At 33.6% G+C, this 72,089-nt stretch overlaps 4 protein-coding genes across 5 annotated transcripts; 1 reads left to right on the forward strand and 3 right to left on the reverse strand.

Annotated features, from left to right (window-relative positions):
* Window positions 1–8,098: 8,098 nt before the first annotated feature.
* On the reverse strand, window positions 8,099–9,028 carry LOC141559758 (olfactory receptor 8G1-like). Its single transcript, XM_074297466.1, has one exon. The coding sequence runs from the start codon at window positions 9,026–9,028 to the stop codon at window positions 8,099–8,101; it is 930 nt and encodes a 309-aa protein (XP_074153567.1).
* A 9,078-nt stretch (window positions 9,029–18,106) lies between these two features.
* LOC141559759 (olfactory receptor 8G1-like) lies at window positions 18,107–21,803 on the reverse strand. 2 transcript variants are annotated; one of them, XM_074297469.1, is made up of 2 exons: window positions 21,789–21,803; window positions 18,107–19,045 (listed from the first exon to the last, which is right to left on the reverse strand). In XM_074297469.1, exons 1-2 carry the CDS (start codon window positions 21,801–21,803, stop codon window positions 18,107–18,109), a joined length of 954 nt encoding a protein of 317 aa, XP_074153570.1. The 2 variants fall into 2 exon arrangements, with proteins under 2 accessions (XP_074153570.1, XP_074153569.1); XM_074297468.1 differs by lacking the exon at window positions 21,789–21,803 and adding an exon at window positions 19,446–19,460.
* Window positions 21,804–57,596: 35,793 nt separating this feature from the next.
* On the forward strand, window positions 57,597–58,547 carry LOC141562263 (olfactory receptor 8D1-like). Its single transcript, XM_074302233.1, has one exon. It carries the CDS (start codon window positions 57,603–57,605, stop codon window positions 58,545–58,547), a length of 945 nt encoding a protein of 314 aa, XP_074158334.1. The 5' UTR covers window positions 57,597–57,602.
* Window positions 58,548–66,128: 7,581 nt separating this feature from the next.
* Window positions 66,129–67,053, reverse strand: LOC141559760 (olfactory receptor 8A1-like). The gene is given in 3 exon segments (XM_074297470.1): window positions 66,129–66,808; window positions 66,811–66,996; window positions 66,999–67,053. Coding segments are annotated over 3 exon segments (921 nt in total).
* Window positions 67,054–72,089: the final 5,036 nt, after the last annotated feature.

Consider the following 72,089-nt stretch of genomic DNA (forward strand, 5'->3'; position numbering starts at 1 on the left):
CCAATGAGCTGTACTTACCTTGTCCATTGGAGAGAGATGGGTCAGACCCTTGAAGTGAAGAAGACCCAAGAAACATTGGGTGGTTCCATTGCTGATTGTGCTCACCTCTGAAATAATATGGCAGTTATAGCATTTGACTCATGGACTTCAAAATTGTTAATGAGACTAATACAGCACTACAAAACCCTCAGGAATCATTGGATTCCCTGAGACATGATAAGATTGTTTTAGAACTTCAAAATCTGCAGTAATCATTGGACTCCCTAACACATAATAAGAGCATTTGTTGCAGGACTTCAAAAACTTTCAGGGATCATTGGATTCCCTGATATGTGAAGTAATGGGCAATAGATTGATTTTGGACTATCTCTTGGCTGATGAAGGAGGTGTATATATGATTATTATTTACATACTCTCCTTCTAGGACTTCTGGAAATCTTTTATCACACCATGTTGATTCATATTGTTTGTTATATCACTACTTGCATGTACAATTCATGTTTGTTACATCACATTGAGCCTGCACTGGCTATGGGGAAAGTCAAGACTGCTAGCCTGTGCTTTATTGCTAAGTGCTTGTATAATACCTCTCATGTTGTTGGGTTTGTGTGCACCTATTTATAGTAAGACCCTTCAGCCCAGAAACCCGCTAACAGTATCTGGCTTGACTGCCCACTTCTCTTTGGTATTTTCATCTCTCTTCCTGAGAAGTTGGGGGGGCATGATCACCTCCTTTTTATTGTTGTCTGTAAGAGGGCCTGCCAACCCCCTGCCAGCCTTGGACACTGCACAGGGCATAGCTCAGGTAATCTGAGAGTAGCCTTGTAAGGGTAAAAAAGATGGAGCTGGGAATAAAAAGGTCCCACCCATGGCTCTCACCCCTTATTGTGCACAGTCTTTGCCATTTCAGGTGGACAGGCAGTCCTGGTCACTTAAGGCCTGTTCCACTTGGGAGCTGGGAGCCATGACCCTTAACAGTTTTCACCTCCCTTCTGGAGAAGTCAGGGGGCCATGATCACCTCCTTTTTTGGGGTGCTCATCTCTCTGAGAGTCAAGGAGTGTGAGACCACTTGTGTTCTAGAACAAAAGAAAGCAGGAGATGTAGAGGACTGAAACTCTTAATAGGTGTACTTGAATCTGAGAATGCAGAGCACTTCAGGCTAATTACCTCTTTAATGTAAGGCGATGGCTTTATTATCATATAGTTGAATCATGGCTCTCCTCATCTTTGGTGCTTGCTGAATGTTTGGTAGTAAGATAATTGTAGGCAAGGATTGGGGGGCAAAGTGAGAGAAAAGAGAGTGACTTAGCGGCAGGAAGAGGAGAAGAAAGGCTGGTGACTCTAGACTCCAGAATCCAGGATACATCTTTGGCAAGCCTCATGGCAGTTTGCCTGCTTCTTTCACTTCTCCCCCTAAATACCAACGACTTTAATTTATCCTAACTCCTGACCCTAAAACCCTCCAGGAGCTAGCCCATACTCTACAAGTACCCTTTTCTGTTTCTTCCTCCTCCACTTCTTTCATTGTGATTATGATGAAATGTTATTGTGCTATGAGATTTGATGAGCATGATGCTCTCAGAAAAAAACAAAAAACAAAAACAAAACAAAACAAACAAACAAACAAAACTTCTGGAAATCCCTATGTGAACTGGAACAAAGTAACAAGTACTATATACAAAGTAATAGCAATATTCTGAGATGGTCAGTTAGAAATGACTTTGCTATTTTCAGCACCACAGTGATCCACTACTACTCTGAAATAGTTATGAAGAATTCTGTCCATATCCAGAGAAAGAACTGGTTGTGTCTGAATGCATTTTGAAGTACTCGCTCTTTTTCTTTCTTTCTGATATTCTCCCTCTCTGTCTTTCTCTGCTGCTGTCTCTCTGTCTTTCTCAGTTTGTCTCTCTCTCTCTCTCTGTCACTCTGTTTCTTTTTGTCTGTCTCTCTTCCCCCTCCTCCTTCCTTCTTCCCTCTTTATTTTTCTTCAGGTCTTTTAAATGTAAAAGATATATGTTTTCTTTCACAAAATGAATTTTATTGAAATGTTTTACATAACTTCACATGTTTTGTGATGAAGACAGCCATCTGCATCCAGATTAAGGACTGTGTGATCTGAGTGTGGATCAAACACAGTATTTTCACTATTGGTGTTGTTTGTTTGCATTTTGTTTTCTTTCTCATTTTTTAACTTCTTGATCTATTCTTCTTATGCAGCATGATAATTGTGGAAATATGTATATAAGAATTACACATGTTTAACATATATTGGATGACTTGCTATCTAGGGAAGGAAGGGAAGTGCAAGGGAAAATTTTAGAACACAAGGTTTTTGCAAGGGTGAATGTTGAAAATTATCTATGTATATGTTTTTATATAAAAATGTTTATAAAAAAGGGAAAAAATAACTTCACATGTGAAACTTAATGGGAACTGGGGTGGGAATAAGGGAAAGAATCTGGAGTTCAAAAAATTTTGGTTGAAGGAAGAAGAGTAGTCATCCTCCCAAAGCCCTTAACACTTTCCAAAATAGCTCAGTTGATACTTGGGTATTCAGAATCAACCACCAGAATTCATCCTCCCTTTGTGGCAACCAGGAGAAAAAACAAAAACAACTCTGATCTTCTTAGATTTTAGATATTAATCCATAATGGTCTCTAGATAAATTGCACATATCTCTAAGGAGATCCCTAAAGTCATTCTACCTTGTTGTTATTCCCATTAGAACAATTAGTGTACACAAAATCCTAGATTAATTTCATTTTCTTGGTAAGTTTCTTATCTAAGGATTGTAAAGTACTCAAATTCTATGGAAGTCTTTGTGCCCTGCAGTAAGCAGTGTATGAATCAAGAATGCTGCTAACTTCCACTAGCCTTGCCAATCCTCAAAGGTTATAGAAATTTAGAACTGATCTATTAAATTTTTGATTTCTAAAGACCTTTCAGGGTGAAAAAACAAATAATTAAATATTGCTTAAGAGTTCATGAACTAGCAATCATTATTGATCACAAAATAGATCATTTTGATTATATTAAGTTAAAAAGTTTTTGCACAAACAAAACTAATGCAGATAAGATTAGAAGGGAAGCAATAAACTGAGAAAACATTTTTATAGTTAAAAGTTCTGATAAAGGCCTGATTTAGAGAATTGACTCTAATTTATAAGAAATCAAGCCATTCTTCAATTGATAGTTAAAGGATATGAACAATTTTTTTTATTTGTTTTCTGAATCCTTCATTAAATCATGAACTCCTTGAATGCAAGGGATTTCCTTTTGACTCTTTTGGTTTTCACAACACTTAACTGAGGTGCCTCATTTCAACCAAGAGAGACTATCTCAGATCTTATCTAGCAAAAAATTCTCCAGTCTTTAGTTTTAAGTCTCAAGCTGGGGATAAGTACATAATAGAGGCTTCCAGCTCCTCCAAATGTTAATTTCCTCCCAGTTTTTCTTTCCCTTTGGGGACCTAAAGACTCTGGAATGTCATGACCTCTCTTGAAGCTGGGAGCAAAAAAGCAAAAATCTCTTTTTTTCTGCAGTTACTATTAACTTGGTGTCTCTACTAACGTGGAGCATTAAATAGTCTCCATCAATGAAGATAGCGCCATGCAATTGACTTTTTCAGCCAAAGGATACAGACACACATAAATATACGTGCACACATTCATACATACAAATATGCATGCACCACACATACAACACATTTAAAGCAATACAAATTACAATGACTGACATTAGGAAAAAGAAAGTTACCAACCAAAACTCAATTAAAAAAAAAAAAAAAAAAACTTTGACTAGTGAATACAATTTAAGGTGAGTTTTATGATTCATGAACTTCTTCCATTTGAAAATTTGTCTTCTTGAGGTTGTTGGGGGTTTTTCCACAAGTATGAACAACCAATGAAACATAATTTTAAATTGATTGAATTTGGAACCTTGCTTTTAAATCACTTTATCACAAGTTGTTTGGTGTTTAGGAATCCCAAAGATAATAATACATGTTTAATCTTGTTATTCTTATCAAAATGTTAGTTTAGTATACTTTTAATATTTCATTTAAGTGAGTAAGATAGATGAAAGAATTCAGAAGCCCCTATTTGTCCTTCTGGTCAAACCTCAGAGTTCTCCAGTCCTAAAAGAAAACACTCATACCAAATAAGCCAGCAGCTTGGGTTATATTGATTAGTGCTTGCTCCTTTACATCTGAAGTGGAACTCTCCCCCAAAACTCACAAACAGAAATTTGGGTCTCTATTTCAGAATTTTTAGAGAAGTTTCATATGTGAGATACATATTATTAATTAGACTGAGAATAAAAATAGTGAAAGAGGGATAGTTTTCCAAACTGTCATCATTACCCTAAGAGATGCCATTTACCTTCTAGAAGAATGAGAAAGTTAACCCTAAATTCCAAGACTGCCAGGTGAGTATTATTTTCTTTTTAAGCTAAGAGTCACTGGAGCTAATGTTTTGTGAAACACAATCTGAAAAACCTGCTTAGTCAGGAAGAGATCTCAATTTGAGGTTAGTAAAGAAATAGTCTACTATGAAGGAAAGTTTAAAGTTAGTGGTTGTCTAGCCCCTGTCTTTCAGTAGTCCTTCTTTAAAGAGAGGACTACAGTTTTAATGGATTTTTCATGTTTTGATGTCAAGGTAAAAATGAACATCTCAAAATATTTTCTTATCTCTGTTTATCCTTGTTTCTGGTGATCTGGGTTTTTATTAGAAGTCCAGATACAGATGTTAAGGATGGCTGATTCTTCATTATCTCTCTCTGGCTGATTCTTCATTATCTCTCTCTCTCTTTCTCTTTTTTTTTTTTTTTTGAGACAATTATAGTTAAGTGACTTGCTGAGGGTCCTACATACAGCTAGGAAATGTCAAGTGTCTGAGGCTAGATTTGCACTCAGGTGCTACTGATTCAGGGCTGGTGCTTTTTTATTTTCAAAACATATGCATAATTTTCAACATTCACCTTTGCTATGCTTTGCATTCCAAATTTTTTTCCCTTCCCTTACCCCCATTCTCTTTTCTGAACAGAATGTAATTCAATATATGTAAAACATGTGCAGATCTTCCATATGTATTTGTACAATTTTCATGCTGTCTGAGAAAGTCAGATAAAAAATGAAAAAATAAGAAAGAAAACAAACTGCAAGGAAACAACAACAACAAAATGAAAATACTATGTTGTGATCCACATCAATCCTTGCAGTTCCATCTTTGAGCACAGATGGCTCTCTCAGTCACAAGACCATTGGAACTGGCCTGAATCATCTCATTGTTGAAAAGAGCCATGTGCATCAGAATTAGTCATCACATAATCTTGCTGTTGTTGTGTACAATATATTCCTGGTTCTACTAAGTTAATTCAACAATATCAGTTGATGTAAGGCTCTCCAGGCCTCTCTAAAATCACCCTGCTTACCTTTTCTTATTGAACAATAATATTCCATAACATTCAAATAGCATAACATTTATCCATTCTCCAACTGATGGGCATCCACTCAGTTTTCAGATCCTTATTGAGGCAAAAAGGGCTGCTCCAATAATTTATGTACATGTGGGTCCTTTTCCCTTTTGTATGACCTCGTTAGAATACAGGTCCAGTAGAAAAACTGCTGCATCAGAGAATATGTACAGTTTTTTAGCCTTTTGAGCATAGTTCCATTTTGCTCTCCAGAATGGTTGGATCAGTTCACAACTCCATCAATAATGGATTAGTTTTCTCATATCCCCTCCAGTATTCATTGTTATCTTTTCCTGTCATTTTAGACAATCACAGATGTAAGGAATGGTACTTAACAGTTGTCTAAATGTGCATTCCTCTGATCAATAATGATTTAAAGCATTTTTCATATGACTAGAATGGCTTTAATTTCTTCATCTAAAAATTCATTCCTATTCGTATCCTTTGGACATTTATCAATTGAATGGATTGTAAAGTACAATATTCTTAAATGTTTATTTCATCTTTAGCTTATTCTTTTGTTGTTGTTGTTGTTGTTGTTGTTGTGTGTGTGTGTGTGTGTGTGTGTGTGTGTGTTTTATTTGTTTTTTGCATAGACAATCGGGTTTAAATGACTTCCTCAAGGTAATACAGTAAGTATTAAACGTCTAAGGTCAGATTGATTCCTCTGATTCAAGGGCTGGTGCTCTATCAACTATGACATCTAGATATCTCCTTATCTCATTCTTTTTTAACTTCAATTTTATGTGTTTTGAAGTACTTAGACTTTCTTTTATTCTCTCTTTTTTATTTTTTTTAATTTGGTGAATGCATCATTTTTCAGGGATTCAATTTCATCTCTGTGATGATGAATCTCAACTCTATTCAGTCCAAAACCTCTCTCCTAGCCCATTCTTACATTTCCAGCTTTCTATTGGGACATTTCCCAAATGGATTTCCTATAGATATCTTAAATGCATCGTGCTCCAAAACTGAACTCCATTGTTTTCCCCTACACCATTCCTTTGTCCTAACCTTCCCAATTACCATTGAGGTAGCTCACCATCGTTCCAATCACCTATGCTTGCAATCTAGATGTCATCCTCAATTTATCATAATCAGTCCAATTCCTTATAGACAATCTCTTGCCATGTCCTTTCAATGTTACCTTCATAATATCTTTCATAAATACTTCCTTCTTTATTCAAACACTGTAATCATTCTGGTGTTGGGCCTCATTATCTCATGACTAAATTATCAAAATAACCTTTACATTGGTCTCCTTACCTCAGGTTTCTCCCACTTCAGAACATATTCCACTCAGATTTCATAATGATCTTTTTAAAATTCAGGTCTATGTCACTTTCTTCCATTCAATGAATCTGAATGACTTTCTATTACCTCTATGATCAAATAAAAATCATATATTTATAATGAAAGCCCTTCCCTGTCCTTTCCATGATTCTTATACCTTCTCATATTTTGTTTCCATGGGTTTTCTGAATTAGTGATACTTACCTCCTTATTGCTTCTTGTACATCATATGACTCCATGAGTATTTACTAAATTTTTGCACATCTGTAATTCTCTCCCTCATCTCCAGCTCCTCCTTCCCTGATTTTGCTTCAAGACTGAGATATAGTCCATCTTGTAGAAGAAGCTTTTCCTGACTTGTGTTAGTGCAATTGCCTTCCCTGTAGGGATTGCTTCCAATTTATATTTTGTACATATCTTGTTTGTACAGTGTCCTTTTATACTTTTTGGTATCTTACATCTATACATGTAAACTCATTCCCTCCAATGACCCTATTGCCTGCTAGTAAGTTTACAGTTTGATCATTACAACTCTTAAGCAAATAATTGGTTATTTTGTTCTTCATTCTGAATGGTCTTTAGAATACAACATTTTATTGATCAGTTCTAAGTTTCTATAAACCTTGAAAATTTGGCAAGGCTAATCAAAGTTAGTGGTATTGGTAACTAATGGACACACAGTTTACTAAAGGGCACAAAGACATCTACAGAATTTGAGTACTCTACAAATTTTAATGACAAGAAACTTACCAAGAAAATGAAATTATCATATTAACAGTATACAGATACTGAATTTAGTCAATTAATTGGTTGGGTTGGCCAAGTGCAGAGTAGAAGGAAATGGGTCAAGATTGAATGGAATGATATAAAAAATGGAATGCATAGCAAGAAAAAAAGCAGAGCAGTTAAGATACATGAGTTGCTTGTTACAAGAGTGAACAAAAATTACAAAGAGATGAGTGCCTTCAGAAGTGAAATCTTTAGAATATAATGGTAGTTACACCACTATGCAGTTCTTAAATCAGCAATAAATAATATAAAAATATCATGTATTTGTTTTGATGAGGTCATCAAAACAAATATATGATATGTTGATAAGGTCATCAAAACAAATACATGATATTTTGATAGTATTATTGGTATATTTGATTATTATGAATGATCTGAAAGAAGCACTGTAATATATTTGAAAAGATAGAAAATCATGGAGAAATTCCAGAAAAGAAGTTGTGAGTAGAAGATATACATTTGAAAAAAATGATTTTTTCAAAAGGAATACATTTTCAATAACAATCTATAAACTAGTTACCCTGGCATTTCTTTTCTTCATCAGAACATTCTTCTCTCCATGAATTTCCTCATAGCAGTTTTCACATCCTTGTTCCTCAGGCTGTAGATCAGGGGATTCAACATGGGGACAAGGATTGAGTAAAACACAGAGGACACTTTCCCTTGTTCCATGGAGCTGACTGAAGAGGGCTGCAGATACATGAAGGTAGCTGAGCCAGAGAAGATAGAAACAGCTACCATGTGGGAGCTGCAGGTACTGAAAGCTTTGGACCTCCCTTCAGTAGAGCGGATGCGAAGAATGCTAGAAATAATGAAGATGTAAGAGCTAAGAATGATCAGAGTTGGAATGAGGATATTAAATGCACTGAAGCCAAGAACCACCACTTCATTAATGTAGGTGCTAGAGCAAGAGAGTTCCAGTAGGGGATTAATATCACAGAAGTAATGGTTGATGACGTCCTTACAGAAGAACAGTCTATGCATACATCCTGTGTGAGCTGTGGCACCAACCAAACCCATAAAGAATACACCACCTACCAGCCAAATGCACACCTGATGGGACATAATGACATTATATAACAGGGGCCTGCAAATGGCAACATAACGGTCATATGCCATAGCTGCTAACATGTGACCCTCAGCAATTATAAAAGTGAGGAAGAAAAAGAGCTGAGTCATACACTCATTGTAGGAGATGGTGTTTTTCTCTGACACAAAATTTACCAACATTTTGGGAGTTATTATGGTAGAATGACAAAGATCAATGAAAGATAAACTACTGAGTAAATAATACATGGGAGTGTGGAGGTGAGAAGTGACTCCAATCAATGTTATCATGCCCAGATTCCCCACAACAGTAACCACATAGATGCTTAAAAATAGTAGTAAAAGGGGAATCTGGAGCTCTGGCTTGTCTGTTAGTCCTTCAAGGATGAAATTTGTCACTGCAGAATTATTGCCTCTGTCCATTTGAAAAGGGGTGCTCTGTGAGAATGGGAAAAAAGCAGCACATCAGAGGAGATCCTCATGATTTTTCAGAGGTTCATAAACAATGAGAGGCTAGGGGGCAGTTAGGTGCTGCAGTGGACAGAGCACTGACCCTAGTGTCAGAAGAAGTTAAGTTTAAATCCAATCTTAGATATTTATTAGCTATGGATAGGTCATTTCACTTTAATTGCCTCCAAAAACAAAGAAAATATTAGGAAAGTGAAGCCAGGGCTCTTTGACGACTATTCTATATTTTCCATTTGCCTGTGGACACCCAGTGTCTCTGGTGGCCTGATGGGATTATGCGATATGTATACCCAACTATTAAAATTATCTTTATATCATTTTCCTCCAGTGAGTATTATGACAGGGCAAGGTTAGCAATAAGAGATATAATGGAAAATCAGACACAAGAAGAAATGACTACCAGTGTTTCTTTTTAGCTAATAACCTATCTTTGATATCCATGACTTGATTATGTATCTGAATTTCTAATAAAAACTCAGATGGCCTGTACCTATTTCAGAGATAAGAAAACATTTTTGAGATGTTCATTTTTTACCTGAGGTCAAAAAGTGAAAAATTCAATGAAATTGTGGTTCTCTATTTAATGAAGAACTACTGAAATCCAGGCACTGGAACCACTTTGACAACCAATATCTTTGCACTTTCCCTCATAGCAGTTTATTTCTTCACAAACTCATGTTGAGATCCTTGATGACCAAACAGGCTTTGCAGGTTGTGTTCCACAAAACCTTAGCTCCTAAGACTCTAAGCTTAGAAGGAGAATATTACTCACCTGGCAATCTTGTAACTTAGTGTTATCTTTCTCAGTGTTTTAGAAAATAAATGACATTTCTTAGGGTAATGGTGACATTTTGGGAAAACTATCCATGTACCATTTTTATTCTCAGTCTAATTAATATTATGGATCTCACATGCCAAACTCTCAAAATTCTAAAAGAGATCCAAATTTTTGTTTGTGGGTTTTGCGGTAGGGGTTCACTTTAGATGTAAGGGAACAAACAGCACTCATCAATATAACCAGAGTTGCTGGCTAATTTGGTATGAGCGTTTTCTCTTAAGACTGGAGAACCCTGGGATTTGATTAGAAGGACAAGAAGAGCTTCCTGAAGTCTCTTATCTATCTCACTAGGGATACAATACTTCTGATGCCAGCTTTTTTTTCTTTTTTTTTTCTTCTTGCTAATGGGTTTATTTTGCCTTATGTTCCAGAGGAAAAACATGATATATGGTTTCAGTGCTACAGAATAAGTGTTTCACATGAATTTTCTTAGATATATACCATTTGGTGAAATTATAAAGCTACCATGATGTTGGAGAGAACACAAATCTTTTTCTTTCTTTTTCTTATAGAAATAAGAAACTCTGGAGACAATTGGAATGTAGTTTTTAGATTCAGTTACTTTTTTTAAAATGTCATACTATTGTGGAAGGACTATGAGCCTTGAAGTAATGAATGATCTGAAAATGATTCCTTCTTATAAGATAGACTTATGCAAAGGGAAGCTAAACTGTACAATAGATAAGAGTACTGGGTCAAGAGTCATGAAAAAGTCCTCTTTGTGACTTCCACTTAGGCCTTAGATATTAGTTATGTGACTGGGCAAATCACTCAACCCTGTTTGCCTATTTCCTCATCTGTAAAATGGCTTGGAAAAGGAAATGAAAAATTACTCTAATATATTTCAAATGGGATCAAAAAGAGACAAATATGACAGAAATAACTGAGCAACTTAATATGTAAGACTGTCAAAAAAATAATAATCTTTCTGATATCAATTCTTGTATCAGTAAAATAGGTATAATAATACCACACAAGCTTTAATAATATAAATATAAGTTATTATTGTCAAATTCACCATCATATATGTATGTCTAAATATTTTGTAAACATATATGTATTTGCTTATATGATTATATTACTATATTATTTATATCATATATAAATAACAATTATAAATATCATTTATAAGTTATATATCTGTAACTTGATTTGTTTATGAAATGATCATTTAGAATATTACATTTATAAGAATATTTTGCCCAGGTAATACTGCAATACTTCAGGCATCTATGGATGCTCCTATCTACACAAACTACTATCCCTCTGTGGCTCAGTATATTTTCTGTGAGAAATGCTATTGGCAAAAAAATTAAAAAATAAAAAATTGTCATTTTGTAACCAAGCTCCTACATAAGATATAGAACTAGAAAATACCTTATAAGTCAACAAGCCTAAATAAATTTAAAAAATTTTTGAAAAACAAATAAATAAATGTCAAAAAGCCTGATCTCACATTACAGAAGATGAATATGAGAATCTAAGAAATTAGATGATTTGCTCAAGTTAACAAAAGCAAATGAGCTTTTAAATATAGTCTTCTCTTCAGATAAAAAACATGTAGCTAATGTCTGTGCATATACTTCAGACTTTTCAGGGTTGGCAAGAGGAAGAAAGAGCTTGTGCTCCTTGGCACTATCTTCTAGAATCCAGGGTTCGCTTCCCTCCAGACCATAATTTGGGCATTGTGATGCAGTGAGAAGAATGGTGAATTTGGGAGAAGGGGGAAGGAAGCATTGAACTTAGCATCACAAGAACTGAGTTCAAATTTGAGTTCTGTTATTTACTACCTATATGTGCTAGGACAGGTGAGTTTTCTGGGGCTCAGAATTTTCAATATAAAATGAAATGATTTTTATGTTACCACATCTATTATTTCATCCCAGATAAATGGCACACCAGCAAGTATTTGGTCTACTGGATAGCATGTTGTGCTTAGAGTCAGGGAAATGTGAGGTCAGATCAAGCCTCAGACCTTTACTTGCCATGTGTCCCTGAGCAAATCATGTAATCTCTATCAACAAAAATTTTCTCATTTTTCTCAGTAAAATATAATAACTTTCACCTTCTACTGTCATTTATATCAAAAGAAGATAATATTTATAAAGTACTTAATATAGTATCTGGCACATAGTAAGTACTTTAAAAGTGCTTGTTTCCTTCTTCTGTCTTTCCATACTTAATCTATCATGATAACAAATTCACCAACAAAAAATTAATTTAAAGTGCACTCCTCTAAATGTCAGGTTGGTTATCTCTCATATTTTCTAGCCAGAGAGATTTGTTGCCCATGAACTGAGTAAAAAGATTATCAGTCATACAACCCACTCTATAGAATTGTCCCCTCATGATTACCATGGAAGAATCTTGCAGAGTTGTACATTCCAATTTTAAGTTAAAATGTGGGAGTTCTAATATCCTAAGCATTCAGAACCAATCCTTGCTAATCATTTCTGCTTCCTGTCCTTCTGTAAACCCTTCTTCAAGGATATCAAGAGAAAAAAATGGCCATACTCTTGGGACTTCTTTCTATGGTGATGATGAACCTTTTTTCTTTGGTATAGTATGATAAACTAGCAAGCCCTGACTGGGTTCCATCATTGGAGCCTTTGGGGAATCTATCTTGATAAGCCCAAATCAGACTTAGGACTCTTTTCTATTCTTAATAGTCTCCTTCTATAGTCTTTGACATAGTGGCACACTATGGTCAAGAACACTACATAAAAACAAATTCTATGGAAAGAACAGTACTTCTATCCTAACAGGGCTATAGCTGACTGACTGTTAGAAACGGGTCTGAGATTTTTTTGGCCACCTCCCAAATTTACATATTCTTGGTTTTTAAGTAGCAATGTAATATAATAATACAAGCACTGGACTTGCAATTGAGTGTCATAGGTTGAATAAACTCTTTCCCAGAAATTTACTATCTTTTTGACCATTAATAAGCCATTTAACTTCCCTTTTCACCATATGTAAAAAAAACAACAAATCTCATATTTTTATGATGATTGTTTTGCAAATCTTAAATTTATCTATGTGAAAAATATGTGTTTTTTTTACTCTGAGGTTGACCTTTATTCCTATCCTTTAGACAATTAGAAAGATATATGGTTTCATAATTGGAGGTCATTAGGTCTCTATGGATAGCATGCCTTGTAATGTCATCTTTCAGGTATGCTCTCATAAACCAAAAATGTTTCTCTCAATTCCAGATAGATCTCTGTTGGCAACTCTCATTTATATATGCTAACAACTTATACAGCTACATATTATTTGCATTAGAGATACTTCCAAATCTGCATTTATATTAAACTTTTGACTACTCCTGATTAGTCACTTTCTTTCTTTGATTAGTAATTATTTAATATTGAGTAGCCTCTTTTAATTGCCTATGATTGTGTAGTAGAAGTATGATACTGCATGTTATTACATGACACTAAAATACGAGTTCACACTAGTCAAAAAAGGCTAATATTTATTTCTGCTAACTTAATGGATATGTGATATAATTGGTTAAGATAAAAGATGTTTGTCTGTAGCTACTTACACTGAAGGCACAGCTACTATACTATGAATAGACTATTCTTACTGAGAGAATAACCTTTTTGTCATAAGATGTTTCTTCTGTGCTTGTTCTCTATGCCTCTACCAGGTGCTCAAGGAATATAATGGAAAAAATTATGATTTGCTTAATATTTCTCTCTCTCCTCTCTCTCCCACTACCTCTCTGTTTCTATCTCTATCTCTGTCTCTCTGTCTCTCTATTTCACACACATATACACACACAAACACACTCATCCATATCCCACAGAAACATACATATATATGTCCCTTTGCTGTTTTCTGCTTACCTAGAAAAAAGATTTCTATCAGACTTATTTCTCTTTAGTATTATCAAATAATGGAATTCCTTCAGAACCCTTACCTTGCCTTAATATTCAATATATTTACAATCTAAGTCATCCATAGACAGTGAGTTGGGAAGCATAATTGCCTATTAAAAGTTGTAAAGGCCCATTCTCTTCTTTAGTTATGTATCTTCTCTAAAGTTATCCTTATACACTGATGTAAGGATACATAAAAACATCTAACCTCCAAGCAACAACCAAGATGCTAATCATTTTTAGCAATATATACTTTTAATAAATTCATTCTTTAAACAGGTTTCCCATTTCTGAAGCAAGTTAAATCTTGGGAGATGAGATTCATGTTTGGGTTACCACTTCATATATCTATAAATCATTTTTTGTATTTTTCTATCTATGCTCTATCAAAAAAAATGAAAATTTTCTATTGGGTAAATACTCCATAATTCCTATCTTATCAGTGAATCATTAGCTTCTGGTCATGACCATATAAGTTCTCATAAAAGTCAAAAGTCCCAGCATGAAATAGAAATTCAGAGGTAATATAATTCTACTGATAGCTAAATGAGAAAATTCCTCTCAAGAATTTTGAAATTTGTTGCCACATCTCTTCTTGAAGACATCTTATAATAGGAAATTTACTACTGCCTTTGAAGCTATCCAATTACATTTAGGATACATTAGGATAATTACAATTATTAGGGATTTTCCCCCTCACATCCTACTTTGTTCTTTAAAGTGAAGGAAAACAATCTCTATTTCCTTCAATTAATTTTCATTTTGCCTCATCTTCAGTATTCTCTCCATCCTGTTTTTATTCCCTAAAATTGGTAAGGCTTGTCAACATCCTTTTTAAAAAAATTTCTGATCAGAACATTGCTGATGTCTCACTTTCATATCCTTTTGTTAGTCTTCTTGGTTCTCACCTCATTTATCCTCATTTACTCTTCGGAAAACCTGGAGGAAAACTCAGTTTTCCTTATTTTTATAATGCTGTTTGTATGAAATTGGATCTTTCAGTGCTTACCATTGTTCTTTTATTCTAGTAGAATTTGTGCCCTGATCATGAATCCACCTCCAACATTAGATGGACCACCTTGGTTTCCCATATCAAAAATGAAGACATCCATTCTCTCTGTTTTCTTGTTCTTCTTCCTTGTTTAAAACATATTCATTCAGTCTGTTGAGCCTCTTCTTTGTTTTTCGAAGGGGACACCTCTCTAACCTTTGGTTGCAAAGTGAATAAAATTCATCCTTTGAAAGTTTTTTGTATTTCCTAAGTATTCTGAGGTGACACCTTTTTAGTTCAAAGATTTTAGCAGTTTTTTTTTTCTTCTGCTGGTAACCCAGTTGAAGATATATTTGGCTTTTGGTGGGAAAGGGGCTAAATCCTTTGCAGGGGAAAAGATATGGCTCTATGGACAAAGCTGGGAGACAGAAGTCCAGCACCAGAAAAATCAAAACTTCTTTGTCTCAGCCCATCATGGACTAAGTTAATAAAATTTGAGCTTTTCAATATAGGAAGGACTGAAGGTAGCATTGCTGCTGCTCTGATATAGATTCTTCAGAGAGCTGTCCAGTTTTGATGTGCATGACTGAAAGGCAGAAGTTGCATTTAGATCAGAACTTTTGGCCTATCCTTTTGCAGAGAACAGATTGAAGCTGTAATGAAATTCACTTTGTTCACCTAGAGTAGTTAATGATAGAAGCCATGACTGAAAATCCTACCAAGAGCAACTTAGTTTCTCTTTATGGTTAAGATTTTCATTCACATTTAAAGAAAAACTATTAATTGGATGTTTTATCCTTGTAAGCTTAAAATGGATAGAATCAAGAAATTGGGTGGTACTAGATCTCAGATTTCTCTCATCCACAGCTGAGTCAAATTCTTGATGTTGATGCTATTTTGGATAACAGAAGTTTTCTGTCCATAAAATGATGGTCACATTTAGATCAGAACTTTTGGCCTATCCTTTTGCAGAAAACAGATTGAAGCTGTAGTGAAATTCACTTTGTTCACCTAGAGTAGTTAATGATAGAAGCCATGATTGAAAATCCTACCAAGAGCAACTTAGTTTCTCTTTATGGTTAAGATTTTCATTCACATTTAAAGAAAAACTATTAATTGGATGTTTTATCCTTGTAAGCTTAAAATGGATAGAATCAAGAAATTGGGTGGTACTAGATCTCAGACTTCTCTCATCTACAGCTGAGTCAAATTCTTGATGTTGATGCTATTTTGGATAACAGAAGTTTTCTGTCCATAAAATGATGGTCACAAAAATCTTGTTGGCAATCATTAGTAAAGGACTTAAGATTAATGAAGCTTGGTAGTTTATAAACAAACTAGAATTTTTAGTTTTGAAATGAACTATCATTTAGAAGTTTAGAGTTTACATGTATGTAAAATTTCACCATTAACTTAGTTGGATTGTTGCATGCTGAAAATGGTTAACGGCACTAAAAAGTATACACTATTAAAATGGAAAAACCTGATACCCTATGTTGTAGCTAAAATTATATTGATACTTGTAGGAAGAATACAGCTATATGTGATCTCAATGAACTAATTTGTAATCAAATATAATAAAATCTTTAGATTACTACCTAAAGGCATACTCTCCATATATATATATGACTTTTATTATATTCTTCAGTATAATCTGCATTATTTCAGTTTGTCTTTGGAATTTTGGTTATGATGATAAATGCATGATAATGGAATATGTGAAATCATATAAGCAATCAAATTACATTTGACCTTTGAGGGCATAATTCAGAAGGGTTGTTACTGTTAAGACAATGGTGGAAGTTGGAAATCTTCAGTGGGGAGTTACACTGGACTGGTACTGAATCTACCCATTGTATTACAAAAGTTGATGCTAACTTGTCAATTTTATGCTCTAGCCACGAAAACATTTTGTGACAATTTTGGACTTTTGATTCATGAGAGAACTATTGAAATTGAATTACTGAATGATTATTTGGGGGAAGGAGCAGGGAAGGACTTATTATTGATGGCTTCAAATGGCAATTGATATTTATATTAAATGTATATACTATGGGAAAAAAAGATTTAAGCAGCTACAGATATAACTAAAGCTATATTACATGGGCTAAGAGCAAATCCCTGACAATCTATTATTTTTTTTCCAAAACTTGGAAAGCAAAGATATAGTTTGTACAGAGAATCTCAACCTAAAGCTGACTTGGAAAAATATCTTTATAAGAACAAAAATCTGGTGACCTCCTCACACACAATGTGCAAGAGTTAATTAATCTTCAATATTCCTACTATCCTCTAGTAAGTATATAGTTTGATAAACCATGACTTCTCAAATGTCATTTGTATTCTTGAATTCAATATCTTGTATGGAATCTTAGGAAACATGGGATTACTGGAAACTGAAGAATTTACCAAAGTTATCAGAGCAGTGGATGGAGTGCTGGGTCTGGAGTCTAAGACTCATCTTCCAGAATTCTAATCTGGCCTCAGGCACTTACTAGCTTTATGATCCTAGTCAAATTACTTAACCCTGTTTGCCACAGGTTAACATTCTTTATATATAAAATGTTCTACAGAAGAAAACAGCAAACCAATCTAGTATCTTTACCAAGAAACCCCAAGTGGGGTCACAAAGTGTCAAACACAACTGAAAAATGACTGAATAATAATAAAAAATCAGAGGCAAGCTTAGTCTATATGAGAGAGAACAAGGAAATCAAATAGGTTAAAGGGACTCAATATTCAGTAAGCATGAGAAATTTGCCTAGGAGATTAAAGTGGCTGATGAAGGTGATAGGAAAAAGGTGGTCTAGGACATAATCCAATAGTAAAGCATCTGAGGAGTGGAGCAACATTTAAAAAAAAAAAAAAAAAAAAAAAAAAAAAAAAAAAAAAAACAACGATTTCAGATTAATTGGGATTACCTAATGGAAGACAGATGAAGTTAAGGAGGAAGAAGCAGAGATAGCACAAATGTATCAGGATCACATTCTAAAGATTAAGGGAAATTATTTGCAGATGAAGCCCTTGAGAAGTGAAAATCTTATATATGATCTGGCATTTATGTCATTCTTAATTCTACCATATTCAGTAGTATATAAAAACTATGAGATATTATTTTATCTGATTATTACAATTCCTCCAAGAGAATCATTATAATAAAAAAAATGAAGGGAAAAACTCTAAGTAAGAAAAGATAATTTTAAAAAAGGGTTAAGAGAAATGTGCATATCAAGAGAGTCCAACATCTGACACAGAAAGACACTTGATCTCACAAATATAACACAATATTTAAAACAGTATCCAACTAATATTTTTCTTCACCATAACATTCTTTTCTCCATGAATTTCTTCATGGCAACTTTGACATCCTTGTTCCTCAGGCTGTAGATCAGGGGGTTCAACATAGGGACAAGGATTGAGTAAAATACAGAGGACACTTTGCCTTGTTCCATGGAACTGACTGAAGAGGGCTGTAAGTACATGAATGCACCAGAACCAAAGAAAAAACTGACAGCTGCCATGTGGGAGCTGCAGGTGCTGAAAGCCTTGGACCTCCCTTCAGTAGAACGGATGCGAAGAATGCTAGAAATAATGAAGATGTAAGAGCTAAGAATAGTCAGAGTTGGGGTGAGGATGTTAAATGCACTGAGGCAAACAACCACCACTTCATTAATATAAGTGCTGGAACAGGAGAGTTCTAGGAGGGGATTGAGATCACAAAAGTAATGGTTGATAACATTGTCCTTACAGAAGAACAGTCTAAGCATGCATCCTGTGTGAGCTGTGGCACCAACAAAGCCCATAAAGTATACACCACTTACCAGCCAAATGCACACTTGATGGGACATAATGACATTATATAGCAGGGGCCTGCAAATGGCAACATAACGGTCATATGCCATAGCTGCTAGCATGTGACACTCTGCAATTACAAAAATGAGGAAGAAATAGAGCTGAGTCATACACTCATTATAGGAAATTATGTTCTTCTCTGACACAAAATTCATCAACATTTTGGGGATGATCACAGTGGAATGACAGAGATCAATGAAAGATAAACTGCTGAGTAAATAGTACATGGGAGTGTGAAGGTGAGACGTGACTCCAATCAATGTTATCATACCCAAATTTCCCACCATGGTAATCACATAGATGCCCAAGAATAATAGTAAGAGGGGAATCTGAAGCACTGGCCAATCTGTTAATCCTGCAAGGATAAACTCAGTCACTACAGAATTATTTCCTGTGTCCATTCTCTGAAATCTTTAGTGACTGAACAAAGCATCACATTAGAGAAAGTTCTTGTGAGTTCTCTTACCCAGAGGAGTTGCATACAGAAGAGGAGACTGATTCCATGATCCTTCAGGCTTGTTTCTGGTGCTTCTGGATGCCCAGTAATATTGGTAGACTCCCAGGAATATGGGAAATTAAAACAACTAATAGGATAAGCTTTGCCTGGTTTTATTTAATTGGACCAGTGATGACTTTTCTTGGGACAGAGATCCCAATATCTAGTAACATTGAGGTATGAGGATACAAGAAAAGAATAAATGCCAATACTTCCTCACAGTCTCTGTCCTGTTTTGGTTCCCTTCCAGAACTTGCTCATGTTTCTAAAATCAACTGAGTTATTAATGACCTTCAAATGAGGCTAACTAGGTACAGTTTCATGATTCTTATAATGTTTTAAGTAATTAAAAAAAAACATTTTACAAACAGGTGTTCAATGATTTCTTGGAGTCACAAAGTAAGAATGTCAATAGAACTGTGGTCTTCTCTTCAAAAAAAGATTCTTGGAAGAGGAAAAGAATAGTTACACTTTGACAGCCATTGTCTCTGCACTTTATTCCATTGCACTTACTCTTCAACAGTCCATGTCAGGAGCTACTGAAGACAATATAGGATGAAGAGGCTATGTTTCCCAGGACCCTAAGATCCTGTGACACTGAGTTTGGAGAAAGGACAGATTGGTTAGACACTAATTATTCAACCTTCTAACAGTTAGGCTCTTCATTAACAATGTCCTAGAGGGGAAATAATGAAGTCAATGCTAGTAATCCTTAGCACGATCCCTAGTGTATCAAACTCCTATTCTAAACATTCTGTGTTACAATTTCTAACTATGGCTTTTTCTAGAGGGTTTACTCTAAATGTAAGGAAGAAAATATCACCCATTAATGACATCAGAGCCGCAGATATATATGAAATGAATTTTATCTCTTGAGAACAGAAAGTCTTGAGAAATATTTAGAAATACTGACAGACTCAGGAAGGTTCTTAGTTCACCTGGGATTTTAGCTCTTCTGGGAAGAAGTCATTGGTATTTGCTCCCCAAGTAGAAGGCTTAATAGGTTTTATTAAGCTAATAAGTCTTTGGCTTATGGTTTAGAGATGAGGGGTCAGACTGAATTCTAAAGCTCTAGGATGAAGAAACTGAAAAGGAAATAAATCATCATTGATTACTCTGTTCTATTTTTACTTTGATTATAGGATTAAACTCCTTTCTTTAGCTCTAATAGCTAAACCAGACTAATATAGTCTCTTAAGTCTAGGTTACCTATATAGTGAATCCATAGAATGATGAGACTTTATCAATATAATATTATTAATTAGTGAATGAGACTTTATCATACACTAATTAATTAATTTTTTTCTTTTGCTAGTACTTCATATTTTCCCAATTACATGCCAAAACAATGTTTAGTATTCATTTTTTACAAGATTTTGAGATGCAAATCTTCCTCCCTTTTTGACTTCTTTTTTTTCTAGATGAATCTTGTTGTTATTTTTTTTAGCTCTATTAAATGATCTTTTGGTAGTTTTATTCAATATGGCACAAAATAAGTAAATTAATATAGGCAAAATTGACATTTTTATTATATTGACTTGGCCTATGTATGAACAAATGATATTTTCCCAGCCGTTTAGATTTGGATTTGGATTTATTTATGTTGAAAAGTTTTTTGTAATTGTATTTATATAGTTACTGGATTATTCTTAGCAAGCAGATTCCCAACTATTTTATATTGTTTACTGTTATTTTAAATGGAATTTCTCTTTCTATCTCTTACTGCTGGGCTTTGTCAGTAACATATAGAAATGCTGATGATTTATTTGGATATATTATATACCCTGAAACTTTACTAAAGTTTTTAATTATTTTAAGTAATTTTTAGTTGATTCTCAAGGGTTCTCAAGGATTGTCAAGATTATATTATCTACAAAAAATGATAATTTTGTTTCATCATTATATATGTTCTAATTCCTTTTACTCATTTTTCTTTTCTCATAGCATCCTTGCTTCACCCCTGATCTTACTGGAAAGATGTGTAGTTTATTCCCATTATAGATAATGCTTGGTGCTAGTTTTAGATACCACTTATCATTTTAAAGAATGTTCCCTTTCTTCATACTCTCTAGTGTTTTTAATAAAAAATGGGTAGTACAGTATTTTGTCAAAAGCTTTTTCAGAATCTATTAAGATAATCACATGATTTCTCTTGGTTTTGTTATTGATATGGTCAATTATATATTTTTAAAAATTTATTTAATATTTTCTCCAGTTACATTCAAAACAAATTTTTTACATTTGTTTTAAAAAAATTTGAGTTCTAGGTTCTCTCCTTTATTGCCACCTACAATTAAGAAACCACATGTGAAATTATGCAAAACATTTACATAAAAGTCAAGTTGCTAAAGAAAACATAGATCTCTCACTCTAATGAATATAAAAACCCTCAAGAAAAATTACTTTAAAAAGAAAAAGACAAAGAGAAAAAGAGAGAGAGAGAGAGAGAGACAGAGACAGAGACAGAAAGCAAGCAAGAAGGTTTCATTCTGTATTCAGACATAATCAGTTCCTTTTCTAAGTATGGATAAGATTTTTCTTCATAAGTTCTTCAGAGTAGTTGTGGATGATTGTACTAATGAGAATAGTAAAGGCATTTATACCTAGTTATCCCAGAACATTGCAATTATTTTGCATACAGTACATTTCACTTTGCTTGAGTTCATGAAGGACTTTCCCGCTTTTTGTTTTTGTTTTTTTTCCCTAAGAGCATCCTGCTCATCATTTTCCATAGAATAATAATATTCCATCATAAAAACATTTTAGTCCATTATGTTGACAGTTTTCCTAATATTGAATCAATCCTGAGATATCCTTGGTATAAATCACACCTGATGACAGTATATAATCCTTGTGATATATTGATGTAATCACCTTGCTGGTATTTTGTTCAAAATTTTTGCATTGATATTCATTAGGGAAAATAGGGCATAATTTTCTTTTTCTGTTTTAGCTCTTTCTGGTTTAGGTATTACCACTATGTTCATGTCATTAAAAAAAGCTTTGTAGGACTCCTTCACCTATGTTTCCAAACAGTTTATATAATATTGGAATTAATTGTTCGTTCAAATGTTAGGGAGAATTCACTTCTGAACCCTTTTGACTACAGGGATTTTTTCTTAGGCCATTTATCAATTGCTTGTTTAATTTCTTTCTTTTTTTTCCCCTAAAATGAGGTTATTTAGTCATTCTGTTTCCTGATCTGTTAATCTGGGCAATTTAAATTTTTGTAAATATTCATCAATTTCACTCAGATTGTCATATTTGTTGGCATTCAATTTGGCAATATATTTCCTAATGAATGCTTTAATTTCTTCCCTTTTTATGGTGATTTAACCTTTTTAAATTTTTTATACTGGTAATTTCATTTTCTTCTTTTAAAAAATAGTTTAATCCATGGTTTATTTTATTGGGCTTTTTTCTTCTTCATAAAACTAGTTCTTAGATTTATTAGCTCAAAATTAGTTCTTTTACTTTGAATATTATTAACTTCATTTTTGATTTTCAGGATTCCCAATTTGGTGCTCACTTTTTAATGTGTTCTTTTTCTTTTCTATTTTTTTTTTGCATGTGCAATTCATTTGTCTGTTATTTTTCTATTTTGTTGGTATAAGAATTTAGAGAAATAAAGTTTCCCATAAGTACTGCTTTGGCTGCATCCCATAAATTTTGATATGTTGTCTCATTGTGGTCATTCTCTTTAATGAAATTACCAAATGATTTTATTATTGGTTCTTTAACCACTTATATTTTAGAATTAGATCATTTGGTTTACAATTAATTTTTAATCTGTCTTTCCACTGTCCTTTGTTCAATGTAGTTATTATATTATGATACTAAAAGAATACATTTAATAATTTTGACTTTCTATAATTAATTTTAAGGCACCCCTTTTATGTAGGTGCCATGTGTTGCTGAGAAAAAGATATATTCCTTTCTGTTCCCCTTCAGTTTTCTCCAAAAATCATATCTAACTTTTTTTAACGTCCCACTTAACTCCTTGGTCTCTTTCTTGTTCATTTTTTGCAGATATTTATTAAATTCTGAGAAGGGACACCTGAGATCCCCGACTAGTGTGGTTTTGCTGTGTATTTTTCCAGTAATTCATTTAATTTCTTCTTTAAGGATTTGGATGGGTGGCAGGTAGCTGGCACAGTAGATAAAGCATCAGGAGGACTTGTGTTCAAATATGACCTCAAACATTTAACACTTCCTAGTGGTATAACTCTGGGCAAGTCACTTAACCCCAATTGCCTCAGCAAAAAAAAAAAAAAAAAAAAAAGTGGATGCTCAGAATTGGCTCAAATAGGAAATAACATACATACATTTATCTTACCCTGCAAGAAAATAAGAGGAGGGGGCAGGGAGATGTGATATGGTGATATGGGAAGGATTGGAGGGTGATAAAGAAGAGGGTATAGTAGAGGAGGGAGTGGTCACTAGCTAAATACTTTTGAGGAGGGTAAAAGGAAAAAGAGAATAAATGGTGGGAATACAATTAGTGAATTTAAAAAAAATGAAGCAAGTTTCACTGATGAAATATTATTGTTCTCTGAGAAATGATGAGCAGAATGCTCTCAGGGAAAAAAAAAAAAATATATATATATATATATATATATATATATATACATATATATATATATGTATATATATATATATATATATATATATATATATATATATATATCTGGAAAGTCTTCCATGAACAAAGTGTGATATATTGTACAAAAAGTAATAGCAAGGTTCTGGGATGAGCAGCTGTAAATAACTCTATTATTCTTATTAGTACTATCATCCACAACTACTCTGAAGAACCTGAGATGAAAAATCTGTCCATACCCAGAGAAGGAACTAATTGTGTCTAAATACAGATCAAAGCCATATCTCTATTTCTCTATATCTATTTTAACTTAATTTTTCTTGAAGATTTTTATTTTCATTAGAGTGGGAGATCTATGTTTTCTTTTTCAACTTGACTTTTATGGAAATGTTTTGTATAACTTCATATATGGTTTCTTAATTGTAGGTTGGAATAAGAGAGAGAATTTAGAACTCAAAAATCTTAAAAATAGATGTTAAAAATTGTTTTGACTATAATGGAGAAAACATAAATAAATTTAAAAAATAATTTGGATGCTATACTACTTGATGCATCTATGTTTAGTTTTGTTATTTCTTCAGTGTCTATGGTACTTTTTAGCAAGATGTGGTTTCCATCCTTATCTCTTTTACTTAGTTGTATATTTGTTTTTGCTTTATCTGAGATAAGAATTTTTACTCCTACTTCAGCTAAAACATAATATATTCTGCTCTGGTTTCTTACACATTCTGTGCATGCCTCTTTTCAAGTGTGTTTCTTATAAACAACATATTGAAGCTAGTATCACAGGAATAATAAGTGTGTTTTAAGGAGTAAGGTGCAAGGTTAGTATGACAGTAGGAGTTGAAGACAAGAGAAAAATTCTAAATCAAATATTGAACTCATTGTGGAAGAAAGAAGAGTGACCTGAAAGTCTACTCAACAATAACTACCAGGATTTTGAATGGGTGATTGATATAGATAGTATGATCCTCAAAGGAAAAGAGATTGTTGAGTGAGTGAGAAAGGGGGAGAATCCAGAAATGATAATGGGGAGAAATGGGAACCAACTTTCCAGCTTTGATGATTTTGCTGAGGAGAATGAGTGAAGATATAGGGAGTACTGGAAAAGGGTTGCCAAGGAGGTTATGTCTTCATGGGAAAGCCAAATTTCAGTAAGTGCTACCTGATGGAAGGAGTGGGTAAGAAACAGATTTAAGATAAAGGAGAGTTTGTTGCTTATGGAACAGGCATTCCAGAGGGCACATTAAAAGAGCTGGGTGGAATTAGGGTGAGACCGTGGTGTGGGATAGTTGAGCCGGATGGGAATGAAAGATTGAAAAGTAGGAGGTATGGAATGATGTTTGAATGATGACTCAATGGAATTCAAAGTCAGTGGGATGTGAAGAATATGACCAGAGGTGAAAATGTTCACAAAGTGGAGTACACCACTCCTTTGTTCTCAAAGGAGGGGCACAGCAGAAAATAGGAGGTTGGAAGTAAAGAGACAAACAGCTACAAAAGAATTGTACTTTAAACAATCTTGCTTTATTGAATTATTGACCTTTGGGGAGGTGTAAAGAAGTTCTTGTAAACAAAAGAAATATTAATACTATAACAAAATAAAAGTGAAGTGAGACAGGACTTTGTGAAAGTCCTAAGCCTCACATTCTTCTCCAGAAATATCTGGGTCCAGTAGTGGGCCCAGAATGGGCCTAGGATGACTGGGAAGGGCTCTGGATGCAATAGTTTTTTTTGTCTTTTTACAATAAGGTTTGGGGGCAGCTAGGTGGCACAGTGGATACAGCACCAGCCCTGAATTCAGGAGGACTCGAGTTCAAATTTGGTCTCAGACACTTAACACTCCCTAGCTGTGTGACCCTGGGCAAGTCATTTAATCCCAGCCTCAGAAAAAGAAAAATAAAACAAAAATAAGATAAGGTTTGTATTAGGTCTCATTTTGACTGAGGCAACACTCATTAACACTGATTAAGGCTAGATAAGAAAGAAGGAAAAACACAGCCTTTTTTACCTAGTCAAAAGAAATCAGTCTAGGAAGGGACAACTTTCAGTTTCTGGTCAAAATAAAACAATTACTATTTACATTCACTCTGATTAACCAGGACCCAAACAAGGCCTAGGATCTAATTTAACTAATTAACAAAACCTAGTTAATGAAGGAGGAAGGAAGGAAAGAAGCAGGAAAGAAAAGGAGGAAGGATGGGAGGGAAGAAAGGAGAAAACAAAAGGGGAAGGAAAAAAAGAAAGGAGATAGGGAGGGAGGGAAAATAGGAATAAAGAACTCTATTGCTCAATTGTCCAGTTGCAATTGTATCCCTGTCCCTACTGAGGCAGCTCCTGTTCTTATTCACAGATATTATTGTTTGTCTTTCATTTTAGAAAAAGACCATGACATCAAGGAGATGATGCCATAACATGCAAGTGAATCAGACTGAAGTGAAGGGGAACTGTGCAAAGTCATCAGCCTCATTTTCTCCTCCAGTGCCATATAGGTCTAACGACAAGTCATACATCAGGACAATTGGAGATGACTCTCGATTCAATGGGAGATTTTGGTCTTTTCTGAAGAAAGATAAAGTTTAAGAAAGGTATTATCCTTGCTCTCATGGAGCTTACATTCAAGTATATTTATGAAAAAAAATAACTACTATAAAAATACAGTAAAATTATATAGTATGTGACCTACATACAAGCCTTCCCTATTATAAATTATCTTTTTAAATTACCTGATTCTATCTTCTGATCCTAAGAGTTCATAAGACTAGATCCACATGGATTTTAATTTATTTGTTAAGTACAGCAAATAGTTCTCACCTAAGTATTTGGAAAGCTAGAAGTTATAGAACAGGCCTCTCTCATGTGTGAAGTACGGAGAAAGACTATATCAATCATCCAGTTAGAAGGAGTAGGGTAAGTTTCTGATTTCCTCTTTTACTATCATTTTCATAAAGACTTTTGTCTTAGACTTTAGAATTTGTTGATTTTGATCAATTTTCAGTGATGCCATTTCCTTCTTAGGACAGAGCAAGATGATTTTCTCTTGAGCCTTTTAAAGATGATGAACAGGGACAAACAAGGCTGCATGACTCGTTGAGGGTCACACAGCTTTTAAGAGTCTGAGGACAGATTTGAACTCAGGAAGACTCATCTTCCAAACTTCAAGTTATAGACCTATCCAGTATGCTACCCAGCTGCCCAGAAATTGTTTTGCCAACACATTAAAGAAAAAAATGCAACCAAACACATTATACATATTATGCTCACTCTTGTTCTTCCTCTCTTTCCATCTTTCTGTCTCTGTCTCTCTCTCTCTCCCCATCTCCCTCCCTCTCTCCTCCCCACTTCCCTCCCTCTCTCTTCTCCTTCCCTTCCTCTCTCTCTTTCTCCTCTCCCTCTGTCTCTCTCCCCTTCTCTCTGTCTCTCTCTGTGTCTCTCTTTTTATCTTGGTCTCTTAAGTATAAATTTTTTTTCAAAGAAAAGAGAAAAAGATAATTATTAAGAACATTAAGTTTTGTAACGTGCTCTCCTGGCAATTACAATTACTAGTCTGTCCTAGACCCACCAGAGTACCTTTGACCACTGTCCTTTGCAGTGTGAACTCTACCCGGCTCGCCTCCTCTGAGGCCTTCTAAGGTCTGGCCACAATCTCTTGAATCTATAGTTTAATAACCGGTAGTGCACTCAAGAACAGCCACGTGTAATCTTAAAAGCCTTTATTATACCTACTCACATAATGCCCTAACTGATGCCCTGACTTGTTGGTTCCCGAGTGAACACCTGGTCAGAAGACCCATGTGTTCACTGCCAAAATCCTTACCTCTTTTGGCTATCCATCTCGGCTTAGCCACCCAGGCTAGGGAGCCAGGGTGAAGAGCGCCAGATTAAAGAGGGCGATTGCTGCCTGCAGTGGGCTTACATAGGGCCTGTGAGGTCACACACACAGCCAATCAGCGAGAGAGTCACCCATTACGAAGCTATCTCAATATGGCCAGGATCCCGCCCAAGGGCAGTCCTAATATCCACAGAAATTACTTCCGGGCCTCAATCTCCCGATGCGCTGTGGCACCCATTAAAGGCCCCTTACGAAGTTTCTCTTTGATATTCATACCCAAAGATAACAGTTTTTGCCTTTGTGTGTCTTATGTTGTGTGTCTTATGTTTTGTGAGGTTCTTATTCATTATTAGTGATGCTAATATTTCTATTCAATTTAGTTCAACAATTTTCTTTCATGTGACTGCTCTAGGTAAGACAATGGTAGGTACTGAGAATAATGCAATGAAAATTGAGAACTTCTTTTTCAAGAAAATAATAATCCCTGGGGAAAAAACATAGCAGTATGCACTCAGTAAGTCAAAACAATAAAAAAAAATACAAAGTCACTATAGTAGAAGAAATACAGAAATACAAACAATTGAGGGAATAAAGATATCTTATAGAAGAGATGGCATTTGAATGAAACCTTGAAGGAAAATCAGATAGATAGAGATATAAAGACAAAGATAGAGACAGAAACAGATAGAAATAGAGATATATACAAAGAAATATTGAGACAGAAAATAAAAGGAAAAACTTCCAGATAGGAGAGTATAGGAACAAGAATGTAATTAGAAAAATTAATCTTGTTAGGGTTATGGACCACCTCTTTCTCAAAATGATAAGAGAATGACAAATGATACTAAGAGTAGTTGAAGTATAAAATTAGAGAAAAAAGAGACCTTACAGCAGATAGCTATTCAGTAAGTAACATGCTAAAGTTTTCAGTTTCTTGAGGTGAAGTTAACCCAACAATATTAGGGATCTCAGGTTGGTGTTGCAGGTATGGTGAAAGAATTTGTAAACTCAGTTTGTCTCCTAGCTAAAGGACAAAAATGTATTACCACTACTAACAGCAGATTAAGTTCCAAAAAAATTTAGCAAAAAACCAGGAACTGGAAGGTAAATTTATAGGGAAAAGCTAGAGAAAACAGGCACTTCATGTCATTGATATGCTAATTTTATGGCTTAAAGGTGGAATTAAAGAATAATCTGTTTCTGACTTTGTGTGCAAGTGCAATACCCACAATTCTCTGGGCAGAGTTCACAGAGGAACTTTCTGGAGGTGTGTTTTTAGGCCTGAAATATCACTAGGTTAAGTGGCAGACACCCAATTTTGTTCTGTGCCCATGTCAACTTTAAGCACCTCGTTATTGTTGCTCATTAGTTTCAGTAACCCAGGTATCACAGACCAACAGGCTGCTATCTGACAACCAGCAATATTTATGGCCTTAGCATACTGGTCAGATGGAGTAAACTGGCGCAAGATAACCTAGGGGAAGAAATATATCATTTATAATTACATCACTCCCAAGGCCAGGTGGCCTTATGATTATTGCTCCATTCTCTCTGGGAGTTGCACCATATAAAGTTGAGATGGTTGAGAAAAGGTAGTATAAGTGGCCCAAGGAGAAAAGAAATTCTGAAACAAGCAGTGTGAAAAATGTAATAAAACTCAATCAGTGAACAGTGAGAAGATTAGGATGACGCCTTGAGGGCTTCCCCAAAATTAGATTACATAAATTTATAGGGGACTTGTTATCCTCTAATGACATTTAGCAACAAACAAATAAAATGAACAAGTAAGTTTAAGGGTCCCATGTTTCTAAAGAAATGAGTGGTTATAAGAAATAGTGATGTTGAATATGAGATAGTGTATGGAATAAAGTCGAACTAGTAACTGTATGGAGAATTTTGTGAACAGAGAAAAATAAAGCCAGAGCAGGGAAAATGAATAGGAAAATCAGAAAGTAATGAAGTGATGGTAAGTAAAAAGTGAAAACAATATGCATTGAGGCAAGGGAGAGATGAAAGGATAAAAGAGTAAGATTTGAGATAAAGAATTTCAAAGGTTAGGATTAAAGAAGGTGATAGGTAAAAATTAAATCAAATGTATCATCATGAGTGTGATTAAAGGAGGAATGAAGGGACAATCATAAGAACTGAGAAGGGTGATGAAATAGAAGGCCATAGTGTTGGAAGAGATACCAACATATATGATGAAGCTCCAAAGTATGAATGTAAAGATTGGGGTAGAAATGAAGATTGTAAATCAGATGATTAATTACTTGAAAAGGCAAGGTTATCTTGGTGTCACCAAATAATGGTAAACAGGCTATTAATCTGGGTGATATCAAGGAAAATGGAGGATCAAAAGAGGAGAGACACCTAAGTTTCAGTGGCAGAAAAAAAGGATTTGAAAATAGCAGTGAAGAGCAAGGAATTTGTCTGCTTCATCTTCCTTTGAGATGTGCTATCAAAATGTTAAAAATTGCATTCAATATTGAAGAAGGTAGTCAATTTGTAGCAATATCCTCTAGTCAAAACAAGCCTCTATGTTTAAGTCCATTTTTTGAAGTGACTATACTGGGTAGTGAGACAGGCTTGCAACTAGAAAAGGAAATTCTGCCAGCCAATACTAAAAATTGCCTGAGGTTTTTCTGTAATTACTTGTTTTCTGCCCTTTTCTAATCTCAATCTTCTCATTAATAAAGAGAAGGAAATGGGACTATTCCCTTCTTTCTTTGTACATACCCTGACACTCTTCTTATAGTACCATATTCCCAACTTTTGTATTGACTAAAGCTTCCCTTTCTTCCATCTTTAATATATGTTTTAAAAACCTATATTGGTTGCTGAGGCCCTTGCAGCTTTCTCCCTTCTTTCATCACAACTCTTTCTTAGTGATCTTAGAATTTCAATTTGCAGAATTTAATGTTATACCTGAATTGCTGATTCCCCTTAGATTTTTAAGCCATTCTATGTATTCTTCATATGAAATCGTTTAAAAAAATCTGTTCTCTTCAAATAGAGGATATTCATCTGACAATTTTTTACTTTCTTTTCTTCTGTCATATCATTATGATACAATAGTCACTTCTTTGTGAAATTCCTATTATTTCTACCCCTCCAATCAATTTCTACCTGTTGGAAAGAATTATAACAGATAGAATTGCTAATTCTACCTCTGAGATTCTATAATTTTGGGAGCTCTGAACTAGATAAGCATTTTATTTTTCATGTTACTGCTTCATATCATTTCTGGCTTTAATACCTTAGTGCCTACCTTAGCAATTCTTATTTCTTACATTTTCATCCTGGCCAGCATCCTCCCCATCAGGTCTACAGAAGGCAGATTCAAAACCTTTGGCACCTGTAGCTCCTTTCTGTGGCAATCTTTTTTGGGCCAATTACATTCATGTACTTCAAACCACATTCTAGTCAGTCTATGGAACAAGAGAAGGTATCTTCAGTATTTTATACAACTGTGATTACTATGTTGAATCCCTTGATCTGTAATCTGAGAAATAAAGCTGTAAACAAAGCAATGAGGAAAGTTCTTAGAGGAAGGGAGTTTTGAAAATGGTATTTACTATTAGAGAGAATAAGTAGATGGAAAGGTAGGCTCTATGAGTTTGTATTATCCTATAATAATGACTTCTCCTTTGATAATACTTGAATTTAATCAAATGCTTTTGCATTTATTATTTCATTTTAACTTTACAACCTACTTAACTGCAAGAATTTTTGTTTCTACTTTTAAAAATAGTGAGTCTTCAAAAAGTTCTATAACCTGTTATAACAGGTTACAGATTACAGGTCACAAATTAAGTTGATAAGTATTGAGATAGAATTCACTTTTTCATCACATCATTATTATCATCAAAATCATCATCATGATCAACAAAAACTTCATCATCATCATCCACATGTTTTTATCAAGTCAATATTGCATTATGGTACCTGAGTGTTGGAAAAATCTAAAGAAAAATAAGGTCGTTGTCTACCTTTGAGAAATCAATAAATTATTTGTGGAGTCAAAATACAAATAAAAGAAAAATAGATAGCTGTATAATATTTTCCATGTGTAATTTAGACTTTATAAAAGTAAATTACTTTATTTTTTGGAATTTTTAAAAAACTTTTTATTTTCAAAATATATACATAGACATTTTTCAACATTCATCCTTGCAAAATCTTATATTTCAAAATTTTTCTCCCTCCCTTCATCTCCCTCCCTCCCTTAGATAGCAAGTAATCCAATATATGTTAAACATATGTAATTTTTTCTATATACATTTTTACAATTATCATGCTAAACAAGAAAAATCAAATCAAAAAGGAAAAACACGAGAAAGAAAAAAAATGCAAGCAAACAACAACAAAAATTTGAAAATACTATGCTGTGATCCACATTCAGTCTCCATAATCCTCTCTTTGGATGCAGATGCTTCTTTCACAAGACCATTGGAACTAGCTTGTATCACCTTGCTGTTGAAAAGAGCCAAGTCCATCAGAATTGATCATCATATCTTATTGTTGCTGTGTACAATGTTCTAGGGAAGTAAATTTCAAAATGCTAATTGAGAATCACATGATCTCTAAGTTGGAAGGGGTCTCAAAGCCACATATCCTACATACAATTTAAAAAAAATTCCCCTTTATAACATTCAGCAAATGATCATCCAGTGTTCCTTAAATATATTCAGTGAGGACTAATCCACAATATATTTGGACAACCCATTTCTCTTCTGCATAGATGTCATTAATAGAAAGATTTTTTTGTATCAAATCTAAATTTATCTATAACTTTTTCCTATTTTTCTTTATACCTTCTTGTGGACAAATAAAACAGCATATGAGAATACTTTACAACTAAAAATTGCCATCATTTTTCTTGAATTCTTTTAATCTTCAGGCTAAACATAGCGAATTTCCTAAATGTCTTAAGAATATATCTTATCTTAAGAAATAAAAGAGATTATAGATAAGATAGTAGAATGAAATGGGAAATTTTTGCTGAATAGTTCCAACATCTCCTTCTAAGATTTGTAAATTAATTCTTAATAGAATAACCAACAAAAAATCACAATTTTTTTTTTTTTAACAGAAAGTCAGCTTAGAAAGATAAAAAATAGGCATGCAAATACTGAGGTGGGACTGGGGTGAAAGCAGCATTGTGATGCACATTGGAGTCAGTGACAATAGCTGTGGTTGAAATAAGGAGGGCCTAGCACCCAGGGACAGTAAGGGACCTAACCAACTGATCAGAAAAAAATTACAGGAGACCCCTGTACTAGTACAGGGTACAATTCCTTTGCCTGCTCCCTATTTTCAGTATGGTGAGAAAGGTTTATAGTCTCAAGACAGAAGGGAACCTGAGGAAGGACCCAAATGCAAATCATGGGGATAACAAACAGAACTTTTCCCAGATCATACATTTTTGGAAGCACTAAAAATCTCTATATCTATTTGTGAAAATCATAGAATATAAATGTCATAAGATCAAGTAAAACATCCTTTCTCCACTCCCAACCACTAAAAGTGAACAAAACCCAATTCTAATCAAAGTCAAGACCAAGACTTAAAAATGAACAAATAACAACAACAAAAGAATGTGACCACTAAAAAGATATTAAGATGATAGGGAAGTTCAAAACAAACTCAAAAGCTAATGGTATAAAAAATTTCTACAGGTTGAACCTGAAAGAAAATGCAGATTGAGTACAACCTTAATAAAAATTCCTAAAAGTGCATTTTTATAAAAAAAATGATACAGGAAAAATTGGGAGGCAAGTGAGAATAACACAAGAAATTATGAAAATTATTAACTTCATAAGAGGCACAAAAATATTGAAGAAAATACTCCTTAAAAATCAGAATTGAACTTCTGGCCGAGATGGCAGAGAGGAGGCTCCATGTTTTCTCTCAGAATTTATTTCATGACAAGCCTTGGAATTAGTGCTTGACCAGAAAAAAACACACAAATAACTACTAACAGAAGACATCCTTGAAATTTGCCAGAAAAGGTCTGTTTTTGCTTGGGGGCAGGACGAACAGATGGAGCGCAGGCTGAGGGCAAACAGGAGAGCTTGGAAGGCAGCTCACATTTTGAAGACCAAACAGGGAGGAGTGTGATTTCTGCCCTTTCTTCAGAATGACCTTTACCACAGTGTGGATATTCTGTCTTGGCAGCAAGCCAGGATCAGTAGAGAAGCTGTAAACACAGGAGGTAAAGACTATAACCAGATGTGGCCACCCCCACCCAAAGTATGTCAGTGCGTTCTTAGAGCCATTGCTGCCCTGCTAGTGCCTTGCTGCTGTCCCCCGCAGTCTGTAGAGGAAGCCCGGTAATACCATCCAGCCCCATTCCCCCCCCCAAAAAAAAGCAGACCATTTGTTTTTCTTGTTAGTTTGTTTTCTTTGAGTCTTCTCTGACAAAATGAGCAAAAAATTTAAAAAGAACTCTAACCATTGATAGCTTCTATATGGATAGAGAGCAGATTTTTAAGCCTTGAGGAGACTAAAAACAGACTCTCCCCAGATGAATCCCCAAAGGGGGATATGATCTGCTCCTCAATACACAAGACTCTCATAGAAGAAAATAAAAAGGCTCTCACAAGAGAGCTAGAAGAGAAATGGGAAAAGGAAAGGGAAAATTGGCAAGAGAGTCTCTATAAGTCATCCCACTCATTTAAAGATAGAGTGGATAAAGAAATCAAATACTTGAAAAACAAAATTAGTGAGTTGGAAAAAGAAAATAGCTCTCTAAAAAATAAAATTGGCAAAATGGAAAAAAGTCCATAGAACAAAACAATTCACTTAAAAACTCAATTGGACAATTACAAAAAGAAATTAAAAAGTGAGTGAAGAAAATACATCATTGAAAATCAGAATCGAACAAGTAGAATTGAATAACTCAAGGAGACATCCAGAATCAGTCGAGCAAAACAAAAAAAATGAAACAATGGAAAAAAATGTCAAATACTTTCTTGGGAAAACAACAGACCTAGAAAATAGATCCAGGAGAGACAATTTGAGAATAATTGGACTCTCTGAAAAATATGATGAAAAAAAGAGCCTGGACACTATTTTCCAGGAAATTATCAAAGAGAACTTCCCAGATGTTTTAGAAACAGAGAGTAAAATAGACATTGAAAGAATTCATTGATCACTTACTGAAAGGGACCCTAAAATCAAAACACCAAGAAATATATTCCAAATTCCAGAACCATAAAATGAAGGAAAAAATACTCTAAGCTGCTAGAAAAAATCAATTCAAATATGGAGGAACTACAATAAGGATTACCCAGGATCTAGCAGCGTCTACATTAAAGGATCAAAGAGCTTGGAATATGATATTCTAAAAGGCTAAGGCACATGGTATGCAGCCAAGAATAACTTACCCAGAAAAAAGGAGCATCTTTTTCCAGGGAAGAAGATGCACATTCAACAAAATAAAGGAATTCCATCTATTCTTGATGAGAAAGCTGAATCTGTTGTGACCCTGGATATCTTAGAATCAGCTGGAGTCAAGATAAGCAAAATCTTTATTCTTGGTTTTTTGGGGTTGCCATCAGGGGATTAGATCTAGCAATCTCACACCTCCTTCCTCTTTCTCCACCACCAAAAGAATGATCCTGCCTGTCCTACTCTACTCTCTCATCTCTCTCTTTTCCTTCTTTGTCCACACCCACCTATCCAGCATAGAATAGTTGGGGAGGGTCATTCTCCAAGCATATGTTTATAGAGAATTGTCCAATTGGTAATTCACTCTATGTGCTAGGTTACCTTGCATCTGCTCAGTTCTAGCCCTTTACAGGATCTAAACAAAAAGTTTGATCTCCAAATATAGAACTCAAGAGATTTCTAAAAAGGTAAAAAGAAATCTAGAAAATCTTGTATAGTGAAACTCCTTCCACTTCATTGAAAAGTGGGAGGTGAAAAGTGAAAAGGGAAGGAGTAAGCTAAGTGGAAGGGAATACAGAAATTGTAAGGAAAAGGGGTAAAATAGGGGGAGGAACTCTAAGATGGGGGAGGGATACTGAAAAGGGAGGGCTGTGAGAAGCAAGTAGTGCTCACAGGTTTAATACTGAGGAGGGGGGTAAGGGGGAAGGAATGGAGAAAAGCATAAGCAGGGGTTAACAAGATGGTAAGTAATACAGAATTAGTAATTTTAATCATAAATAATTTTAACAATAAATGTGAATGGAGTAAACTCCCCCATAAAGAGGAAGCAGTTAGCAGACTGGATTAAAAGCCAGAATCCTACAATAAGTTCTTTACAGAAAACACATTTTAAACAGGGTGATACATACAGAGTAAAGGTAAAAGGTTGGAGCAGAATCTTCTATGCTTCAAGTGAAGCCAAAAAAAGCAGGAGTAGCCATCCTCATCTCAGATCAAGCAAAAGCAAAATTTGATCTAATTAAAAGAGATAAGAAAGGAAACTATATCTTGCTAAAGGTAGCATAGACAATGAAGCAATATCAATACTAAACATATATACACCAAGTGGTATAGCATCTAACTTCCTAAACGAGAAGTTAAGAGAGTTGCAAGAAGAAATAGACAGCAAAACTATAATAGTGGGGGATCTCAATCTTGCACTTTCAGAATTAGATGAATCAAAATCACAAAACAAATAAGAAATTAAAGAAGTAAATAGAATATTAGAAAAAATTAGGTATAAAGATCTTTGGAGAAAACTGAATGGCAACAGAAAGGAGTATACTTTCTTCTCAGCAGTTCAGGGAACCTATACAAAAATTGACCATATATTAGGACATAAAGACTTCAAAATTAAATGCAGGAAGACAGAAATAGTAAATGCTTTCTTTTCAGTTCATTATGCAATAAAAACTACATTCAACAAAAAGTTAGGGGAAAATAGACCAAAAGTAATGATTGGGTGAAACAGCAAATTATAAACACAATTAATAGTTTCACTCAAGATGATGACAACGATGAGACATCATACCAAAATTTGTGGGATGCAGCTGAAGTGGTAATAAGGGGAAATTTTATATCTTTAGAGGCTTACTTGAATAAAATAGAGAAAGAGCAGTTCAATGAATTGGCTTGCAACTTAAAAAGTTAGAAAAAGAACAAATTAAAACCCCCCAATCAAATACTAAACTTGAAATTCTAAACTTAAAAGGAGAAATTAATAATATTGAAAGTAAAAAAAAAACTATTGAATTAATAAATAAAACTAAGAGATGGTTTTATGATTAGAAAAAGGAAAGAGGAAAATCAAATTGTTAGTCTTAAAGATGAAAAGGGAGAACTTGCCATCAATGAAAAGGAAATTAGAGCAATAATAAGGACATACTTTGCCCAACTTTATGCCAATAAATTTGATAACCTAAGTGAAATGGATGGCTACCTCCAAAAATATAGGCATCGCAGATTAACATAGAAGGAAGTAAATTCTTAAATAGTCCCATTTCAGAAAAAGAAATAGAACTAGCTATTAATCAACTCCCTAAGAAAATATCCCCAGGACCAGATAGATTTACATCTAAATTCTACCAAACATTTAAAGAACAATTAGCCCCAATGTTCTATACACTATTTGAAAAAATAGGGAATGAAGGAATCCTACCAAATTCCTTTTATAACACAGACATAGTACTGATACCTAAACCAGGTAAGTTGAAAATAGAGAAAGAAAATTATAGACCAATCTCCTTAAAGAATATTGATGCTAAAATCCTAAATAAGATATTAGCAAAAAAACTACAGAAAATCAAACCCAGGATAATACACCATAATCAAGTGAGATTTATATTAGAAATGCAGGGCTAGTTCAATATTAGGAAAACTATTAGTATAATTGACCATATTAATAACCAAATTAATAAAAACCATATGATCATCTCAATAGCTGCAGAAAAAAGCATTTGATAAAATCCAACATCCATTTCTATTAAAAACCACTTGAGAGCATAGGAATAAATGGACTTTTACTTAAAATAATTAGTAGCATCTATTTAAAATCATCAGTAAGCATCATATGTAATGGGGATAAGCTGGAACCATTCCCAATAAGATCAGGAGTGAAACAAAGTTGCCCACTATCACCATTACTATTCAATATTGTATTAGAAATGCTAGCTTTGGCAATAAGAGTTGAGAAAGAGATTAAAGAAATTAGAGTATGTAATAAGGAAACCAAATTATCACTCTTTGCTGATGATATGATGGTATACTTAAAGAACTCCAGAGATTCAACTAAAAAGCTATTAGAAATAATCTACACCTTTAGCAAAGTTGCAGAATACAAAATAAAGCCACATAAATCACCAGCATTCTTATATGTCACTAACAAAATCCAACAGTTAGAGTTAGAAAGAAATTCCATTTAAAGTAATTACCAATAGTATAAAATATTTAGGAATTTATCTGCCAAGGGAAAATCAGAAACTATATGAGCAAAACTATAAAACACTCTCCACACAAATAAAGTCAGATCTAACTAATTGGAAAAAATATTAAATGCTCTTGGATAAGGTGAGCAAATATAATAAAGATGACAATCTTTACACTAATCTATTTATTTATTTATTTATCTATTTATTTAGTGCTATACTAATCAGATTCCTAAAAAAAACTATTTTAATGACCTAGAAAAAATAACAACAAAGTTCATATGGAAAAACAAAAGGTAAAGAATTTCAAGGGAATTAATGAAAAAAATATCAAATGAAGGTGGCCTAACTGTACCAGATCTAAAATTATATTATAAAGCAGTGGTTACCAAAACCATTTGGTATTGGCTAAGAAATAGACTAGTTAATCAATGGAATAGGTTAGGTTCAAAGGACAAAACATTCAATAACTTTAATAATCTAGTATTTGAGAAGCCCAAAGACCCCAGCTTTTGGCATAAGAACTCACTGTTTGACAAAAATTGCTGGGAAAATTGGAAATTAGTATGGCAGAAACCAGGCATTGACTCACCTTAACACCATACACCAAGATAAGGTCAAAATGGGTTCATGATCTAGGCCTAAAGAATGAGATTATAAATAAAAAGAACATAGGATAGTTTATCTCTCAGAACTGTGGAAGAGGGAGGAATTTATGACCAAAGAAAAATTAGAGATCATTATTGATCACAAAATAGAAAATTTTGATTATATCAAATTGAAAAGTTTTTGTACAAACAAAACTAATGCAGACAAGATTAGAAGAGAAGCAATAAACTGGGGAAACATTTTTACAATCAAAGATTCTGATAAAGGCCTCATGTCTAAAATATATAAAGAATTGACTCTAATTTATAAGAAATCAAACCATTCTCCAATTGATAAATTGTCAAAGTATATGAACAGACAATTTTCAGATGAAGAAATTGAAACTATTTCTATCCATATGAAAAGATGTTCCAAGTCATTATTAATCAGAGAAATCAGAGTTGTCTTAACTCTGAGATACCACTACACACCTGTCAGATTGTCTAGAATGACAGGGGAAAGATAATGCATTCAGAATGTTGGAGGGGATGTGGGAAAAGAGGGACACTGATACATTGTTGGTGGAATTGTGAATACATCCAGCCATTCTGGAGAGCAATTTGGAACTATGCTCAAAAAGTTATCAAGCTGTGCATACCCTTTGACCCAGCAGTTACTACTTGGCTTATATCCCAAAGAGATCTTAAAGAAGGGAAAGGGACCTGAATGTTTCTGGCAGCCCTCTTTGTGGTGTCCAGAAACTGGAAATTATGTGGATGCCCATCAATTGGAGATTGGCTGAATAAGTTGTAGTTTATGAATATTATGGAATATTATTGTTTTGTAAGAAATGACCAACAGGATGATTTCAGAAAGGCCTGGAGATACTTACATGAACTGATGCTGAGTGAAATGAGCAGGACCAGGAGATTGTTGTATACTTCAACAACAATTGTGATGGATGTGACCTTCTTCAACAATGAGATGAACCAAATCGGCTCCAATAGAACAGTAATGAATTGAACCAGTTATACCTAGTGAAAGAACTCTGGGAGAAGACTATGAATCACTACAAAGAATTTCCAATCCCTCTATTTTTGTCTGGCTATGTTTTTTATTTCCTTCACAGGCTAATTGTACAGTATTTCAAAGTCCAATTCTTTTTGTACAGCAAAATAACTGTATGGACATGTATACATATATTGTATTTAACTTATACTTTAATATATTTAACATATATTGGTCAACCTGTCATCTGGGAGAAGGAGTGGGGGGAAAGAGGGGAAAAGTTGGAACAAAAGGTTTTGCAATTGTCAGTGCTGAAAAATTACCCATGCATGTATCTTGTAAATAAAAAGCTATAATATAAATTTAATTTAATTTAATTAAAAAAAATTAAGTTGACAAAACTGATAGAAAAAGTCACTTATAGAGAGTTGTCTAAAATAACTTCATCGTATACAACATTCTTTAAACAATTTAAAAAGGAAACAGAGCAATGAAACCAACACTTCTTAACATTTGTGTGTGCCATGAATATCTTTGGTATCTGATCAAACTAATGGGACCCTCTCAGAATGTGTCTAAATGCAAAACAAAAATATTAAAAGGAAATTATTACTTTGAAACATAATAATCAAATAATATTTTGGAAATTCAGACTTGAACCTAGGCAAGGTACTCTGAAATAATCAGATTGATTCTATGTATTTTTATATATCTTATTTACAATTAATTGATTTTGTCTTTTAACTGCTTGTCTTAATTCTTTTGTCTCTGAACTTAATTCTATGAGTCCTTTAATGGGAAAGATTTAGAAATCCAGTTCTCTACTTGATCATTGTCCTATTCTTGGTTAAGGAAAGGATACAGATGGACCCCTGGAAGTTTGGTCTAATGTCATATCACCAAACTATTCTTTAAGGTATGAGTTGTTATCCAAAAAACTCTATTTTGTTTTCTCTGTCCTTGCAGAAGCAGTTGGACCTGAACAATAAACATTTCTTAATCACAAGAGGGAGGATGAGAGTTGTTGCCAACAATCATTCCCAATTTCTATCCAAACATATTTTCTTTTATGTTAGCCTTTTTATTTTCATTTTTAGCATTTATTTTATTTTTACATGATTTTTAGTAAAGCTTTTTATTTTAAAAACAAATGCATAGATTATTTTCAATATTTACCCTTGCAAAACTTTGTGGTACAAAAATTTTTCCCTCCCTTCCCCACATTCCCTCGCCTAGACTGCAAATAACCCAATATATATTAAACCTGTAGTTCTTCTCTATATATTTCCACAATTATCATGCTGCACAAGAAAAATCAAATTAAAAAGGAAAAAAAATGAGAAAGAAAACAAAATGCAAACAAACAACAAAAAAAGTGAAAATAATTATCTTGTGATCCCCATTCCGTCCCCACAGTTCTCTCTTGAGTGCAGATGGCTCTCTTCATCACAAGACCATTGTAACTATCCTGAATCACCTCACATTTGAAAAGAGCCTTCAGAATTTCAATGTTCTCCTGGTTCTAAACCCTTCATTTAGTATCAGTTCATGTAAGTCTCTCCAAGTCTCTCTGAAATTATCCTGTTGATTATTTGTTATAGAACAATAATATTCTGTAACATTCATATACTATAACTTGTTCAGCCATTCTCCAATTGATGGGCATCCACTTAACTTCCAGTTCCTTGTTTCCAGTTCCTTGACATTACAAAAAGGGCTGTTACAAATATTTTTGCCCACATAGGTCCTTTTCCCCTTTTTTATTATCTCTTTGTTATACAGGTCCAGTAGAAACACTGCTGGATCAAAGAGTATGCACACTTTTATAGCCCTTTAGGCATAGTTCAAAATTGCTCTCTGGAACAGTGGATGAGTTCACAACTCCACCAAAAATGTATTATTTCATACTTATCTTTTTCTGTCATCTTAGCCAATCTGAAAGGTGTGTAGCAGCACCTCAGAATTGGATGTTAGTCTTTCTTATTTTCTGTACTCCACTTAAAGATAAAAGAAAACTTTTCCCCTCATTTAGGATCTTAGCTTTGCTGAGCAAGCTGAAATCCTATTTATAGGTAAATTCCCATTTTATTAATAAATTGATTGTATTTGAAATTTTATGCCTCAGTCTAATTTAATTTTAACTAATACAAAACTTAATACTGACCTCTTCATTTTACTAATTAGAAACAGACCAATAGAGGTTACCTGACATACCACAAATCATATACTTTATTAATAAAATGCTATGTTATTTAGTGGGAAAAGAGTTTTAGAAAGGGGATAGAGTGTAGTATAAAAATACTAGGTGGGCAGTAGAAATCTGGGTCCAATTATAAATTTCTTTATTAGATTTAAATTTAAAAATAATTTTTGGGATGATATCATAAACACCTTTCATTTTAGAGTTAAAATAACTAGGCCCCAAAGAATTAGAAGTAACTTTACTTTAGGCACATAGTCAAATCAATAGAAAATTTAGGGTTTGAGCCTGTACCCTCAGAATCTAAAGCTGTGTCTTTCTACAATATCAAGTTAATTCTTGATTTAAATGCTTAAAAAGATCTCTCCCTTATTTTTTTCTCCAAGATACCATTCCCTGAGGTCAAGAGATCCTGGAAGGATGGGTCCCTGAGCTCTAAGATTGCAAAATGAAAATACTTATGTCATAGTATCCTCCTTCCCTGGGGTCATTAAAGATAAATTGCCTGATTCTACTGACTCAAGAAGCTTATAAGACCAGATCCACAAGGATTTTTTTTAACTACAACAAATAGTTCTCATCAAAGAATTTGAAAAACTAGAAAATGATGTGACTACATCAGAGACTACATCAATCATCCCTTTAGAGGATAGGGTAAGTTTCTGAATTCTTCTTTTACTATCATTTTCATAAAATTTTCTTTATGAAAATGAAGACATCAGTCTTGGGCTTTAAAATTTGTTGATTTTTATCAATTTTTAGAGATACAAGTTACTTCAAGAGAATTTTCCCTTTGGGTTTTAATGTTTCCTTATTATTTATACTTTCCCTGATTATTAAACTGCCAGAAGAAGCACCACACTTATTGACTTTCATAGTTTCCAGAGTTTTCTTGACTCTTTCTGTCTCTTATTTCCATTGCAATCCTATGCCTCTACATACCCAAGGCAATAAAAGTAGATGTTTTAGCATCTATTTACAAAAATATATATATAAATAAATAAAGGCAATTCTCAATTTGATATATCAAAATACATGATATGCAACATTGAAATTACCTTTAAAATACCTACTAATTTAGAAATCATACATCAGAAGATGATAATTAGAAATACAAATAATGGAAAATTACCTAATCCCAAACTAGAATATTTACTAATATTATCTATCTAAAGTGTCATTTCCCAGACCCAGCTTAGATCATTATTTCTGAAGCAGAAGAACCCATGTCATAATGTCCATTTGACACAAGGCCTTGAAAAAGCATTATGGCCTGAGGTCTGTGCCTGCCTAACCCCAATCCATATCCACACATGAGCAAAACAGATGTTTTCTAGAAAATTTTGAGATTATTTTCAGTTGGTAATTTGTTTTACTCCCAATATTCATGGGCTGTGACAGTCAAGCACTAATTCCAAGGCTGAATTTCATTAATATATTGATGGAAAAGGAGAAGTGACTCTTTTTCCCCACATTTTTTTTTCATTTTATTTATTTTTTTCTACAGCTATAAAATAATTTCTTGACAATTTGATTGGTATAGCACTGAACAAGTAAATTAAGTAGAATCGTCATTTTTATTATATTGGTTTGGTTTGGTGCTTGTTATTATTCAATGGTTCAGTCATGCCTGACTTTTTGCAGCCCCATAATAGGGGATGGAATTGGGAGGATTCTTGGCAAAGATTTTAAAGTGTTTTGCCATTTCTTTCTCCAGAAGGTTAAGGAAAACAGAGTTTTCCCAAGATCACATAATTATATAGATTTGAATTTATATGTTCCTGACTCCAGGACCAGCTTTCTATCCACTGAGCCAACCAGATGTCTCCAATTGCTTAAATAATGTCTTTAGTCATATGAAAAGTGTTTTGTAATTGTTAGCGCATACTTCCTAGGTTAGTCTTGGCAGGCAGGTTCCCAGTTTTTTATTTTGTCTCTAGTGATTTTAATGGAATTTATCTATCTTTTCCTTCTGAATTTTGTTGAAGATATAGATATAGATATAGATATAGATAGATATATAGATATATATAAACATATATATATATATGTATATATATATATATATATATATATGTGTGTGTGTGTGTGTGTGTGTGTGTGTAAATGATGTGATCAGTGTAGGTTTATTTTATATCCTCTATGAAATAATTTGTTCATCTAGGTTTTTAATTAATCTTCTAAATATACCATTGTATCATCTGCAAAGAATTTTTTTGTTTCTTCTCTGTAAATTCTAATTCCTTTAATTTCTTGTTCTTGTCCAATTACTATAGTTAGTATTGCTAGAACAACATTGAATAATAATGGGGATAATAACCATTATGTTTCACTCATGACCTTATTAAGAAGGCTTCTAGCTTATCCCCATTACAGATAATAGTTGCTGATGGTTTTGATTAGATATTACTTGTCATTTTCCCTTGTGACTCATGGCCTTATTATGTTGGAGTGACTGTTTGGAACACTGAGTTATGTCAGAGAAAGACAGGTCATAGAAGAGAGTTTTGAGGAAAAGTAATCCATTGGAAAAGGAAATGGCAAATCACTCTAGCTTTTTTGTCAAGATAACATCATGAATATATTATGCTGGAACTCTGTCTTCCCAGAAATCAGCCAGAGTCAGGATCACTAAATGTCTTTATTCTTGATCTTTTATGGTCAAGGTCAGGGGATTAGGTCTAGCAATCTCACACACACCTTCCTCCCTCCAACACCACGAGAGACTGAGCATGAGATCAATTTCCTCTTCCTCCTCCTAATCCTTCCACACATGTCACTTCCCCCTCTTTGTCCCACTGATCAAGTTAGAACAGAATAGCTGGGGAGGGTCAACCTTCAAACAAGTTAATAGGGAACTTTCCAATTGGCAATAAGTCTCACGTTCTTCATTATCCAAGTGCATTTGCTCAGTTCTAGTCCTTTACATATTAAAATAATAAAAGATACGATAAAGAAAATTAAGTCTCTTAGATTGAAAAGTATGTAATCCATTACTGAGGAAAAGTGAAGGAAAGCTATAAGTAGCTCCAAAAACAATAAAGCAGCTAGAGACTTAAAAGAAATAGAAGTGGTGGCAAGAATATCCACAAGAACTGTATGAAAGAGTTCTTAACATCACCCAAAACCCTAGTTTGCTCTAGAGTCAGATATCCTAATTATATTTGTGGGTTCAGAAATTACTGCACATGGCAACTGTAGCTATGAAATTAAAAGATTCTTGCATCTTAGAAGAAATCACTTTACTAATAAAGTCTTCAAAGTATGGTTTTTCTAGTAATATTTTGTGGTTGTAATAATTGTGACAGAACGCCACACATTTGATGTTTTTGAATTGTGGTGATAGAGAAGACTTTTGAGAGTCCCTTGGACAGTAAGAATATCAAATTAACCAACACTCAAAGAAATTAATTCATACTACTCATTGGAAAGTTTAAGTTAAATCTTAAATATTTTAGCTACATGGTGAGAAGACTAGATTCATTCATGGAAAAGACCATATTATTGGGAAAGATTAAATGAAAAAGAGGAAGAGGATAGCAGAGGATGGGATAGATGTAATAAGAACAATGAAGAGGCATTTAGACAGACATCCAGAGACTGTGAAGAATACAAGGGCTTGGAGGGCTATGGTCCAGATGATCGTGAAGAGTTGGCTATGGTTGAATGAACAACAATACTTGGCTTCATATATTCCTATGTTTTCAATACTAATAAATGCTGTATTTTGTTTTGTAAAACATTTTTTCAAAAAATTCAGGGAGGATTTAACTTAAAGAAAGCAATTTCATAAATATGTTAGTAAAAAGTTTTAAAATTATATGATTCTATCAATAGATGCAGGAAATCTTAATAAAGTACAAAATTCAATACAATTAAAACACTTGGAATTTTAGATATAAATGGATTTTTGCTTAAATTCATAAAATGCTTATTTAACACTTTAACAAGCAATATTTGTAACAGAAATTAGCTAGAAACCTTCCAAACTAGCTGAGGTACAAATCAAGGATGTCCTCTGGCACCAATATTATTCAATATTGTATCAGAAATCCTAGTAAGAGCAATAAGAGAAGAAAAAGAAATAGCAGAAATCATATTAGGGAATGAGATAACAAAACTATTCTTGCAAACAATATGATGGTATACTAGAAAATCTAAAATACTCGACTACAAAGTTAGTTGAAACAATTAAAAATGTAAGCAAAATAACAGAATGTAAAGTGAATCCACATAAATTATCAGTACTCATATATCATAAATAAAATCCAGAAAGAAGAGATAGCAAGAGATACTTCTAGATAGTATAAAATACCTGATAAAAGAGATCCAGAAGCTATATAAACTAAATTTTAAAAATTTATAAAAATAAATTCAGATTTAAATTATTGGAAAAATTATCATTGTTCATGAGAAAACAAGGCCAATATAATAATAATGACAACTTCAGCTAAACTAATTTATATATTCTATTTAATGTCTTTTCTTGGTGCTTTGAGTACTCATTTAGTAGAAGACTGAACTAGCCCATCTCTAAGGTTCCTTCTACTGTAATATAGTATGCTTTCCTGGCTTTAAGGTATGAGTTTGTCTCTCTTGCTTAATAGGTCATGTGATAATCTTGATTAGCATTAATAAAAAGCATTTGACCTAACAATCAGTCAATCTTAATCTATGGTCATTGTGAGGATTTTTTGAAGGGTCTTATGATAAGAAAAGCTTTACTAGTAACATTGAATTGTAAAACAAAGGATGAAAAGAATGTGAAAAGCAAATGATTTGTATTGTTTTAAGGGTATAAAGATCACTAGACCATGAATTTAAGTAAATGAGGAATAATATTGGGAGGGTGATTGATGGAAGAGGAAGATGAAGTCAGAGAGCACAAGACTTGCTTCAGATATTCTACTGTCCCTAGCCAGTCATGACCATACTTGGACTAAAAGAGTCTTTCTCACTCCTTTTTTGCATAATTTGGACCTCCTGTTTTCAGTGAAAATTAGTTTCAATTTGAACAAAATTATCTGATATATCAATGGAAATATCATCATCCTGGGTGCTTTTGCCCTTGAGATTACAATCTGAAGGGATGAGATCCAGTGGGGTTTTTTTTCTTTAATAATGTTCTTGGAACTAAAAGATCTCACAACAACAAATAAAAAAAGATTCCATTTCACTCAGTCTAGGAAGCTCAAATTTTGTGTAGTTGAAATTCTTATCTCTTGTATCTATGGGGAAAAGGACATGTTCCTTTTTTGGATTTCTTCCTTTCACACTGATTCATATTTTCTTTTAAAAGCAGCAGTAATTCCACTTTCTAAGCAGGATTTTTGGGGGATACTGATCAGTGACAATTTGCTATAGAAACAGCCACTTATTCTCATATTATAAGAGACAAAATAATAATAACCAATATTTATATAACATTTTGAGGCTTTCAAAGAGCTTTCAAATATCTCATTTTTGTCTTCACAAAACCTTGGGACATAGGTTTTATTATTATCCTTATTTTGTAAATGGAGAAACTGAACTAGATAGTGACTTTACCAACTACTCAGCACTATTAAGTGTCTATGGCTGGATGTTAACTCAGGTTTTCCTGACTCCAAGTTCCACCTAGGTGTGCCTCATAATTATGTCCAAACAGTGACTTCTCTAATTCTGAAAGGGCAAAGGTGAGTAACCAAATTCCCCTATCTCTTCAGGAAATATTTGAAATAAATCAGATTTTGGAGTCTGAAGTACAAAATCAGCTTCTAATAGAACTGTTCCTAATGTGTACAGAATGAAGTTATAGGTAGTTAATCAAGATGAAACTAGAGATAGTTCCTGTCTCTTCTGTTCCTATAGGAATGTGCTCCAAAGATAGGGAATACAATAGAATCTTTTCAACCTTTTATTCACCAGTTCAATTGCTTATAGATAGTCTTCTTACTTCTCTATTCCTAATTTCTATCTATTAAAAATGAAAAAACAAATCTTTTCTTTCACCCATTTCTAATGATTAAGCAATCCCTATGCTGTTAGGGAGTAAAAAATGGTATGTTGGAAAATGTTGGAGACAGGAAGAATATTTAGTTCTGAAAGTCCAATAATGCTTTTCCCCTCTCAACTTAATTTTACTCATCTATAAAATGAAGTGCTTAGATGAGATAATCTCTAAAAGATCTTCCAATTATAAATCCACAAAATCTTACATTAAATAAGTAACCAAAGAGGTAGTACTAGCATGACCATGAAAGTTGAGTGGATTTTTAGGGCATTTCAGTCATTTGTTGTATAGTCAATGTTGTAGTAATGATGAAAATAATAATGACTGATAATTAAATGTGTCTTTAAAGTTTATAGAGTACTCCCTATTGTATATTCTCATTTGAACCTAAAATGAGTTAGACACGTTCATTATGATTATCCTCATTTCACAGATGAAAAAAAACATATGGAGAAAAGTCAAATTAGTTAGTGATAGATCACAAATGAATTAGTGTTGTTGGCAGAGCTCAAATCTCATGTTTATTTCAAGTCCAGTGATCTATATTCCATGTTACACTACTGAAAACAGTGTATAGATAACATATGAAGGATTGCAGGTATGGAATTGTCAGGAGCTCTATGTGATGCTGCTCTAGGTAAAAATGTATCTGTGGAAGAATGCAAGTAAGTGGGTTAGGGCAAGAAGGTTACAGCAGCAAGATGATGTTATTTTTTTAATTTTTAAAATGTTCTGGAATTAGGAAGATACAGTATAAAGGAAAGAGAACAAATAGCACCTTGAGAAATGGCACTATTTTTTGACTGGCTGCACATAGATCAACATCAGCCCATAGCAAATTTCAATTGTTTTGCAAATCATTTACTGCCAAAATTCCTTGTTTTATATGACTATAATCCTTTCCACTTTGTAGCTTCACTGATTACAAGACGGAGCTTCCCTCTTTTTCTTAATACCAGATTTCCAGATTTAAAAAAAAAAAGTATTATATTAAGATTTTAGATAGCAGAATTGACTTTAAGAAATAATTTATATATGTTTTCAATCCATAGTACAATTTAGTTGGAAGGATTAATCTATTAAAAAAGGAAAGAAAGTGATCAATTACACCAGAAAAAAATAAAAACAATGATTCGATAGAGGAGAAGAGAATAGAAAGTAACTTCTAAGGGTCAAATATGTGATTTTCTAAACAGAGTTGTTCTCTTTTCTTTTCTTTTTTGTTTTTTTGAGGGGGGGTTGTAGATTTTTATTTATTTTTAAATTAATTTTATAATTATAATTTTTTTGACAGTTCATATGCATGGGTAATTTTTTTACAACATTATCCCTTGTATTCATTTTTCCAAATTCCCCCACTCTCCCTCTACTCCCTCCCCTAGATGATAGGCAATCCCATATATATTTAATGTGTTACAGTATAACCTAGATACAATATGTGTGTGTAAAACCAAATTTCTTGTTGCACAATAAGAATTGGATTCCAAAGGTATAAGTAACCTGGGTAGAAAGACAATAGTGCAAACAGTTTACACTCAATTCCCAGTGTTCCTTCTCTGGGTGTTGTTTCTGTCCATCATTAATAAGCTGGAAGTGAGTTCTATCTTCTTTATGTTGAAGATATCCACTTCCATCAGAATATATCTTCATACAGTATTGTTGTTGAAGTGTATAGTGGTCTCCTGGTTCTGCTCATTTCACTCAGCATCAGTTCATGTAAGTCTCTCTAAGCCTCTCTATATTCATCCTGCTGGTCATTTCTTACAGAGCAATAATATTCCATAACATTAATATACCATAATTTACCCAACCATTCTCCAACTGATGGGCATCCATTCATTTTCCAGTTTCTAGCCACTACAAAAAGAGCTGCCACAAACATTTTGGCACATACAGGTCCCTTTCCCTTCTTTAGTATTTCTTTGGGATATAAGCCCAGTAGTAGGACTGCTGGATCAAAGGGTATGCACAGTTTGATAACTTTTTGGGCATAGTTCCAGATTGCTCTCCAAAATAGTTGGATTCTTTCACAATTCCACAACAATGCATCAATGTCCCAATTTTCCCACATCCTCTCCAACATTCATCATTGTTCCTGCCATCTTAGCCAATCTGTCAGGAGTGTAGTGGTATCTCAGAGTTGTCTTAATTTGCATTTCTCTGATCAGTAGTGATTTGGAACTCATATGAGTGGAAATAGTTTCAATTTCATCACCTGAAAATTGTCTGTTCATATCCTTTGACCATTTATCAATTGGAGAATGGTTTTATTTCTTATGAATTAGAGTCAGTTCTCTATATATTTTGGAAGTGAGGCCTTTATCAGAACTTTAACTGTAAAAATATTTTCCCAATTTGTTACTTCCCTTCTAATCTTGTTTGCATTAGTTTTGTTTGTAAAAAAGCTTTTTAACTTGATATAATCAAAGTCCTCTATTTTGTGATCAATAATGATCTCTAGTTCTCCTTTGGTCATAAATTCCTTCCTCCTCCACAAGTCTGAGAGGTAAACTATCCCATGTTCCTCTAATCTATTTATGATCTCATTCTTTATGCCTAAATCATGGACCCATCTTGATCTTATCTTGGTATATGGTGTTAAGTGTGGGTCCATATCTAATTTCTGCCATAGAGTTGTTCTCTTTTCAATAAGTCCTACTGTGGTTTCACATATAGAATATTATGTGAATTTAGACAATTTATTTTAATTGAATTCAATTAATATTTGTTGAGATAGAACAATGGGCCAGACACTGTGAAATCATGGTAAGATTCACAAAACATAATCCTTGCCCTCATAAAGTTTAAAATATATGACTGAGGATTTGAAACATAGAAGCAATTATAATAGAAGATATAATTTTAAAGTATGATTTAATGACCATACTTGATCCTAGAGATGAAAAAAATATATATCCCTTTTGTCTTTCTAAAGGTAAGGGGCCATGGGTATGAAACATTTCATATTCAGTTGTGCTTTCTAATTTTACTGAACTGCATATTTTCCTTTCTTTTTATATTCTTAGTTATTAGAGATAGAATAATGAGTAGGAAAGGATTAAAAGCTATATTTGGAAATTATGATTTATAGAGACAAAATATATCAATAAAATGTTTTAAGTATGTTTTTTTAAGATAGCTAATAACTCAACTCAGAGACATAAAAATGCCATGCTCATGAAGGATAATTGAAGCCTTCAAGAAAGAGGTGGCTTTTAAACTTCAGCATAAAATGGCAGAAATTAGATATGTACCACTGAGAATGAAAGGCATTTCAAGCACAGCATATCAAGGGTAAAATATATAGATTATTTTTAAAAGCTGAGAGACAAAAGCTGGGGGGAAATAGTTTGGCTAGACAATGGGTTTTATGAACATGCAAAATACCAAATAAAGCTATAGGTATGCAAAATGAAATAATGGAAGGTTTGGATGCCATAAGTTCTGGGAAGTCACTGAAGTTTAGTCACAGAATCATAGGTTTTAACATCTGGAAGGAATTGCTTGGCTTATTTCATTTTGAAATAATAAAACTGAGAATTTCAGAATATAAACTGTTTTGTCCAAGATTGTAAATCAATCAATCCAAAGTCGCAGCATTTTGCTAAGTGAAATCAACATGCACATGTATAAATTTAAGGAAAAATATAAATAAATAAAAGGTACTTTTGTTTAGCATCTTGAGATTTTTGCAAAAATTTATGTAGAAAGTGCTTGAGCTGAGATTTGAAGGAAATTAGGAATTTGAACAGGCAGAAGATGAATGGCCTTTCTCTTTGCCAAAACTAACCCCAGAATACATTTGCATTTTATCCCATCCTCTCTCATAATTTCTATTCACTTGTATCCTCATTAACTTCTCCTATCTCCCAAATCTTCAATCTTTCCAACCACCTTGTTTCTTTCTTATTTTCTTAAACATGCCTCTCTCCTCCATTTTTAAAAGTCTTGACCAGATTCTACTGTCTCCTTAAGATACTGTACAATATCTCTCCACCCTTTCATAGCTAAACTTCTTGATAAAGTTATTACACTCTGACTCCAATTCCTCTCAACTAATTTTTTTGTCTTTTGAAATCTAGATTTTAACTATCAATGCAGTGAAACTGCTCTCTGTAATGTTATCAGTGATCTCTTTACTAAATATGATGGTCTTTGATGCTTAGTCCTGATCGTTTTTGAACTAACCTGCTGAATTTCAAATCCTAACTACTTTTTTTTCCTGCTAGACACTATTTTCTCTCTCAGTTTTCATTACACATTTTCTCCTGGTTCAGTTCCTACTTGTGTGACCACTCTTTCTTAAATTTATTTAGTGATGCATCTTTTACATTTCACACCTAACTATGAAATTTCCAAAGGATCTGATTTTAAATCTTCTACCTCTATACTCACGTCCATTAACCTCATCATTTCCCATGTGTTTAGCTATCATCTTTATGCATATAACTTCAAATTTCTCACTCCAATTTCCACTCTAAGTTTCAGTCTCATATCATTGTCTACTGTATGTTTCACACTGGTTGTTCTGGAGACATCTTAAATTCAATGTGTCTAAAAGGGAGTTCATGATCATGTCCTCAAACTGTTACTTTTCCAAACTTCCCTTTCTTTTGAAAGATCACTATCCTGAAAGTGCCTCAAATTCATAATCTTAGCATTTTCCTAGACTATTCACTCTCCCTCATTCAATATAGCCAATCACCTATAAAATTTTGTCATCTCCTCTTTTCTAACATCCATGAAATCCATTCACTGCTCTGTATTCATAGTTATCATTTCCATTCAGTCTCTCATCATCCATCACATAAATCATTGAAACAACCTTCTAATGAGTTCTTCCTCCCTCAAGTCTTTTGTCACTCTAGCCCATTCCACACACTGCACGAAAACTAATATTCTTTAGTCAAAAATACATCCATATATTTTCTCTCCACAATCAACTTCAGTGACTTTCTATTGCCACTAGGACTAAAAAATAATTATTTCTATTTTTACTTTAAAAATGCTTACCAAACCTAGTTCCAACCTACTTATCCTATTTAAATCAATCAATCAATCAACATTTATTAAGCACTTTCTATGGGTCAGGCACAATGATAAAGGCTGAGTATACCAAATGAGAGAAAAAAAAGAGTCCCTGCCTAGATTAGAAGACAAATTATAATGGGTTAAGAAAGTAATGAGAAGAAGTAGATTGTAAATATTGTAAATAACATTTTTTGAGTAATTTAGAGACACGGAGCAGAAGAGATATAAGATGATAGTAGGGATGGAAAGATGACAGAATGGAATAAGCTGATGCAAATAAATGGAGGAGAGAGCCTTGGTAATGAGCAAGGGCACTTTATCATGTCAGATGAGCTGAAGAAAGAGAAAATCCTAAAAAACACCTAAGTCTTTGGAGAAGAGGAAGTTGGGAAAGACAATTTTGAATATATGGTCTTAATTTTTTTTCTAAAACATATAAGATAAGGTTCTCAGCTAAAAGAGTAGGTAGAAGGAGAGCCATAGAATATTTGAGGAAGGATGAAAAGGTTTGGAAAGACCAATGTTGAAAATGGGATAGTGAGTTAATAAGGAAGACATAAGTAGAATTGAGGAGAGTGAGGGCCCAATTGAGGTCATATAACATAAATTTGTAATGGATCAAGTCAGAAGGGATGTGTGATATTCTGCTCTTTCATTTATCAGTACATGCATAGGAGTAAAGGTTAAAAAAATGGTGAGAGTGATATAAAGCTGTGGTTTAGCTGGATGCAATCAGGAATATGATGAGATTGGTAAGAATTCAAATAGAAAAGCATACAGTAATTCAATGATAGGTAAAGCTGGGAGAAGATAGAGGAGCTAGTGCAAAGAAGATGGCCTGGGAGAGAATTAAGAGGTCAAGAAATTGAAGGTCAGTGCAGACCAAAAATTAGATTTTTTTTTAAGGGAAGGCAGAGGGAGAAGTAAAAAGTTAATAGGTCATGTAAGGAGATTTAGAAATTCTTGATCACAGAGGTGGAACATCTCTGAGTGATGGCAAGATCAAGGGAATAATTTCTTTTTGTGTGGTTGAGGTGGGATGAAGGAACAGCTCAAGGGAAGTGTGTAGGTTGAAGAACTGAGTAATTAGGCTATTTGAAGCAGAATCAATTTGTATGTTGAAGTCTTCTAGAATGACTAGTATGAGAATAGGAGAGAAAAATTGTGAGCCAAGTATCAAATACATTAAGAAAGGAAGGAAAGTGATCTGGGAGGTCTATAGACAAGAGATATCAGGTTTTAAATCAGAGGAAAAATATTAATAGCATCAATTTCAAAGGAAGAGAGTTTACAGAGTAAAGGTAAAAGAAAAACCTGGATGTTGCAATGGGAGCACTTTTCCTCCTGTGCTTTTTCTTACAACCAGAAATAGCCTCTCTCTGTTCTTCATTTATAGTAGCCCACCTCCTCTCTCTGTGCCTTTGAATTGGCCATCTCTGATACCTATAATGTTCACTCTTTTTACTTCTGAATCATAGAATACAACTCAGGCATGAAGTATTCTCTATTCCTCCCAACTATTGGCATCACCAAACTATTTTGTATTTAATTTATTTGTTTATATGAATATATTTAACTTTATATTGTATATGTACTTCTTGTCTTTATAATGTAAACTTATTGTAAGTAGTTATTGGTTTATTTTTTCTACTTATATCCCCAGTGCCTGGTCACAAGGCTGACTAATGTTTAATAAATATTGATTGGTTGGCTGACTAATTCCACAATTGGAGAGGAAACTGGACAAAATCATGGAGAAAAGTAATGAAATGATACATCTGAAAACATTAAGAAGGCTGGTTTATATATATGAAGCACTAAGTGTCATAGATGAAGCATTAAATAATAAGCTAGACAATAATTTAGCATCAACTATAAAGTTAATTACTGACAGAGACCAACTGAAAGTTTCTTCCCTATTGATTCCTAAGGCAGAGAAATATGATAATCAGAGATATAAAGTAAATTTATTAGTCTAGTTACAAGATAGTAGGAAAGATTGGATTAGGAGGGCACATAAGACCATAAGACAGAGGTATCAGTTCAAAGAATAATCTCAGTAATACAAATCTCAATAATATAGATGAAAATGCTTGAACAAGTATGGTAACAGTAGAGATAAGGGTAATAGGTTCAATATAAGAAATACTGCAGGGAAAGTATAATAGGAGTAAATGATGGATTCTAGTTTGGGAACAATGGGAAGTCAAAGATATGTGTAAGGTTTTGAGTATGAAAGGAGCAGAGTAACTTTAATGGAAATAAAAAATCAAGAGGACCACATTTTTAAGGAAGGATGAGTTGAATTAGAGGCATTGAATTTGCAATGTTCAACAGATAAGTATAAATGTTCTTTAAAATTATGGGAAAGACTAGGCTAGAGATACTATTTGGCCATAAATTCAAGTAGAAATTATTTAGCACTTGAGATTGAATATGGAGTAAATAGATTACATAGTGGGGAAAAATGATGATCTTGGATTTGAAAGTACATGAGTTAAAATCTTGCCTCAATCTTTACTGGTTGTGTGACCCTGGGTGTAATTTAACTCAGTCTCAATTTCCTGATTTTTTAAATTGGGGCTAACAGCACCAACTTCATAAAGTTGTGATGATATTCAAATGAGATTGACTATGAAGAGTGTTTTAAAGTGCTACTATCAGTATGTTGAATTAAAAATTTTAACTAAATATTTTTCAATTATATATCTTAATTTAAAACACACATTTTTAAAAATTGTGAATTCCAAATTCTATCCCTCTCTTCCTGCTCCTGTCCTATCCACTGAGTCAGAAATCTAATATCAGTTGTAGATGTGAAGTCATGTAAAACATATTCTAGAATAGTAATGTTAAAAAGAAGAGGGACAGCTAGGTGGCGAAGTGGATAGAGCACTAGCCTTGAATTCAGGAGGACTGGAGTTCAAATCTGGTCTCAGACATTTAACACTTCCTAGCTGTGTGACCCTGGGCAAGTCACGTAACCCCAGCCTCAAAAAAAAAAAAAAAAAAAAGAAAATAAAATGGAAAAAATGCACTTCAATTTGTACTCAGAGTTCATCAGTTCTTTCTCTAGATGTAAATAACATTTTTCATCATTTATCCTTTAAAACTTTCTTGATCAGAGTAGCTAAATCTTTTATAGCTACTAATAATATTACTGTTATTGTATTCTCTTGACTGTTCACCTCTCTTTGCATTGTAGAATAATATTGCTATTACAATGATATTCTGGTTCTGTTACTTCACTTTGCATCAGTTTATCCAAGCTTTCTCAGATTTTTCTGAAATCATCCTACTTATTATATCTTATAGCAAAACAGTATTCTATCAAAATCACATATTATGGCTTATTTGTCCTTTCCCCAATTGGTGGTTATTTCCTTAACTTCTAATTCTTATCCAACAGAAAAAAAAAAGCTGCCACATAATTTTCTTTACAAATTTGTTCTTTACCTCTTTCCTTTGATCTCTTTGGTTTACAGATTTAGTAGTAGTATTGATGGGTCTAAGTTTTATACCCTTTGGGCATAATTACAAGTTGTTCTACAAAATGGTTAAATCAGCTCACAATTCCATGACAGTACATTAGAGTATTTCTTTTCCCATATCCCCTCCAACATTTGTTCTTTTAATTGCTATTAGTGTTAGAGAAATTTCAAAGAAAATTTTAGTAGATGAAGTAAAGGATCTAGATTAAAAATCCTGAGAATTTTTTTTGTTTCTCTTCAGTAGAGACATAACTCTATTTGGGATTTTTTTAAAATACTGAACATATTTGCCAATTCTTTCTCCAGCTCATTTTATAACTGAGGAACTGATCCAAGTGATCAATGATGAACAGAATCAGCTACAAGCAGGAACACTGGGACATGAGTGTAAACTGTTTGCATTTTTGTTTTTCTTCACAGATTATTTTTACCTTCTGAATCCAATTCTTCTTGTGCAACAAGAAATTCAGTTCTGCACACATATACTGTATCTAGGATATATTATAACACATTTAACATGTATGGGACTGCCTGCCATTTAGGGGAGGGGGTGAAGGGAAGGAGAGGAAAATTCAGAACAGAAATGAGTACAAGGGATAATGTAAAAAATTATCTATGCATATGTACTGTCAAAAAAATTATAATTATAAAGTTAATAAAAAAAATAAATGAGGAACTGAGGCAAATAGATAAGTGATTTGCCCAGAGTCACACAGCTAGTAAGTGTCTGAAGTCAGATTTGAATTCAGGAAAATGAATGTCCTTGACTTCAGGCTAGGCACACTATCCACTGTACCACCTAAATAGTTTCACCCACTCTATTTTTACTATGCAAAGAAATGAACACAATTATGTGGCTCTAATAGTAATGTGAACCTTATAGTAGTTAAATTTGTCTTGCGAGATTAATGAATAAGGTTATGTCCCTCTCTTTCTCATATTAAAGAGCATCTATGTTTGTCTTACAAGATCTCTAGAATATTAATGTTTCATGAAGAGTTTAAAAGAAGGTGAAATACATAAAGGAACTACTAATTGCTATAGAAGGAAGATATAGAAAATAATTAATTTTATATTTAAACCTTCTAGCTAGGGACATAAAGAAAATCAAAATATAGTTCCTGCTATCAAGTTACTCACAGTGTAACGATACTTAAAGTACTGATACTCAGGTTTTATTGTAAAGTTCAGATGAAATAATGCATATTAAAGTACACTATATATTTTAAAGTACTTAATTACCATTTTCTAATAACTGATTTCCTTATTCTACTAATACAAACACAAGAATATGAAACAATGGAAATAATATTTTACTACTATGTGTCTTCTTTTCTCCACAGTTTCTCTCTGGTTTCCTACAAGGCAATGGCTTCATTAAATGAATCTACAGTAGTTATGTTTATCTTAGAGGGATTAACAGACCAACCAGAGCTCCAATTATTTCTCTTTATCTTGTTCCTGGTCATCTATGTTGTCACTGTGGTGGGAAACTTGGGCATGATCATACTAATTGCTGTTGGCCCTCAGCTACAATCTCCAATGTATTATTTTCTCAGCAACTTGTCCTTTGTGGATCTCTGTTACTCTTCTGCCATTACTCCCAAACTTTTGATGAATTTCACAGGGGATAAAAACATCATATCCTATATTGAGTGTATGACACAGCTTTTTTTCTTCTGTTTTTTTATTGTTTCTGAGTGTTTCATGCTGACAGCTATGGCCTATGACCGTTATGTTGCCATCTGTAGTCCCTTACTTTATACTATCATTATGTCTCCACGCGTCTGTTACATTTTGGTGACAGGGGTATATACAATGGGTACCTTTACCACTCTGGTTCACACATGTTGCATGGCCAGATTGTCCTTCTGTGGTCCTAATTTGATTAAACACTACTTCTGTGACATTATTCCCCTACTGAAGCTCTCCTGTTCTAGTACCTACATTAATGAGCTTCTAGTGATGATTATTGGTACATTCAATGTATTTTCAACCACTGCAGCCATCTTCATCTCTTATTCTTTAATCCTCACTAGCATCCTTCGCATGCAATCTGCTGAAGGGAGATCTAAAGCCTTTAGTACCTGTAGTTCTCACCTGACAGCTGTTGCTATCTTTTATGGCACCATTATTTTCATGTATCTTAAACCACCATCAAGTAGTAACATGACTCAGGAAAAGGTGGCCTCAGTATTTTATACTATAGTTATTCCTATGTTGAATCCTCTAATCTATAGCCTGAGGAATAAGGATGTCAAAGATGTACTAAAGAAAATCATGAGAGGTACAATATTTTCCAGGCTTATGTAGTACCAAGCAAAATTAAAGATAACTATAGGGCAGCTAGATGGTGCAGTGGATAGAGTACTAGCCCTGAAGTCAAGAGGACCTGAGTTCAAATCTGATCTCAAGACACTTCAAGACCTGAGCAAGTCACTTAGCTACAATTGCTGCAGCACACACACACACACACACACACACACACACACACACACACACACAAATAATAAGAAGAAAGCATAAACAAATTGAATACAACTATGATCTTGATTTTTCTTTCTATTTTGTCTAAAAAAGTAATCATTTCCCATAAAGTGAGGGTTATTTTTAGAAAACATTATGAATAAAGTGAAGCCATAACTTCAGAGCCTTTAATTTTCATTCATTCATTACTTCAGCAAGTATTAATTAAACACCAATTTTAATAAATACATCTTGTTAGATACTAGAGATGTAAAAATCATACAATTTCTGCCCTTAGGAGTTTTTCCTTCAGAGTTAAAACATATACACACTCCAAGTGTCCACCCTTCTTTTCTCCTTCCCACACAACATCCCCCATATCAGTTCCCATGGCCACAAATTAGCTTAGGTTTCAAAACCTTTCTTATCTACCACATTTATCTAAACCTGTTTTTCCATAACTCCTTTTCTTTAGCAAAACTTCTCTTTTTAAAATTCTAGTACCCCCATGGCTTTACTGCCACCCACTCAAATTCTAATTGAAGGAGGGAGGGTTAGTGAACTGAGGTAACTTCAAGGATGCTATTATCTAGGGAATTAAAACATACCTACTATGCTTTTTCAAATTATCCATCATTACTTTCTTTGACTTTAGATATTGAAATCTATAAGTTGGGCATGATGTTGGTGGAGAAAAGAGAGACAAAGCATACTTTAGAACTACATTCATGGAAACTTCTTCCCACCATAATAAAGATCTTTTTGAAAAAAATCAGAACTGAAGGTTACCTTGAATAACACAACACATATTCAAATAGAATAGAATCTTTTACTCAAATTTGTTGATACCTTTTGTAATTATTGCATTAATATACTTCTGTTATGTTCATATATCATATATTCATATATTCATATCATAAGTATATCAATCCTCATCTTCCCTATAACTCGAAATATATAGTTTATTTTCAGGAATATTATGGACCATCACAAATTATTATTAGGGATATCCAAAGACAAAAACTCTTAAAATATTATCTAGTTTCTACTACCTAACTGCATAATCTTAAGCAAATCAATTTCCTTATATGTAACTTTTTTTCAAATCTGTAAATAAAAGTATCTATATGTACAAAAACATTTATAGAAGTTCTTTTCATGCTAGGGGTAAAAAAAATTGAGGAGATACTCATCAACTGAGGAATGACTGAACAAGTTATAGTAGATGATTGTGATGAAATACTATTATATTATAAGAAATAACAAGCAGGATGGTTTCAGAAATACCTGGAAAGATTTAATTAATAATAATTATGATAATGATAATTCAATAAAATGCAAAATGATGCAAGCAGAACCATGACTGCATATAGCCGGACACAGTAATAGCAGTATTATAAGAATGATCACCTATACATGACTTAACAATTCTCAGAAATATAATGACCTAGGACAATCGTGAAAGGCTAATGATAAAAATATTATTCACCCCCAGAGGAAAAATAGAGTCTGAATGCAGATTTAAACATACAAAAAATAAAAAAAAAAATTTGGGTCTGTTTTCTTTTGTAACATGACTAATGTAGAAATATATTTTACATGACAACACATGTATAATTGACATAAAATTACTTGCCTTAATAAGAGACAGAATAGAGAGCAAGAGGAGATAATTTGGAACTCTAAATTTTGAAAAATTAATGTTAAAATTGTTTTTATATGTAATTGAGAAAAAAACAAATTAAAAAGATAAAACCTACAAATGAAAGATAAGAACAGATTATCTCAAAGTTCTATCCACATTGTAATATCCTATGAATAAGAATCCAGTGTGTAATGTTCAACATCGAAAGAGAATTGATCACATGGTTGATTCATACACATATTAATATGACTAGTAATTCATCATAGGGATGTTGATAAAAGCAGACATTGTCAGTGTATGTATTCCCTCAGTCATTCAACATTCTGAACAAAGATTTATACCTAATTCAACTAGTAGATCTCCAGTAAAGCACTAGTCCTGGATTTGGGAAGAGGTGAGTTCAAATTTGGCTTCAGACATTATCTGTGCTACTTTGGGCAAGTTATTCAACCTCTGTTTACTCCAGTTTCCTTAACTGTAAAATAAGAAAAAAATAATAGCACCTAGTTATGAGAATCAAATTAAATAATATTTCTACAACATTTAGCACAGGGCCTGGCAAATAATAGATGCTATTGGAATGTTACCTATTATTGTTGGTTTTGTTGTTGCTATATGTTTATATATGTGTGTATTTTTATTTTATTGTGTATGTATATATATAGTATATATATATGTGTGTATGCTATATGTTTACATCATGCATGTCTTGCTTAATTTACATGAAAATCACTTTTTTTCATTTTGGAAAATTTTGTTTTGATTTTATCAAAAAGAAATTGGTAATATAGATAAAACAAATTTTCAATATATCAAAAGATCATTAATTTCATTGATAGAGTACTTCTACCATCAAGTCATATCATATTGTCAATGTGATATGTAGAAGTAGACCTTATTCAAACTGGTATCAGTTAATTCAGATTAGATTTTTAGAATAAATGAGGGACTTAAAAGTTAACAAAAGGAAGTTAACAGTCATAGCATATATTCAATAAAGACACAGAACTTTGTTGAAGTAGACCTCTACCTCAATATAAAAATAGATCGGGTCAGGGAATGGTGATTCAGTGTTGGAACATCTGCCAAGTATGACCTCATGAGGGTAAGAGTTTTGATGCTCTTAGGTCATAAGGAAGGTATACCAAGATGGCCAGAGGTTACCAGTAAGATGTATTAATGTGGGGATAGCTTTATCCTTATTCATAAACAATCAAATATCAGGAACCACTGGGTTACCTTCAGAATTTTGGAGGGAGAGCAGAATTCTGTTAGATATTGATACTATCATATACCATCCCATTGTGGCAAGGTCCTGCTTATCTTATATAGAAATATTTTACCACTTAAATGTATTTATAAGCTTTTTGTGGACAGTTGTGGGCAGTTCTACAAGCATAGCTAATATGCCTATGGGGGAAAAAGAAAAAGAAAACAGAACAATTACAAAAGTTGTTTTTTTTTTTTTTAAGTCCTTAAGATTCATTATGTAGGGAAAAAAATGGTGAGAAAAGATGAAATCCTAGGATTTTTCCCCACATCAAGAACAGCTTTAGATTTTAGTAATCTATATTGTCTATATGTCAAATATCTAAGTTCACAGTAAGTTTCTTAATGCAAGATAGTAATGATGAGCAGAAGTAGTATGAGGAAAATCAGAACCACAACACAAATGATGGCACTTACACCACAATCAACAGTTCTTTGTTTGTAAAATGGCTAAGAGATCATAAACTTTTAGCATGTAACTAGACCTGAAAGCTAAATTAAGACTCAGGCTTTCCCTATATTTTCATTCACTCAATTTCCCAAATTCACCCACTAATTCTCCCTAGGAGCTACATTAAATCAAGAAGGAAGAAAACAAGAACTTATTAAGTGCTTACTATGTCCCAGGCATTGTACTAAGTACTTTACAAATATTATTTCATTTGATCTTCACTGATAACAACTTTGGGTAATAGTTGATTTCCTGATTTTTTAAGCCTAGCGAACTATCTACTATGTCATGTATCACTAGGGATATGATATCAAATTTTCTCCTCCTTAGACACCTCTATAGAAGGGCAGAAACTCTCTTCAAAAATGGGGTAAATTAGGATTATTCCTCACCTTTACCTGAATCATCACTAAGTACAGTTGAGGATTTCTTTTCTTTCATTAACCATGGTAATATATGTGATACAGGACATAAGGACATAGGATTGTATGTCCTCGTGCTGTTAAAAGGCACCTCCCAACAATATAAGCTCTTGGTCCTTCAAACTCTTCTGTAAAGGAATTATCTGAACCATTCTAGAAGATCAAATGAATACATACAACTATTGATTATCTGGGGTAAATATTTTACTCAGATAAGGGGCAAAAAGACATTTTACCAGTTAAGGACAAGTTAAGCACCACATAGGTTAGGTAGATGCTTTTTTTTTTTTAGCACAAGAAATATATTTGACCAGTAATAATTACACATCCTTACTGAGGGATCATGTACTCCAGATAATGTAAAATATAGTGTTATTAATCCAATATTCAGATTGGCATCTGAATCCAATCTGAATTGGCACTCTCCAATCTTTGTTGCTCTTTTAACTACTCCTAACTAATTATTTAATTCTCCTGCATGCTCACAGTTAGATTCAGTGGGAGGCATTGGCAAAATTGTTCCATTGGTTCAAACTCCAAAGGGGAGGGCTTTTGATTATCCAAGTATGTTTGCTCTAGGAGCTAGGCCACATCGGAAACTGTATGGCCACCATGAAATCATCTAATCAGTTAAAAACTTATTGTGACATTAAATTCTATGCTTTTTGATGTTCATTATATAAACAATAGTAAACAGAGATCTGGAGAAACTTGACTCAGATGCTGCCTTTAGGGATGTACTAAGAGAATGGAGAATTTCCCTTTTGGGAGAGATCTGAAACTCTTTCAGAATTGAACTGCATTACCTCACTCCCAATTAAAGAACTTCAATTTGTATCATCTGGCATGTATTCTCATATGTATAATTCTGTGATTTCTATTTTGATAATGATTTAGATAAATGGGTTTCTTTGTTATTTAACATGTGCATTAATTGTGAAACATATTTGGAGGGAAGGGAGTCAAGCATTGGGTATAAAGTTTCAGGGTCTTTTTTCTTTATTAAGAAATAACAATCAGGGGTTTAACTTAAATCTGAAAACTACATTTCCTAGTCTAATAATATTTAAGGGAATAAGTAGATATAGTTCTAATCTTGTACTCTCATTCTGAGGAAAATAATAGCAGTGCTTTCCCCAACCTCCTGCTTTCTTTCTTGGCAAAAAACTAGGCATCTTGATTCAACTTTCTCCTACTGCACCAGTCCTTCGAGGGTAGAAGAATGCTTCCCTTCTCTCAGTGATGAGCATTCTCATATCTGGTAACATTCCAGTGACTTCGAACATCATCCAAACCCCATTCCATATATCTTAATACCAAATTCTCTACTCTCCACCTCTTCAACCATCCCAATTCAAATTCTCTTCCTAATTCTACCCAGGTCTTCTCCTGGACTCTCTGGAATTACTGTTCAATAGGCAACAAAGTTCTCTTCAACTTAAATTAATTCTTCTCTCAATCCTTCCATGTACCAGTTCTTATTAAAACTTGGATTCCTCCTATTGACACAACCTATGTTGTCAGGAAAACTTCAAAATATATGTAATCTTTCTCATTCTTATTCAAATATTACCAGAGCTCTATTTTCTATTTAGATTTTTAATATCTTGTTTACCTCTCTGTTAAGCTTGTCTAGTTCTAAAAGCAGCACATTAATATTCCCACTATTTCCCCCCACTATCTACTTTTCCCTATAGTTTGATTTTACTTTTTTTTTTTTATATCAGTAGATCATTTAAACATGGTATAATTTCTTTGTCTCTTTAACTATGATTACTATTTCCTTATCTGAGATCATGATTGCCACACCTGCTTTTTTTTTAATTTACTTGAGATAACATTTCAGTCTCTCTTTTTAACTCTGTGAATATATGTATTGTTAATATGTTTCTTATAAACAATATATTGTTGGGTTCTTCTTTCTAAGACATTCTATCATTTTTGTCCTTTATTAGTGACATCAACACGCTGTCATTTAGTTATATTTTTAGATATGTTTGTCCCTCCTATCCTATGATGCTTTTCTCTCTGACCAAATGGTATCACAAAGGGTCAGATATAACTGAATAATTACAGAACAAAAACAACTTATAAATAATTGGATTTGTAATTTGGAGCCATGTTGTAGAGAGATTTTAAATGCCAAATAAAAAAAAAGCATTCCTCAAAAAAACCCAACAAATATTGGGGCCAATCAAACACATTTATTTTATTTTATTTTATTATAGCTTTTTATTGACAAAACATATGCATGAATAATTTTTCAACATTAGCCCTTGCAAAAACTTCTGTTCCAACTTTTCCCCTCCTTCCTTCCACACTCTCCCCTAGATGGCAGGTAGTCACATACATGTAAATATGTTAAAGTATATGTTAAATACAATATATGTATACATATTTATGCAGTCAAACACATTTTAATAAAAAGATAAAAATAAAAAGGACTTGCTCTTACATTCTAATTAAAGAGATAATATGTTCACACAAAATATTTACAATGAAAATTCTAGATAACTTCAAAGCAGATGCTTCCATAGATACCTCTCAAAAAATCCAGCAAATATTGGGGCCATTTCAATCACATTTTTATCAAAAGATAAAAATATCAAAATTAAAAAGTACCTAAAATTTTACATTCTAATAAAGGAGATAAATGTATAAATAAAAATATGCAGTGTAGATTCCAGGTATCCTCAAAGCAAAAACTATCATTGACCAGGGAACCAAGAAAAAAAAAAAAAGATGTGTTAGCTGATAAAGCTAGATTCCTGAGTAGCTAGAGTACTTCAGAGCTTATCTATACAAATGGCCATATATGAGATATTGTTAAGGTCTGACCACAAATTTCTTCACTCCTTGAAATGACACCATTATAGATTATATGCTTGCTTTCTTTTATTATTTTTCTCATTTCAGTAGTCTCCTGTCAACATGTACAAACTTCTGGAAGGGAAGACTAGAGAGTTTGTTAGGGTATGAAGAAGGAAAAATGGGACTTTGAAAAGAGGAATAAATAAAGTGCCAAAGATAAGTATGGTTCATTTTAAAATTTTTACTTGGGTGGACTAGTGTTGAAGATTTCAATTAAAATCATTCCTGTTTGTGGACCCCAAATATATTCCTTTCTTCTTATCACTCAAAAGTTAACTTAAAGGCCATCAAGTTCAACCATTTCATTATACTATGAGAAAACAGGCTTAGAGAAAAGTGATTTGAACTCGTGTTCCTGACTCAATGACAGCACCCAGATATCCTCATCATGCTGCCATTCCCTTTCTTATTGTCCTTTAGGTAAATGTGAGAAGCCAGAGAAAGGAAGAAACCTTCCAGCTACCTGAAAATCAGAAACAGATGAAATCCACATTGTGAGACCCAAGGGACATTTCTGGGATTACCAAAGATTTCATATAATAAACAAACAACAACAACAACAAAAACCAAACCATGATCTATGACATTATTAAGCTTGCTTCTTCATCTATAAAATGAGGTGACTGGGCCAGATGATCTCTAAAATTCCTTATATTCTATATTTATGCTTTTATGGATCAAGCATTTTTCAAATGGAAAAGGAGTTTCAATTATAATATTTAGGATAGAAAAAGTAACCTACTACCAGAGCCTTTCTTTGCAAATTATATTTATATGCAATAAACCTTCTTTTCTATGACTTTCTTCAGTGCCTCCTTCACATCCTTGTTCCTTAGACTGTAGATCAGGGCATTCAGCATAGGAATCACTGTGGTATAAAAGACAGATGCTACCCTTTCCTGTGTCATGTTACTGCTGGATGCTGGTTTAAAATACATAAACATAATGGAGCCATAAAAAATTGCCACAGCAGCAGGGTGAGAGCCACAGGTGCTGAAGTCTTTGTACCTGCCCTTAGCAGAATTAATGCGAAAGATGCTAGAAAGGATAAAAGCATAAGAGATCAAGATGGCCAGAGTAGTTGCCAATACATTGAATCCAAGAAGAAACACCACTAAGAATTCATTAATATAAGTACTGGAGCAGGAAAGCTCCAGGAGAGGAAGGATGTCACAGAGGTAATGATTAATGTGATTAGGACCACAGAAAGATAATCTTTCCATACAACTTGTGTGTGCCTGGGCACCAGCAATCCCCATCACATACACACCTGTTGCCAGTGAGGAACAGACCTTCGGAGACATGACAACATTATAGAGCAGTGGGTTACAGATTGCAACATAACCATTAGAAGCCATGGCTGTCAGCATGTAGCACTCATCAATTGCAAAAAAGCAAAACAAGAACAGCTGTGTCATGCACCCAGCATAAGAGATGACGTTTGATTTTCTATAAAATTCACCAGCAATTTGGGAATAACAACAGAGGAGTAGCAGAGATCTATGAAGGACAAGTTGCTGAGAAAATAGTACATTGGGGATTTGAGCTGAGAACTAATAGCAATCAAGAGGATCATGCCCAGATTCCCCAGCATAGTAAACACATACACCCAAAGGAACAAAACAAAAAGGGGAAGCTAAAGGTTAATCCTTCAAGGTAAAATTCAGTCACTGTGGACTGATTTTCTGAGGCCATTCCTAGGCAAATGGGGGAAGGGCAACTGTAAGGAAGAAAAAAAAGTCATAGTAGAAATAAGTCATTTTATACTAACAGGTAATTCTTAGAACAAAAAGGAACATGTCATTTCTTCAGAATGATTTAATCTTTTTCCATTAATATTTGTCATTACCAAAGTCTTTCCTTTAGATGTGCATTTCCTTAGATTCTTAAAAGCTATGCAACAGAGTGTGTGCTCTGGCAGAGCTCCTGGGATTAGAAATCAAAAGTTAAACAGTCATAGAGGCTAACCCTCCTGCCCATCTTTCCATTTGACAACTGAAGATACTAATGCCCAGATAGATTAAGTGACTTGCCCAAAGCCAGAAAATACTCAATGGCAGAGGTGAAATTACTATCTAGGTCCTCTGATCATGACTTATCCCTGTTTCCTCTCAATCATACTGCCTCCCATGTTCTATCACACTAGAAATTCTTTGCACAGGGATAATATTAATGGATCTGTTTATTAATTGAATTTCACCTCCAGAAAGTTAGTTACTAGGTGCTATATTTCTTTGCTACAATAATTCAATAAACCACATATCAAAATGTGGAAGAGTAATAATCTGAGTCTTTAAAGGTCTGCATGAAAGAAATTATGAATCTTTTAAAATTGTATATTCAAGACCTAGAAGATCTAGTGAATGCAGACAAACACACATACACACACCCACATGCCCACGTATACACAATGTTAGCACAATGTCACTTTTTTCTAGCTCTGACCAAAATGCAATGAGGAAATGTGGTTGGTGGGGTTCTTTGGTATTACTGAGCCTGAACCATAGTTTAACCAGATCAAGTTGGTAGCTGAATCTCAAACCAATGGTGTTATCATTAGCTACTAGGAAAGTTCTCTGAATGCTAACTTTTCTCCTATGCCAACATGCCTTCAGTTTAGCCAAGGAGTACTTTTAAGTACCTAGCACTTATGTTGAATGCCTTGGCAGTAGCTATATTGTTTGCTACCCTTTCTACTGATTGTCTTAGTTCTTTTTAATTTATTTGTGTCTGGGCTTTCTCTTTTTCAGTATGTTAATCTATGTGTCCTGGAAATGCTATAGATATAGGTCACTAGCTCTATATGATATAGCAGGTAGATTCCTGGAATATAGGTGACTTCTAACAAAGAAACACAGATTGGTAGAAGCAAAAGGTAATTCCTTGAAGTTAGAACATCCAAGTATAACTCTCACCTCCAATATTTATTACCTATATGACATTTAGCAAGAGACTTATCTTCTTAGGCTTTGTTTTCCTCTTCTGTAAGTAACAGTGGAAGATCTGATGGCCTCTGAGACCCATTTTATATCTGTGACACTATTTCAAATTGACTTTCCCTTCCCTCTATAATCCTCCTGCAAATATTAACAACTTAAATATGATCCCAAAAGCAAAAAGCAATTAAAAATAAGTACAAAGCAATAAAAAAGTGACATTATTGACAAAGATTTGTCTCTGAATTTTTCACAAAATGTTTCTTTTGGGGAAAACGTCTGTTTAATTTATTGACTAATGTTGGATTTCAAAATTATTAGATCTTATATTTATTCAACAATTAATGGGAGAAATCCTTTGCAAGCAAACTGGTGAACTTCTGGAATGGTAGTACCTTAGAAGAGGTACTGTCAAGAGGTGATGTTGAAGAAAAACATTTTTATTGAATATCAGGATGTGAAGATTCTGAATTTCTGGTGGAATTTCTCATTTTTCCCTTTAAAAAAACCCTGAGCATCATCAAATATAAAGCTGATCTCATATTTGAAAAAGGATCATCAATGTCAGTATCATAGAATAGCACCTGGAATACTGTTTTCTTCTGATCAGGTGATGCTAAATTCTTTATTTTTTTCTTAATGATATTCTTTATTAAAAACTTTTTAATTTTCAAAACATGAATGCATGAATAATTTTTAACATAAACCCTTGAAAAACCTTGTGTTTCAATTTTTCTCTCTCTTTCCCCCACCTCCTCCTCTAGATGGCAAGTAATCCAATATATGTTAAACATGGTAAAAACATATGTTAAATCCAATACATGCATACATATTTATACAATTATCTTGCTGCATAAGAAAAATCAAATCAAAGAAAAAAATGAGAAAAAGTAAAATGTAAGCAAACAACAACAAAAAGAGTGAAAATACTATGTTGTGATCCATACTGTTTCCACAATCCTGTCTCTGGGTGTAGATGGCTCTCTTCATCACAAAATCTTTGAAATTGGCCTGGATCTCATTGTTGAAAAGAGCCACATCCCCAGATGATGATAAACTCTACCTCTAGAACTCATACTAGTTCTATGTATGAGAGAGAGAGAGAGAGGTAATTTCAAGGAGACTGCATACCACTTTCTTAGATATATATATATATAAAACAAGGTCATCTCTGATAACCCTGGCAAGTTTAACATGGGTAAATAGTAAACAGGAGAAAAGCTAGTAGTGTAAGAAAACTTGGATTTAGAATGAATAATCTTAATCACAGCAATAATAATGATATTAATATGCATATATGTTTGTGCATGTATATGTGTATTACATATATATTATATATACACACATATATTATCATATATACCATTTGATCATCACCATAGATTAGACTTTCTCATAGTCAGAAACAACTTTTTTTTTAACCTTAAGGCAACATGTAACTTCAGGTCTTTCAGTTATACTTCAAAATTCTAAATATAGAGAGCAACCCATTTAAATATGAGGAAATTGAAGTTTAGAGAAGATATTAGATCCAAAGTCAAATGGCTAGTAGGAGATAGAGACAACATATAGAAGAAACTAAAATAAGGAATGAAAAAAATCAAAACCTATGATGTAAAGAGGTAGCTAGGTGGTATAGTGGATAGAGCTCTGGGCTTGCAATAAGGAAGATTTATATTTTCATAGGTTTAAATTCATTCTCAGACATTTGCCAGCTATGTGGTCCTGGGCAAGTCACAAGTTTAATTGCCTCAGTTCTTCATCTATAAAATGAGCTAGAAGAAAAAAAAAAGTGAACCACTCCAATATCTCTACCAAGAAAACCACAAAGAGTGGGAGACAAGTGAAAAAAATTAACAACAACAATACACTGAACATATAAAAGGAAAAAAGATGTGCCATCATTTTACTTAAACATTCAGTATACAGTTTACTATTAATACAAGCAGTAAGAGATTGGGAGTGTACCTGTGATTTAATAAATCTATGGAATTCCAGGATGAAGATTCCCTGTGGCAATGTTATTCAGCAATATCTCTTCAATTTGTAGACTTTGAGGTTTGTCTAGAGCAAATATTAGGTTTTTGTAGTTAGTATATGTCAGAGGCGGTATTTCCTCACTGTAAGACCAACTGTCTATCCACTGCATCACACTACCTGTCAAATAAAAGACATATATTTGTGACTTTTAGGATAGCTGTTCTGAGTATGGCTGTGTCATTTTGCATTTCAAACATCTTATGAAAAATAGATGGGATTTGTATACTGACCTGAGATGTGTAAGAAATAGATAAATCATTTAGTATTTCTTGATTTTCACCTTCAGTCTCTTGTAAAGGAAAAGTAGCACATTGCTATTTACCTTGGCATATCATAACTGAAATACCTTGTCAAGGGTATTTTTTTTTGTTTGTTTTTTATTTTATTTTATAATTATAACTTTTTTTTGACAGTACATATGCATGGGTAATTTTTTACAACATTATCCTCTGCACTTACTTCTGTTCAGATTTTTTCCCTTCCTCCCCCAACCCCCTCCCACAGATGGCAGGCAGTCTTATACATGTTAAATATATTATAATAAATTCTAGATACAGTAATATATGTGTGTAGAACCGAATTTCTTGTTGCACAGGAAGAATTGGATTCAGAAGGTAAAAATAACAGTTTACACTCATTTCCCAGTGTTCCTTTTCTGGATGTAACTGATTCTGTCCATCATTGATCAATTGGAATTGGATTAGCTCTTCTCTATGTTGAAGATATCCACTTCCATCAGCATACATCCTCGTACAGTATCATTGTTGAAGTGTATAATGATCTTCTGGTTCTGCTCGTTTCACTTAGCATCAGTTGATGTAAGTCTCTCCAAGCCTCTCTGTATTCCTCCTGTTGGTCACTTCTTACAGAACAATAATATTCCAGAACATTCATATACCATAATTTACCCAACCATTCTCCAATTGATGGACATTCATTCAACTTCCAGCTTCTAGCCACTATGAAAAGGGCGGCCACAAACATTTTGGCACATACAGGTCCCTTTCCCCTCTTTAGTATTTCCTTGGGATATAAGCCCAGTAGTAGTATGGCTGGGTCAAAGGATATGCACATTTTGATAACTTTTTGGGCATAATTCCAGATTGTTCTCCAGAATGGCTGGATTCTTTCACAACTCCATCAGTGTCCCAGGTTTCCCACAGCCCTTCCAACATTCATCATTATTTGTTCCTGTCATCTTAGCCAATCTGACAGGTGTGTAGTGATATCTCAGAGTTGTCTTAATTTGCATTTCTCTGATCAATAGTGATTTGGAACATACTTTCATATGAGTGGATATAATTTCAATTTCATCATCTGAGAATTGTCTGTTCATATCCCTTGACCATTTATCAATTGGAGAATGGTTTGGTTTCCTATAAATCAGGGTCAGTTCTCTATATATTTTGGAAATGAGACCTTTGTCAGAACCTTTACTTTTAAAAATATTTTCTCAATTTGTTACTTCCCTTCTAATCTTGTTTGCATTAGTATTGTTTGTACAGAAACTTTTTAGTTTGATGTAATCAAAATCTTCTATTTTGTGATCAATAATGATCTCTAGTTCTCCTCTGGTCATAAATTCCTTCCTCCTCCACAGGTCTGAGAGGTAGACTATTCTCTGTTCCTCTAATCTATTTATTATCTCATTCTTTATGCCTAATTCATAGACCCATTTTGATCTTATCTTGGTATATAGTGTTAAGTGTGGATCCATATCTAATTTCTGCCATACTAATTTCCAGTTTTCTCAAC

Source organism: Sminthopsis crassicaudata, chromosome 3, assembly GCF_048593235.1.
Source record: "Sminthopsis crassicaudata isolate SCR6 chromosome 3, ASM4859323v1, whole genome shotgun sequence".
Lineage (NCBI taxonomy): Eukaryota > Metazoa > Chordata > Mammalia > Dasyuromorphia > Dasyuridae > Sminthopsis > Sminthopsis crassicaudata.

Coding starts and splice junctions, on each gene's coding strand:
- LOC141559758 (XM_074297466.1), bottom strand. CDS start 9,028: ATGGACAGAGGCAATAATTCTGCAGTGACAAATTTCATCCTTGAAGGA.
- LOC141562263 (XM_074302233.1), top strand. CDS start 57,603: ATGGCTTCATTAAATGAATCTACAGTAGTTATGTTTATCTTAGAGGGA.